At 37.5% G+C, this 72,089-nt stretch overlaps 4 protein-coding genes across 10 annotated transcripts; 3 read left to right on the plus strand and 1 right to left on the minus strand.

Annotated features, from left to right (window-relative positions):
- Window positions 1–4,287: 4,287 nt before the first annotated feature.
- LOC127080942 (formate dehydrogenase 1, mitochondrial) lies at window positions 4,288–5,049 on the minus strand. Its single transcript, XM_051021226.1, has 2 exons — window positions 4,690–5,049; window positions 4,288–4,599 (listed from the first exon to the last, which is right to left on the minus strand). The coding sequence occupies exons 1-2, from the start codon at window positions 5,047–5,049 to the stop codon at window positions 4,288–4,290; spliced, it is 672 nt and encodes a 223-aa protein (XP_050877183.1).
- A 17,739-nt stretch (window positions 5,050–22,788) lies between these two features.
- LOC127085029 (zinc finger BED domain-containing protein RICESLEEPER 2) lies at window positions 22,789–29,434 on the plus strand. Of its 7 annotated transcripts, XM_051025595.1 has the most exons (4): window positions 22,844–23,019; window positions 24,147–24,209; window positions 24,742–24,855; window positions 26,559–28,791. In XM_051025595.1, the coding sequence occupies exon 4, from the start codon at window positions 26,568–26,570 to the stop codon at window positions 28,590–28,592; it is 2,025 nt and encodes a 674-aa protein (XP_050881552.1). In that variant the 5' UTR covers window positions 22,844–23,019; window positions 24,147–24,209; window positions 24,742–24,855; window positions 26,559–26,567; the 3' UTR covers window positions 28,593–28,791. The 7 variants fall into 7 exon arrangements, 5 of the variants coding, with proteins under 5 accessions (XP_050881553.1, XP_050881552.1, XP_050881549.1 ...); XR_007788890.1 differs by lacking the exons at window positions 24,147–24,209; window positions 24,742–24,855 and adding an exon at window positions 29,303–29,434 and having other exon boundaries at window positions 22,845–23,019; window positions 26,559–28,657; XR_007788889.1 differs by lacking the exons at window positions 24,147–24,209; window positions 24,742–24,855 and adding an exon at window positions 28,820–29,140 and having other exon boundaries at window positions 22,845–23,019; window positions 26,559–28,657.
- Window positions 29,435–51,098: 21,664 nt separating this feature from the next.
- LOC127080943 (LRR receptor-like serine/threonine-protein kinase ERL2) lies at window positions 51,099–52,315 on the plus strand. Its single transcript, XM_051021227.1, has 2 exons — window positions 51,099–51,112; window positions 51,289–52,315. Exons 1-2 carry the CDS (start codon window positions 51,099–51,101, stop codon window positions 52,313–52,315), a joined length of 1,041 nt encoding a protein of 346 aa, XP_050877184.1.
- Window positions 52,316–53,711: 1,396 nt separating this feature from the next.
- Window positions 53,712–55,173, plus strand: LOC127080944 (probable ethylene response sensor 1). Its single transcript, XM_051021228.1, has one exon. It carries the CDS (start codon window positions 53,725–53,727, stop codon window positions 55,171–55,173), a length of 1,449 nt encoding a protein of 482 aa, XP_050877185.1. The 5' UTR covers window positions 53,712–53,724.
- The last annotated feature ends 16,916 nt before the right edge of the window (window positions 55,174–72,089 follow it).

Here is a 72,089-nt window from a genome sequence, read left to right on the forward strand (position 1 = left end):
CTGTTAAAAATTTCAAAAATAAAAAACAACTTTAATAAAAATTAAAAATAAAATTTTCAACATAAAATTCCAAAAATAAAAAAGAAAAGAAAACATATTACACAAACCAGTTCAATTATGTGACTTGCTAATATTTATACACTTGAGTAGGATTTTATGTTCTTTTTCAAACACAAACAACAATATTATCCATCTCAATTCACGAAAAATACTATGTAAACATATCACTGAAAGATATATGTCGATACTCCGGACATTCAACATTCGAAATTGAAGTAAATCAATACAAACATGAACCACATATCACATAAACAAAGACACTAATTCAACCAAAAAAACATGAAAAGATAAATTCAACAACCAGAATAAAGTATATGGCACTAAAATTAGTCTTCCACTTCAATCTTGCAATCCAAATGTATGTTGAGTCATTGTCACCTCAGTATTGCCTTCATCATTAGTGTTGATATCTTCCTCATCTTAAAAACACAATAAATCATACTTAGGTGCAGATGCAACAAAACAATGACATGAGTATATCATAAACATGAACAAATAAAAAAAATACAAAGTAGTATTACCATTCATATTTTCCGAAAATCCATGCAACCAGCTTCGAGTACAAATCAACATTTGGATGTGTTCAGGAAGAGTAGAACTTCTGTATTTCGTAAGAACACGTCCACCGATACTGAAAGAAGACTCAGATGCTACAATCGTGATAGGAATGCTAAGCACATCGCGTGCCATTATGGAGAGTATCGGAAACTTTTTCTCATTAAACTTCCAATAAAGAAGTACATCAAAATCTTCAGAGTGTTCTTCATTTAACTCCAGTAATTCATCATCAAAGTATATATCTAATTCATTCTTTCCAAGAACAAACCTACTCTCAATCGAGTTCCATGTTTTAAAATCCTGCGATATATATAAATAGTTAGGACATATTTTACTCTCAATATTCACAGAAACAACATAACATAATTTTAAACAATATTTAGATAAATACATTTCATTTCTATCTATGTAAAATAATTGAAATATGTTGCTATGTTTCTATGTTAGATAACTCACATTCAACTTTCGACTAAGTTACTAATGATTACAGTAACTCGAAAAAGAACCAAATACACTGTCTGCAATATTATTCAAGCATTTCCTTGTGACCATTATTAGTACTCAATATTCAGAATACACATGTATGCTTTACTAGTAAAGCCACATACAGAGTACAACACAAAGTTTCATGCAATAATCCTTACTAACAATTTCATGCAATAATCCTTCTCTTTTTCTAATACTAATAAAATATAAATAATAGACAACCTAAAGTTTTCAAACAAGTATATATATATAAAAGAGGAAATGGGGTGAAATAAATATGTTAATATAAAAACTTACGGTTATAATCTTTGATTTTTTAGCTTTATTCCCCTCTCTAGATAGCTTAGCCAATGTGTTGAACTCATTAGATGGTTGAGAAAGAGAAACACTTTGATTGGTAGAATAACTCACATATTCTTCATAAAGCCCTTTGAATTTATCCATTACATTCTTAAGCTTCCCTTCAGAGGTTGAGGCATCAAGTGTAGTATAGGAAAACTTCAAAAATTTATCCTTCAAGCGTGGATCAAGAATAGCTCCAAATGCTAGCACAATACTATAGTTTTTCCAGTATTTGTCAAACTTCATTTTCATATTATCAGACATATCTTTTATCACCTTATCAATACTTTTTTGATGTTTTTCTAAAATGCACTGGACTTTCCACACTTGCATGAAATACAGATTTGCAGTTGGATAAGATGAACCAGAAATCAAATTGGTAATTTCATAAAAAGGTTCTAAAAACTCACAAATCCTTTCCCCCTTTTCCGATTCCTCATCAGATGGACAATATTTATAGCTTCTATCCGCCACCTTATAAAACTCAAAAGCTTTCCTATATTGCAAGGCACTTTCAAGCATCAAATAAGTGCTATTCCATCTAGTAGATACATCAAATCTTAAACCACCGCTAACATTTATCCCTGCATCCTCGACACAATCTCTGAACTTAAGCATCCTTCCATCAGATCCTTTAATATGCTTGACACTCTCTCTAATTTTATGGAGGGCTTCACTAGCAACTTTTAAACCCTCTTGGACAATTAAGTTGAGTACATGGGCCGAACATCGGATATGAAAAAATTCACCATCACACATCAAATTGCCTTGCACTCGAAGATGAATTTTCAAGTGGTCTTGCATGTTATCATTGGCAGATGCGTTATCCAGCGTAATAGTAAATATTTTCTTATCTATTCCCCATTGCTTTAAGCAATCAAATAAAGTAGCTTCTAGTGCAATACCCGTGTGGGGGGGCTTCATTCGAAGAAAGTTAAGAAGACAACTAACTAACTTCCAATTTTCATCAACAAAATGAGCAGTCAAACAGATATAACCCTCACTAGTAGATGCTTTCCAAACATCCGATGTTAGACAAATTTTATTTGGAATCCTACCCATGATTTCCTTAAGCTTGATCCTTTCTTTATCATATATTTTTTCAATATATGACACCATGGTATTCCTAGAGGCCATTTCAACACATGGATTCAAATATTTCACCCAAACTCGAATTTTTTCATACTCGACAAAGCTAAAAGGAAGATCATGTGCAATAATGGCTTCTCCAAGTAATTCACGATGTGTGTTTTGGTTGATTGGGGTTACGCTTGACGATTCCTCTAGACTAAGAAGGCTCAACTGGAAACTTTTACAAATAAAAACATGACGACTTAGATGTGAAGTTCCATAACTTTGACCAGACTTGGGGTTTTTTCCAATGGCAAAATTAGTACTACAAAAATTGCATGCAGCTCTTTCAACTCCATCTTTTCCTTTGCCGATTTTAGTGAAAATAATCCAAAGTGTTGACAATATTTCCTTATGAGTTTCATCTTGACCTTGTGCATACTCACTCGTATCCATTGACTCCATACTATAACAAAAAGAATGTGTGTTATCATAACACTGTTATGTCATGGTTATATATTAAGAGTCACATTCCAAAAACTAAAACCTCATCATATCTAGTCTCTGTTTAATTAACTGCTTTCAAAACCTCAAATAAAACAGCAATATTGCTGCAGCAGTTTGATATGCTTTTGTGAGCTGGGAACTGAAAAACAGAAAAGCAGGACTAACCTCTATATTAAGGAATATATTTTTGCTGAGCAAACTCTCAATGGCCTGGAACACAACATAAGCTCATAAGTACATGAGAGTTCCATATAATATTCAGTGCAAATTTAATTACATGTATAGATTTTCATTTCATAACAGAAGAGGCACACAACAAGTATTACAATGCAAACCATTAGTTCATAACAACATAAGGACATGGCATAGCAGATCATCACCAAAGTAGTCCATGAAGGCATTAACTTCATCACAAATCAATAACAGAAGTAGCAAACCTGACTTCATCACAAATCAATAACAAAAGTAGCAAACCTGACTTCATCTCATAATACAATTAACAGAACTTGCTGAGTACTAACGTGTAACAGATTTAACAAGTAACTAACAAACAAGGCATAACAGGCAGTATGTTATTCACAGCACAACATAGCAGCAGGGTCATTAATACATTAGCAATAACTAACCTAAGTGATATTCACCCTAACTTTCAGTTTTCAGTTAAATGTAGAATCGAACCTAACAAGCTAGTAGTTCATATTTGAATGAACCCACTAACAGATCCAAGTTTTTCAAGCTGAGTCATAACTGACTATTTTTCTAATTGATTTCTAACCGGAGTTTTAACAGAAAACAACATTTTCATGGCTCATGTTAACAATTCGGATTTCATCTAATTACACATTAATAAGAACTTAGTATTCAGTCTAACAACAAGTTTTTCCAGTTAATTAACAACTCACGATTTTCAGATAACTAACAAATCCAAATAACAAATTTCCTGACTAATTTTTAGATTCACAACTAAACCATTCACATAAACTTATCGCACCAGAACTTATTCGACTTGGTCCTGCGCGTGCACTGACTTAATCTTGATTTCAATTCTTCGCTCACCGGCTTCGAAGAAGACAATTTTAAGCGTATTGATGCTTGCCATCATCTTGGAGACATTGTTCATGATCTGGTAACGTCACTTAGCAGGGTGATTACATACACACAGGTTGGAGAGATGTTATGAACTGCACCTTAAGGTTGTACAAGCTGGGTTATCTTCATACTCGTATCGCAAATTTATACATGTAATTAAATTTGCACTGAATATTATATGGATCTGCTATCTAAGGTTGCAAATCCCTCTAACCATCTCTCTGTATCTGGTAACTTTGTTGGAGCAATTACATCGCACTTTGGAAGCATTGTATCGAGGTCCTCTTCAAACTTAGCTCCAATTTCTTTCTCCAATTCAGGCTCCATCTTAAGTCTATCATGATATAAAAGGTTACAGTTAAAAGGTTTCAGCCTTTGGAGTAAAAGCTTCCCGATTCGTCCAGCACCCACCGTTCCTATCGTCTTTCCTTCAAGATCATAGGCTCTATGTGCAATGCCAGCAACATCCCATTCTCCTGTAATAGACTGATGGTAACCAGGCACAAAATTCCTCACCAGAATGAGAATTCTCATGAGCTCATCCTCAGCAACAGACACTGTGTTGCTTCATGTGACCTCTGCGACGGTTAAACCAACAGCAGCCGCAACATTGAGATCAATGTGATCAGAACCAATTCCGGCAGTCAAAAGTAGCTCTAAATTCTTAGCTTTCTTAATTCTTTCAGCAGTAACATAGGCAAGGTGAAATGGTGTAGATATCATAACATGAAGATCAGGAATGGTAGTTTGTGTTTTAAATTTTGTTAAAAATGCTCTACTCAGATCAAACAATTTCATATTCATCAAACTGGTCCAATTACTAGGCACTACGCCATTGATATGATTACCCTCCAATCTGATATCAACTAAAGAACCTAAATTTGCAACAGAATGACTCAAAGTACCACTAAGATTAAAACACGGCAAATTAATCATCGAAACTTTACCATCAGAATTGCATTTTAATCAAATTTATATCATGTATAAAGTTGTTGAGGCATTTCCACAAACAGCTTGTGAGTGTACATATTAAGCAGTATTATAAACATGTTGATTCAAATGAGATAAAAATGAAATTTGATATTAAGAAAACTAGAGATTAAAGAGAAATGGAGATAGAAGAGTACCTTTATTTCTGTGATAGAGAAAAGTCGACGGAGGTGTAATTGGTTGACGGTGGCAGAAGCTTTGCACAGAACATGAATGGAGTGATAAACTCAAGTCCAAATTTTGGGAATAAAATAAGGCCCCTCAATGGGGCCTAAAAAAATGCATTATATAAAGGGCCTAAAATTTTAGGGCCTAAAATAAATCTCAATGATAAGGGGCTTAATATATTTGGGCTTTAGGGCTTAATAATTGGGGATTTTAAATATAGGGCTTATTTGACAGCTCTAGCTACTAGTCAACTGTTGGGGTCAGGTGGAACAAGGGCCTTATCACCTCAGATTAAGACATGCGCTAAAGGTAGTAGGTACGTGTCTCAGAAGCAGGAACAATCTCAACTTGAATTCAATAAGGTAAATGACACCCCACTTTAATATTTTGGGATTTCTCATATTAGCCTAACTCTTTTGGATTCTCTAGCCGATTATGATATCCTAAGATCAAATCATGGACTTCAGGGTGTAAACATTGGGCCCACTATTTCTCCAATGATTATGGCCCACCCAAAAAGAAAATGCAAGTTGTTGAGTGATCTTGAAGACTCTGAGAAGGTTTAGGAGTCTTCTCTTCGTGAACCCCTGATTCCAAGACTCCCTACTTTCTCCAAACCTTCCTTTTTTACGGCCTTAATTCCATCGAAATCACATAAACCTTTCGATTGTTCCACTTTTATGTCCTCCTCATCTTTGAATGATAAATTTTCGAAGGGGGGAGGGTCTATTTTATGTTGCGATTCAACTTCAGACGAAGACTTGGTACAAGGGATCACATATTCCAGAGCAAAGAGAAAGAAGGGGAGATACTTAAAATCTGGAGGAAAACTTCTGACTTTGGAATCCGAGGAAGAGTGATGACTTCTCGAAAAGTGTATTGATAATGTCAAAGTAATAAAAAGATAAAATTAATAGAGACTGCCTCTAAGCAAGACAAAATGTGTGCAATGCATAAAAACTAGTAAAAAGGGGGGGGTCGAGTTTTAGTGTGAAAATAAAATAAATGAGTAAACAATATCACAAAAGCAGTCAACTTGTACTCTAGAATCCCTTATTCCTCTATTGTTGATGTTCGATGCCCTGCATGAGTGATCTAATAACTATAATCCCACGGTGAATTAACAAAACTGTTATAGCCAATTCCTCACAAAAATAACTCACTAACCATTACTCAGAGCTTTTTATCCCTAGTCCGCCAACGTAAACATGGTTAGGCTATATATATAATATTAATTTTCTATGCCATTACTCAGGGTCTCCTATCCCTATTCAACAAGCGTAAGTACAACAATTGCCATATGTCCAACACATAGACTAATGGCCAGTATTCCCTATGTGCCCAAAATTAGATTAAAAAAGTATCTCACATAAAAACATTACTAACAAGAAATAATTGAATAAGATTATAGATCAATAGGTTCATACAATGGTCAAATCAATATAGAATCCAACAATATAGAAATAAGTTCATCATAACACAACCTAACCTAGAGGAGCTTAGCTACTCATGGTGCAATTAACAATATCACAATTGATAGAAGAAAATAACATAAGAAGTCCCTTGAAATGATGGCCTCCAATGGCTTCAAATGCTCTAAAAATCACCACTTGTGCTCTCAAAATCATGCTTGAGTCTCCCAAAATCGTAACCCTTATGAAAGTGTTGAAAAACCTCTTTTAAAGATGTCAGAATGGACCAGAATGTGTCAGAAAAAGGCCCAGAAAAGGGACCATCGCGCGTGGGGGTGTACATGGGTTGGGTCAACCCACAAAATCCGGTCAAACCCACCCAAAAAAAAATCCAAATAAGTGGATTGGGTTGGGTGATTGGGTGGATATGTGTTTGAAAACTAAAAAACCCATTATAAAATCGGGTTTCGGGTAAAACCGGACCCAAACCCAAAAAACCCATTGACCCACTAATCAAGAATTTACTATTACAATTTTAATGATTATGATGAATATTATCTTAGTTATTGCAATTTTAGTCTCTTAAGATTTACTATTTAGTGAATCATGACTTTAACTAATTTTGAATGTTTCACACTTTAACATTTTTGATACTAATACAATTTTATGTCACACAATTTTAATTTATTGCTAGTATTTTATAATAATTTTATTAATTGATGATATCATTTATTATTTTATGATGCTAAAAGATAGTAAAAATAGGTTATCTAATTTTTTAAAAGAAAATATAAATGTCGAGTAATTTTTATGAAAAAAATATGATGACTCATCATTTTGTTATTTAATATTAATAAAAAGAAAAATTATTTGGGCAACCCACAATCCAACCCGAAAATTAGTGGGTTTGCCCAAACCGGCCCATTGGTGTAACAGGTGGTTATTTTACCTAACCCAAACCGAAGTATCCTATATGGATTGGGTATTGGGTTTGGCCAAACCAAACCCAACCCAACCCTCGCGCACAGCTTTTAATGCCCTACCGCATGCGCGATGGTGGACATGGTTATTTTTGAAGCTTATCTCTTTTTTGCTCATTTTCACTCAAATTTTCACTAAGTCCACAATTTGCATACTTGGCTATTTTCCTTCATTTTTTGGTCATTCTTCCTCAAATTTTCTTGACTTTTGCGTGTTTTACTCCGATTCTTCGACTAAATATATGCAATGATGGGCTGTCATCACAACCCTAAACTTGAATCATTGCTTGTTCTCAAGTAACTTGCCTGCAACTACATATTTCAACAGACAACAAGACGCATAATAACAATCGAACATCACCAAATTAAATACTTCTTTTACCTGACCATGGTTCTAGCTCCTAACTTTTGCCATGTTGACTTGTTCTTGTGTCAAGTTCTACTTTCCACCTTTCATAAATACCTGCATAAACTTAGCAAACTTGGGAATTAATTCTAAAATTTCATGAAAATAGAGTCTTACCTGAAGTTGTTTCAACATATCTTTAAAATTTTCAAATATTCTAGCCTCATCCTCTTGTACCAGTTTCTTCTTAATAAAGGGATATGATAGTTTTATGTAATCCGATAAAGGTGGGTTCAGTTCATTCAGAACTTGATCCTTTGTCCTCTTCCAAGGATAATTTTCATCAATGAAGTGATCAAGAGCGACTCTTTTTTTCCTCTTCTTCACCTTTATTTCCAATATCTTATCTTTCAATCACACATTCTTTTTCCTCAATTTTTTCTCTTTAACCTTTTTAACTTCCTCCTTTCTAGTAAGCACCCCAAAATTCGTTTCCACAACCTTGCATGTCTCATTATTGGGATTACCAACAGTGTTACATGTGAATCCTCCATTTGAGCTTGGCAAAGCAGATATTTGTCTTGATAATTGACTAATCCGAGTCTCCAAATTTTAGATTGATGCATCAAGGTTTTTGCTCAAAATTTCATGGTTCCTAGTTACCCGCTTAAAACTACTTTGAGTGGTCTTAATGAAATTCTGCAAAGTCTCCTCCAATTGTGATTGTTTCCTTTGAAATGAAGCTTGGTGGCCTTGTTGCATCCCTTGGTTAGCATTTGAATTCTGATTATTGTTCTAACAAAATATTGGGTGATCTTTCCAACCCATATTATATGCGTTGTAGTACAAGTTGTTCTTTTGAAAACCTGCAAATTGGACTTCTTCACCTGTCCCTTCCAACGAACACCTTCCATTTGCATGTTCGCCTCCATAAAAATCACACCTAAGTGCTTGTACATGGCTCATGTTAGCTCTACCTAAGCTGCTTTCTGCTATCTTTTTATTTGACAATTCAATTTTTTTGAGCTAAAATAGTAGTGTGTGTATCAAGAGGTAACACACCTTTAGTTGTGCCAATAGTTTCAAGCTTGACTGACCTCTCACATTCTAAATGGTACTCATTCATACACATCTTCTTAATGAGGTTTTTTACTTGAGGTTCAGTCATTTGACAGATACTACCTCCCACATAAGCATCCAACAACATGTGAGTTTGACTCTTGAGACCTTTGATAAAGTTTTGCATTTGCTCCATATTATTCATGTTCTGATTTGGGCGTATGTGCACCAAAAGTTTAAATCTCTCCCAAGCATAATAAAGTGACTCAATTTCCTGCTGCTCAAAATTAACAGTTTCTGCTTGGCACTCGGAAAACTGAGTAGTAGTGAAAAATATTTCAAGGAATTTATCCTCCAATTCCTTCCAAGTCTAGATTGTTCCATTAGGAAGGCAAAACAGCCAATCTTCCGCCCTTTCACTCTATAAGAGTCCAAGCAACCTCAATTTAACATGGTCTTCAGTGGCATCAATAGGTTTGCACATTGAAGTTGTTTAATAAAAGCGTGCAAGATGCGCCTATGGGTCTCTAATCGCATTCCCGTCGAACAAATTTTCTCTTAAACCTGGAAGTACAAATTTTCTAATATCAAAATTAACAAGGTCTGCCGATACAAACCCCCTAGAAACCTGTCCTTTATCAATTTGTTTACAGTAGTCCCCCATAGTGAAGGGTTGTGCAGCTGGCATTACTTCTTCTTCCGAGCTAGAAGAACTTGATAATTTCTCTTCTTTTGGTATTCCTCCGTCCATAGTTGCTTCTCTAACTGCTTTTCCAAGAGCACATGCGATTCTTTAAATTTCTTGATCAAATGAAATTAATGGTGATCCTGAACTGCACACACACCGACAAAAATTCCTTTGTAGTACTATGATAAACAAGAAATTAAAACAAAAATTAGAAAAATAAAAATAAAAATAAAAATAAAACCAAAATAAAAACAATTGCGCAAATGTCGCCTTGTTGAAAAATCAACAGTCCCCCGTAACAACGCCAATAACTTGATGACTTCTCGGCAAATGTACCGATAATGTCGAAGTAATAAAAAGATCGAATACTGCCTCCAAGCAAGACAAAATGTGTGCAATGTATAAAAACTAGTAAAAATGGGGGTGGGGTGGGGTTTCGAGTTTTAGTACAAAAAGTAAATAAACAAGTAAACAATATCACGAAAGTGGTCAAATTGTGCTATAGAATCCCATATTCCTCTATTGTTGATGTTTGATGCCCTGTATGAATGATCTAATAACTATATCCCACGACGCACTAACAAAACCATTATAGTCGATCCCTCACGAAATAACTCACTAACCACTACTCATAGCTTTCCATCCCTAGTCCGCCAACGTAAGTAGAGTTAGGCAATGTATAGAATGCTAATTTTCTATGCCACTACTCGGGGTCTCCTAACCCTATTCAACCATCATAAGTACAACAATTGCTCTAGGTCCAACATATAGACCAATGGTCAGTATTCCCTATGTTTCCAAAATCAATTTAAAAGAGTATCTCACATAAAAAGAATTACGAACAAGAAGCAATTGAATAGATTATAGATCAATAGGTTCATACAATGGTTAAATCAACATAGAATCGAACAATATATAAATGGGTTCAACATAACACAATCTAACCTAGAAGAGCTTAGCTACTTATAATTTAATTAATAATACCACAATTGATAGAAGAAAATAACATAAGAAATCCCTTTAAGTGATGACCTCCAATGGCTTCAAATGCTCTCAAAATCTCCACTTGTGCTCCCAAAATCGCAACCCTTATGAAAGTGCTGAAAAACCTCTTTTAAAGGCGCCATAATGGACTAGAACACGTCAGAAAAAGGACCAGAAAAGTGACATTCTCGCGCATGATACCCTGCATCGCGTGTGGTGCAACTTTTAATGCCCAATTGCGTGCGTGATGATGGATGTGATTATTTCTGAATATTCACTCTTTTTTGCTTCTTTTTCACTCAAATTTTCACTAAGTCCACAATTTGCATACTTGGCTATTTTCCCTTCATTCTTTGGCCATTCTTCCTCAAATTTGCTCGACTTTCACTTGTTTTGCTCCGATTTTTAGACTAAATATATGCAATGACGAACTGTTATCAAGGAGGCAATGAAGCAATTTATGTTGAGCATATTAAACATCTTGAAGTTAATGACCAATTAAGACATGCAAAGAAGGATGAAAACAAAAATAAGTTATCATGAATGTTCTTTCCTTCAACATCAGAGGAGGAGGAAACCCAGTTAAGAGGCGTGAAATCAGAAACTTGATTCAGTTAGGGAAAGTGAATATTTGCTTGTTGTAGGAAACAAAAATTCAATTAATGGATAATTCACTTGTGAAATCTTTTTAGGGAAATGGAAAGGTTATGTGGAGTGCTAAAGGTGCAAAAGGGAGTTCTGGAGGTATGTTAACTTTGTGGAATCCTACATGTTTCGATTTTCTATGTAGTTTTGAGGGAGAAGGCTTTATAGGTATTCAACTGAATTGGAAAAACAAGATCGTTTATGTCGCCAATGTCTATTCATATTGTTTCATTCAAAATAAAAGAAGATTTTGATCTAACCTCATCAATTTGAAAGTTTCTCTTCCTCACCGTGAATGATGTATTGTTGGCGATTTTAACGTTATTATTAGGACTAGCGAGAGAAACATAATTAGTTCTCATTTGAATCATCCAGAGTTTGCAGAGTTCCAGGAATTCATAGGTGATATGAACTTGATTGACCACACGGTCCTGAGAAATAAGTTCTCTTGGTTTAACTTAGCGGGCGACACTATGAGTAAATTAGACTAATTTTTTATTTCAGAAGGGTTGTTGGAGTTGTGGGATTTGAAAGCTCAATTTATAGAAAGTAAAAGCTTATCCGACCATTGTCCAATCTAAATCAAATCAAACAAATTGGACTAGGGTCCCAAGCCCTTCAAGTTCTTAATGGCCTGGTTGGATCACCCCGATTTCCTTCCTCTTGTTAAAGAGGTTTGGAATAATGAAAATATTCATGGCAGAAAACTATTTATCTTCAAGGAAAAGCTCAAGTTTCTCAAGAGTAAATTGAAATCGTGGAACACTGAAGTTTTTGATAAGCTCAATTTACAAGTAAAAAAGGCGATCAATGGTATGAACCAACTTGATTCTATCCTTGTTAATGGTGTTAATACTATGAGTTATGACTTTCTTGAGCATAGGCGTGAGGTGAAATCTCTGGTTTGGGAAAAGTTGCAAATTTAGGAATCAGTGCTCAGACAAAAGTCGAGGTGTAAGTGGCTGTGAGACGAAGATCAAAACTCAAGATTCTCCCATTCTTGTATGAAAGAAAGGTAATATCGTAACAATATATCAGGTCTTCTTGATGGGGATTCCTTGATTCAAGAAGTTAACAGTATCAAGTAGTTTGCTCATATCCACTTCAGGGACCACTACCAGGAGCCTTCCTTTGCTATACCAAATCTTGATGGTTTGTTGTTTAATAAGTTGACTCGGGAAGAAATAAATGCTCTTAAGGCTCTTTTTTTCTCTTCAAGATATCAAAGAAGTCATTTGGAAGGCGCTGATGGTGGGAAGAGCTCGGGCCCAAACGGGTTCTCCATGGAACTTTACAAAGCTTCTTGGGATGTTGTTAAATCTGACTTATTTGAATGCATCACTAAATTTTTTTGCAGGCCCATTTACCTAAAGTTGTATCAGCGACATTCATCTCTCTAATTCCTAAGAAGAAAAATACTCAATGCTTAAATGATTATTGACCGATAAGTCTTATTGGAAGCTTATACATTATCATCTCTAAATTGATGGCAGAAAGAATGAAAGAGATCATGGACAAGTTAATCTCCACAAGTCAATCAACTTTTATCTCCAGTAGAGGCATGCTCGAGGGGATTCTTGTGCTCAATGAACTTGTTAATTTTGCTAAGCGTAACAAGAAAAATTTATTTCTATTCAAAATGGACTCCGAGAAAGCTTTTGACTCTGTTTCCCAAGAGTATTTGTTTTACGTTCTTGAAGGGATGAACTTTAGCAATACGTGGATTCAGTGGATTAAATCTTGCATTCGCTATAATTCCTTATCAATTCTAATTAATGGCAGTCCAATTGTCGACTTCCAAATGCAACGCGGGTTTCGTCAAGGGGATCCCCCCTCTCCTTTTCTTTTTATCTTGGCAGCAAAAGGAATCACACGACTTATGAAGAATGTGAGATCAAGTAACTCTTTTCAGTATTTCTCATTGTCCAATCATCTTCACTTTGATTTGTTGCAATTCACGGATGACATGATGATTATAGGACAAACCTATTTGGAGAACATTTTGTCCATTAAAGCCATGTTGCGCATGTTTGAACTAGTTTCGGGTTTGTCGGTCAACTTCTAGAAAAGTAGGATTTTTGGATTTAATATCAATAATGACTTTCTTGGCTTCTAATTACTTAGGTTGTTCTATTGGTATGTCTCTGTTTACTTTTCTTGGAATCTTGATTGGTTGTAACCCGAGAAGGAAATATTTATGGGATCCGGTCTTCTGTAAGATCAAGAATATGTTGGCGTCTTGGTAGGGGAATGCCATATCCCTAAGTGATAGAGTGATATTACTTAACTTAGTTCTGACTTCAATTCCTCTATACTTCTTCTCATTATATAAAGCTCCAAAGTTGGAAATTCAGGCGATCATAAAAATGCGACGAGCTTTCTTATGGAACAGTGATGTCAATCACATGAGAATTAACTGGGTATCTTGGTCTGCTATATGCAAATCCAAAGTTGACCCAGGGGGGGGGGGGAGTTGGTGTTAAGAGTTGCGAAGTTTTCAATTGGGCGCTTTTATGCAAATGGGTTTGGAAGATTGGTTTTTTTACCGAGATAACCCAGTTTTTCGAAAAAATTCCCAAAATACCCCTGGTTTCAGAAAAATTCCCAATCTACCCCACTTTTAGGAGGAGGCGCCAATTGAATTGGCGACTCCTCTTAAAACTTGAATGGAGGCGCCAATTGGATTGGCTAGGGCAGGTGCCCTAGCCAATCCAATTGGCGCCTATGTGTAAGTTTTAAGAGGAGGCACCAATTCAATAGGCGACTCCCTTAAAAAAGCCTCAAAGGACAAAACCTCCAACATTAAAGTTGTAGATCTTTTCAAGAAAATGAATTTGGACATACATTTTGCATCATTTGGATTTTTTATGAGAGTGTTATGGGCAGTTGAAGTTGGACTTCTGAGTTTTTCAACTATTATCTGACCTATAATGTTTTGTATTATCTCATGTGTTTCTTTTAGAATTATGAAATTTTGTCCAACATAACAATTGAAGTAGACATATCAAATTTTGCAATGCACTTGGTCCCACCTCAAAATAATTAAAAACGAGTGAGTTAGGTCCTTGCGAACTTGACCTAAAATTAGGGTTTCTGTCAAAATGACCTATAATGTTTTGAAATGAATGACGAGCTTCCAAGTTTCAAATGGATTTTTGATGAAAATGAAAGTTGTTCATATGGCGACTCTTCTTAAAACTTGAATAGAGGCGCCAATTGGATTGGCGCCTATGTGTAGGTTTTAAGAGTAGTCGCCAATTCAATTGGCGACTCCCTCACAAAATGCCTTTTTTGTCTTATAAATAGATGCGTTGTGTGACCAATTGTTCCACAGCTCATATAATCATTTGGCTATCATGTTTGGTGTTCGTCGTCGATACGGTAAGGTGATTTATGCGAGAGACAAACCTCAATTGCTGATGCTGTTTTGGAACATCACCACGTTCGATCAACTGAAGAGGGAGCTGGTTCGATGGTTAGACGGGAAAATACCAGAAGGGGAAAAAATCAGAAGTATTGAGAGACTTGACAGTATCTTTGGTTGGGTGCGAATGAAGACTGATAAGGATGCTAGGGAAATGATGTTCGGTCGAGACGACATTAATTTGATTGTTGTAATCAGTTAGAAATATTTATGTTTTCAGATGTTTTGTACTGATGTTTGTTATGAAACTCGTTGTAACAAGAACTTAATGATATATAATGATTGATTGTTACAGAAATACAATGTTACAAAAAGCTTAAGATCTAGATGATGCTCCTTGATTGGGACAGTTGTTTTTGTTGTGTCCTGGTTGACGACAGATACTACATAATCTTATCATTTTATCTGTGGAATCCATCTCTGTTCTGATACGTGTGCTGTTTGGCCTTCCTTTCTTCTTTCTACGCATCTCTTCATTGTGCCAAACAATATCTCCTTCATATGGAGGCCAGTAATCCTCCATTGGTAGTATTGAAAAGCTTTGACTATATACATTCATGATGGTGTTGGCCTTGTACACATCAGATAAATGGTTGTAAGCGTCTTGACAAGTATAAGCGCATGCTGCAATGACATGAGAGCAAGGTATGCGGAAGGCCTGAAATTTTCCACAATCGCACCAACTTTTGTGTAGTCTAACAGCGTAGGCTAAATTTGGTCTCCCCTCGTTGTTGCCCATTGTTTCCTGGACGCTGAAATTTTGTTTATGACGGTCAAAGACTGTTACAGCGTGTGTCGTAGCTTTGATGCTCTCCTCTTTCATGACCTTCATGCAACACTCACTGAATACTTGTCCGAACATTAACGCTGCACTCCATCTTTCACCTCTGGTTGCGAACATAGAAGCCAACCTATAATAGGTTGATCTTACCAAGGCGGTTATCGGCAGATTTCGAATTCCTTTGAAAACCCCGTTCATGCATTCCACAATGTTTGTTGTCATGTGGCCCCATCGACAACCACCATCAAATGCTCTTGTCCACTGCTCTACTGGTATGTTATTTATCCATCTCCCTGCGTCTTCATTAGACAGTCTAATTTCATCACGATAATATTGAAATGACGGTTGAGTTAAAGCATACCCAGCATTCACCACCTTCTTGCGAAGATTCTTATCTTTTATAGCACGCATGAAGTTTTGTGCAATGTGTCTGATACAGTAGACATGTGTAGAAGGAGGATCATGCCATCCGTTGTCATGGTTGTTGTAGGCACTCTCAATGGCAGCATGTCTATCAGAAATCAAACATAGATTGGCTTGTGGAGCCACATGCGTTTTGAGATGTCGAAGAAAGAAACCCCATCCACCAGCCGTTTCACCTTCAACAAGAGCAAAGGCAATGGGAAAGACATTGTTGTTACCGTCTTGTGCAACCGCCATGAGCAAAGTACCCTTGTATTTTCCGTATAGCCAAGTGCCATCAATTTGCAAGATAGGTTTGCAGAAAGCGAAACCTTTGATGCACGGGTCAAATGCCCAAAAGAGACGGTGAAATATTTTATTACCTGTAACACAGGTTCCGTCTGGCATCATTGTTGGCACTGTTTCCATAATTGCCACAGTTCCTGGGACATATGTTTTTAGTGCCCATAAAAATCGTGGCAATTCCTTGAATGAATCCTCCCAATTGCCGAAAACCTGTTCAACAGCCTTTGTCCTCGCAATCCATGCTTTCTTGTAAGATGGAGTATAATTATATGTTGTTCGGATATGGGATATAATTATACTCACCTTCACTGATGGGTCTTTATTTACCAATGGTAGAATGTCTTGACATATCAAAGTTGTGCTCAGTTTATGGTGATCTTGTTCAACGTGAGTTGCAACGCAACTGTGCGGTGGGTCTATTGAAGCGATCTCCCAAGAGTCATTTTTCTTCTTGTAAGACGCAGCCAAACAAAACTTACAAAGCATGTTACGACATTCAATAACATACCTTCTAGAATCAGTGCGTTTCACTGTAAAGTCAGCAAAGTTGTTCATGTGGAATTTTTTGATTGCCAAAACACATTATTCTTTGGTACGAAACATGTCTCCCACCTTTAATTCACCTACTGGTCTCGGATACGGATTATAGAAGACACTGTCAGATGTTTCATCGTCGTGAAGATCCATATTTGTCATATGTTGAGGCGGATTATAGACATGACTAGGAGGTATTGGTGGTGGTTGATCATCATCTTCATCGTCGTTGTTCAGTATGTGATCAACTTGTATCTCGATCTCCTCTTCTTCTTCATCAACAACGTCGACTTCTACTTCTGCTTCTGGGTTGAGTTCATCTGACCATTGTGCATCATCTGCATCATCTTCACCAGCTTCATTCTGATCGGTTAGCTGAGACTGTTGAGATGGTATACATGGTTGTAGAGTAATGTACAACTCGATACAATTGTTGCCTGAATGTTCATGACTAACAAACATGTTTTCAACATCTTCATCGTCTCGTACCTTAAGGGGGAAAAACTTGCATTGACCATTCTCAAAAAATATTGGATTTTGATATGTGATCTTTGACACAATACCTGATCCTATAAAGGATTGTATTCTTTTTTTCAAATGCAAAAAGGTTGCATTTCTCTTGATCGTGATTCTAATGGTATCAGTGTTTCGAAAACAAAAACCATGAAGCTCAGACTCAAAAGTTTCACCGTTGCAGTGAACGTTGACACTGTATAATGATGAAGATAACATTGTGGAGATGAAAACTATTTTCCTACTGCAGATGAATGTGAGTGAAGTGTCTTGGATGTTGATAGTAAGACACTTAAATAGATGGTATCAATGTCTCACATGCTAGCTAGTTCTGAGATGATGTGTCGGACATTCAAGCTACTCTGAGATGATGTGTCAAGCATGCAAGCTAGTTCTGAGATGATGTGTCAGTCATGCAAGACAGTGTGAGTTGATGTGTCAACCATGCAAGCTATCAAGAAGTGACTCTTCAGCATGCAGGAGACAAGATAGCCACGTGTCTGACATGTAAGCTAGTTCTGAGATGATGTGTCAGTCATGCAAGACAGTCTGAGAGGATGTGTCAACCATGCAAGCTATCAAGAAGTTAGTCATCAGCATGCAGGAGATAAGACACCCACATGTCGGACATGTAAGATAGTCAAAGATGATGTGTCAACCATGCAAGCCATCCACAAGTGACTTGTTCAGCATGCAGGAGACAAGACAGCCATGTGTCAGTCATGCAGATGGTGTCGCCAAATGGTTTGGCGCCTCCATTTAATGCTTGTACATGGTCGCCAATTTAAGTGGCGACCCCATGCAATCAGACCTCGAAACCAAGCATTCAGACCTAGCCTTGCATGCATGTCCCTATGGAGGCGCTAATTTGAATGGCGACCCCTCTTTAGGATTGTACATGGTCGCCAAATGAGGTGGAGACACCATGCAAACACAAATTTTTATGCTCTCATCCATTTGCCTATAAATACATCCACTCCTTCAACACTTCTTCCACACTAACATTCTCACTACTTCCTCTACAATACTTCTTTTACAATTTCATCTTCAACAACATCTTCCAATTTCATCTACACCAACTCCCCAACAATATGTCTTTACTCACAATGGGCGAAGCACACAGAGGAACAGTTGCAAACATCGCAACATATGTAAGTTTTTTCTTTTGTTAACTTTTTATCTTTCTTCTTCACTAACCCCATTTTATTTTGAATTACCAACTTAGTCAAGTGTTATATTATTTCTATTATAGGATGTATCAAGGTTTTGAACTCGAGTTCACGAATTTGTCCCAATGGACCCGATGATTCAACCTTATGTTGAACTCGCCGGTTTTGGTCATATTAGCAAGATTATGTCTTGGTCTATAGATAACAAGTTCATTCTAGCCTTATGCGAAAGATGGAGGCCAGAGACACACACATTTTGGTTTCCAACCGGTGAGTGTACCGTGACGTTAAAAGACGTCTACATGTTTTTAGGACTACGAATTGAAGGCAAAGTTGTTAATGGTAAGACCAACTATGCAAATTCAATTTGCATGGAGCTTTTAGACACTGATTTGTTATATGATAATGCTAGAGGTCAAGGTATACTACTCTCACGCCTAAAGTCATATTATAATAGTTTATATTTAGATGAGCATTCTACCGAAGATGCTCGAATAATAAAAACTAGGTGTTACATTATGTTGTTAATAGGATCCTTTTTATTTCCCGAAGGTAGTGGTTCTAGCATGCATATTATGTACTTACCTCTACTTAGACATGTAGATAGAATAGGTAGTTACAGTTGGGGATCCACTTGTCTAGCCTATCTCTATAGTTCATTGTGCAAAAACTCCCACAAAGACACATCTACATTTTCTGGATGTGCTGTTTTGCTACAAGCATGGGGTTAATCAAAACTACCGTCTCTAGCACCGGTCAATAACAACCCTTTCACTTTTCCATATGCAAAAAAGTAAGTTGTTTAAATTGCTATATCTTTACTTACTTCCTTAAAGTTTATTACCTCAAACTATTTTTTTTTAAGTTTTTGGTGTAGATGGTCGGCACGTGGTATGAGTTACAGCAGATGTCCAAGACACTGTATTACTCAGTATCGCAACCTGTTGGATCACCTTCGACCGACAGACGTAAGCTAAATAACTTCATTATTTCGTCATATTATGTTAACTTTTTCTACATTCATTATAATCCTATCTTTTTTAACATTTCAGTTCATTTGACGTCCATACCTTAATCTGGATCATGACCATGAGGTCAACGCTGAAGACGCAGCTGTATGGACAACATGCACACCGATAATACGGTTCACAACTGTGGAGATGCACAACATCGATCGTGTGAAGCTGTAGTTCGGTATGGTCCAGAATATCCCAGATCCCCCAGCTAGCCTAGGAGAATGGCATATGCGTAAAGTGAACGACCAATGGAACTTCAACCCTTGGCAAACCTTCGCAAGATCGGAGTGTCGCAAGTGGAAGCACCGTCATGACCATGTCTTAACTGACGCAGTCATGCCAAATGAGGTAAAACCAAGTCGTACTTATATGGCTTGGTACAGATCGGTTGGTTTTCAATTCATCGCCGATGATATGTACCTCTACGACCCACGCCAGACAAGTTACACACAAGAAGGATCAACATCTAACCCCCAACAACATTCTCAGCCCGATTACTCACAACCCCCTATCCGTCAAACTTTCCGTTCCACAAACACACAAACATACAACTAAAACATGCCATTAACCCAACCCCAATACCAAGAATATACCCCATACCACCACCAACAAATTGACCATCAACCTCAAACCGAACATCGGTTCGCACCTACACCATCACCCTACCAAAGTCGCATTAGCCAAAACACTAACCGCCCCTCCTCCTACCGTAGCCAAGAAGCCCAAACATCATAAAACCAAAACATCCCACAACCATATCTATTCCAAACACCCCAACAACCTTTCCAACCTTTCCTAGACGCATCATTCACACCCATGTCTCCCTTCAACCGTCCCGGTCTCCCATCCATGAGTCAACCACATCCCAACTTCTCTGGCATGGGTCATGAGCTCAGCTACGCCGGTACACCATCATTGAATACTGAAGACTATGCTGACTTGGCTGAATACCTCAATGGATCTTCTCCTGTAGGAGGTAATGACGCTCCTGGCCCCTCAGATGAACAAACACCGGTGCAGAATCGTCAACGTGGGTTAGGGCCAAGGGTTAGGGTAGCTAGGGGATGTGGGACCGGAGGTCGGTTAGGTGATCCCGGTCATCACCATTAGGTTTCTTTGTGTAAACTCCAAATTTTATTAATATCAAGTCGTATTATATCAAATTTATCTTTGTGTAAACTCCAAACATTAGGTTTCTTTGTCTAAACTCCATTTTGGCAAAATTGACATACACATGTTTTGACTGAAACCCTAATTTTGGGTCAACTACCCAAGAACCTAACTCACTCATTTTTTATGATTTTGAGGTGGGATAAAGTGAATTGGAAAGTTTGAGATGTCTACTTAAATTGTTATGTTGGACAAAATTTCATAATTCAAAAATAAACACATGTGATAATACAAAACATTATAGGCCACATAACAATTGAAATGTCAAAGAGTCCAAGTTCAGGTGCCCATACCTTTCTCAAAACAAATGCAAATGATGCAAAATTCTAGTCCAAATTCATTGTCTTGAAAATATATACAACTTTTATGTTGAAGGTTTTGTCATTTGAGGGTTTTATCATTCAAACAGAAGGGCTTGAAGTTGGTCCCTTTTGGCAAAATTCACATACACATGTTTTGACAGAAACCCTAATTTTAGGTCAACTTCGCAAGGACCTAACTCACTCATTTTTAATTATTTTGAGGTGGGACCAAGTGCATTGCAAAATTTGATATGTCTACTTCAATTGTTATGTTGGACAAAATTTCATAATTCTAAAAGAAACACATGCGATAATACAAAACATTATAGGTCAGATAACAATTGAAAAATTCAGAAGTCCAACTTCAAGTGCCCATAACTTTCTCATGAAAAATCCAAATGATGCAAAATTTATGTCCAAATTCATTGTCTTGAAAATATATACAACTTTCATGTTGGAGGTTTTGTCATTTGAGGCTTTTTTAAGGGAGTCGCGAATTGTATTTTGGGATTTTTTTTCGAAAAATTAGGCTATCTCGGTAAAAAAACCTGGAAGATTCTAGGGGAGGCAGATTCATTGTGGCATAAGGTTTATCTTTTAGATATGGGGAAATCAAGTCTTTTATCCTTGATCCTACTATTTCTGTTACTAAGCATACATCTTCATTATGGTGGAGGAATTTTGGTATTTCTATGGACTCTTGCGGTGCTGCAGGTTCTTGGTTCAGTAAATGTATAATTGCTAAGTTTGGAAACATATCTGATATTGATTTTTGGAGACACTCTTGGTGCGAGGCTGATCCTTTATTGCTTCAATTTCCTTTATTATTCGATCACTTGCAAAAGCCTAAGATTTTTTTTGCAGAACTGGGTTCCTTTGTAAATGGCATGTGGTTGTGGAATTTAGATGGCTGCCCCTCTTTACCGCCTCGTGCTAGGCAGGAGATTGACACCTTACTTGTAATCCTTCGTGAAATTGCGCCTCGACAACACATCCAGGATAAGCTCACACTAGATGCAAATGGTTTTTCGGTTAAATCAACTTATATTAAATTAAATTCACTGTTGATTCTGGATTTTCCCTTGGATGTTGAATCGAAGTTGGCTTTAAATTGCGTTTGGAAATCAAATGTTCCAAGCAACATTTAGGTATTTGCGTGGAGATTCATTCTAAAAAGGCTTCAAACAAGAGATGAGTTGGCTAAGCGGAGAGTTATCTCAGGTGTGCATAATCTCGTTTGTCCGCTTTGTTTCAATCCAAAAGAATCTAATTGTCACTTGTTCATTCGTTGTCCTATTATAATAGATGTGTGGTATTACATTTCAGATTGGGCGGAGTTAGGTAAGCTTAGTCCTTGAGTTGATATTTCTGAGCATTTGTTGCGTTTTGATTTTGCTTTCTTGGATAGGTTGAGACCTGACTTCAAAATAATCATTTGGTTAGCTGTGGTTCGAGCTGTTTGGATTACTCGTAACAATATTCTTTTTAATGATGTGATGAAATGGGTTCCAAAAATTATTTTGGTGGCTAAATTTTTTTTCTTAAGATTGATTTGGAGCTAGATTTAATAGCACTCTTTCTTATTCAAAGGAAAATTGATGCCAAACCCTATAAATTGTTTGTCTTAGGACTCTCTTTTTATAATTGTATTTGGATCGAGTACCCTTTATGCTCGCTTTTAGTACGTCTTTGATTATAAAAAAATTATATTATTTATAATCAAATAAATAAATAAATAAATAAATAAATATATATAAACTTTTGAATTAAAAAAAATAAAGAGACTATAGAACAGCACAAAAAATACACACATTTATAATCGAACCTAACACAAACGCTGCGTTTTAACATTTCAACGAAAGAAGAAGAATAGGAGCTACTGTACGTGAGATTGTTTTTTTTCTTTCTTCATCTTCTTTCATTTTTTTCCCATTAAATTAGGGTTTTCGCGAAAACCCATAGTTGATTTTTCTTCCTACGCACTCCAATCGCTGAAACCGAGCCATTGTGATACACGGTGCGATGTTTCTTTCTGTTTATTCTCCCATTTCGAATTTGTTTTACAATTTATGTTTTTTTGTTGGAGATTAAGTTTTATTTAAAATTTCAATATTTAATACACGATTATCTGGAGATGTAGAACCAGTTTCTTATTGGGTGTTCCAATCCTGTGTCAGATTTTTTTTTTTTGGTTTCAGTTGTGTATATTAGTTTTGTTTCTTTTGAATAGTGTTGTTTTAGTTTCTGTTTTGTTTCTGAATTTGATTTGGGGCTCACTTGAGTAGTTAGTTTCTACCGGATTAGAAAGAATCATTCTCTCCCAACATGAGTAGTTAGTTAGTTTTAGCCATGGATTGATAGATGGCAATTTTTGGGTTTTAGATGTTTCTTAAAATTTAGGGACCAAATCCCACATTGCCTAGGTCCTTGTGTTTTGAACCAGTAACAACTTGTTGGAAGATTGAGCTCATGCTCACATGATTGGGCCCTGAGTGCTTCTAAATTCATTGTTGTCATTTGTGGATAGCAGATTGTTAAAGTTTCTGCTATGCAATAGTGCTAGAGTGCTGCTATAGCGGTTATTTGACAATATTTTGTACTAAACAGCACATTGCAGACCTATAGTGATTTGTTCGAATTCCGCATGTTATAGTGGCTATTTAACTATTTAACGACATTTAGTTTTAATGCAAATCTTAGATTTATATCCCCGTGCCTAAAATAGTACAACAACAACCAAGCCTTATCCCACTAAGTGGGCTCAGCTACATGGATCAATCTACACCACAATATTATATCAAAAACCATGTTCCTATCTAGGTTGTCAATAGCGACGCAGTGTAATGGCATGGCCCCTCACCGCTATGCTATTGGCCTGTGAAGCGCTATTGACGATAGCGGTCATAGCGGCCGCTATCAGCGCTTTTGTAGTGGCACTATGGCGGCACAATAATAGTGCCATCTCAGTTTGATGACAGCTATTCTCAATTTAGGGAAAATCCTACAACCTTTGTTATGTTTGCCTTGCCTTATTTCTCTTTTGATAACCATGACATCATCATTCCCTGTCATTGCAAGAGTAACCCAATCTCCAACAATAAAGGTTATTTTAAATCTATTGACAATCTTGATATTGGTTGGCAGTGGAACTCTTATAAAGACCGGAGCAAGAAAACAATTGTTTGTGATTTTTGTGAGCACCATTCAGTAAGTTGTAGAAATACTTTTCCCCTCTATGTTTTATATTCTTTTTTTAACCAAAACTTTGCCTTTTTTTTTTATCTTTAACACATTTCACTTGATTCAACTTGAATCAATTCTGTTCTCTTTCTTTCTCTTGCCTTACCAAGCCTATATATTGATTTTTGTCTCCTTAATTTCTTAGATACTGAACCTCATAAATTTTCTCTACATTTTAGACTTTTTTTTTTGCAAAGGCATTTTAGACATTTGTTTTCTTCCTGGATTAGCCTCTTATGTTCTGTATGATTTCAGAATTCACTACTAGAGCCAAATAAGTCTTTATGTCTGCAGTCCCCACTAGTCTCAGGCTATCTCTTCCATATTGTTTATATGTTGTTGCAAGTGTTTAGACTCTGGCCTTTTTTATGGTTAAAATAATCAATTTCTATTCAGAGATAGTTGCTACATTCTATCACTAAGAAATTAAGAGATTATCCTGAATTTTTGTTTGGTCTGCATACTGAGTACAAATAGTTTTCCTGTTGTGATTGTTTAGATTTCTTATTACCTTGCTCTGACTTCATGGGAACTGTTGGGTACTGAATAATAATAGAACACCAGACCAGAATGATGTTGGGTGATAAGCTTTAGCTGTTGAGATACACTACAGGTTAGAGAAAAGTCAGTATTTTTAGAGTCTCTTATTGTAGTCATGTAAAAAGATTTTTAAATAGGAAGATAATACATTGATTGTAGTTTTAAAAAGGACGATTAAGGATGCCTTCTACTGTATTGTTATGGTTTAAAAAATGAACTTTTCTGCTGGTAAAATTTGGGCTGTTACAGCCTCCTCCTGTAACTCTAACCACTCGGCATTGCCATGTCTATCGGTTTTGTTTCACGCATTGCCTTCTGTTAAGCTTGTTGAGCCAACAAATCTTTATCCCTCCTTTGCTATAAATTCAAAATTGTCTGTTTCGTTGAACCTTGCCACTTTGAATTTGACACCAGAGTTAATTGTCATTAGATAACAATTGTTGGAACATAAACTAGTAACAAAAGAGAAAATAGAACACACAAATTGCAAACAATGGACACACTATTTGTTTACACAGCTCAACCAAGTGTGCCTACACCTGTGACTACAGAGCATGGCAAGGTTATAAAACATCCTTTACATTAACTATAATAAGAAATTTGCCCAAGTTTAATTTTATTACATTCTAAACCTGTCTTAATTCTTTAAATATCTTGAATTTTTCCTTAAATAAGTCCCACTCAATTTATATTTAACTATGTATGCATGAGTCAAAGGTATATAAACTAGACCAGGTATGCTTCTGGTAAACCGTAAGCCAGCCAGTTTATCAGTCTTTTCTTATCCTAATAAGTTATAACCAGATGCACTAGTTACTGATAAAAGGTTAACTGAAACAGCCAGTTAACTAATATAACGGTGTCCACTAAAAAATGATTGGTGGCTTGAACTGATCTTAATTCTTTTGGACAAGGATGTTGTAGGTTTAGTTTTGTCGTTGGCTTCAACACAGTGAAAGTTGGAATTAATATTCTAACCCCAGTAATTAGGGTGTAGAGGTGAGTGCGTCAGTCTACGACCAGTTCACAGTATGTTTTATTTATATGCCATGCATATTACTATAGTTATTGTATACTTATCAACAATTGTCAATAAGTTATTAGAGCCTATAAAATCAATGAAATTAAAGTAAGTGTGGTCTGGTTGAAACATCAATCAGTCAACTATTATTACTGTATGATAAATTGTATACTATTGAATGTTGGACAAGGTTTTGTAATGTGTTCAATCTCTGAAGCTGATGTGTGAACTATGTTTTGTGTAAGCCGCTCTTAAATAACCCCCCTCAGCGGGGTATTTCCTTTTTATCTTGTAATTCATATCGACAATATTTCCTACTTAAATATATGTTTTAAATCTCCTTGCATTTTCATAATTTTAAACACATGCGCACCTACATATTGTTGACAGCAGTGTTATCAAATTGCGGCGCCATGACAGCTATGGCGGATATACACAGCGGTTTTTGGGCTCGCCGCAATTGTAAATATCGGCCGATATGGTGGGTTTTTCCGCCATAATCCGCTATACACGGCGGTTTTTGGGCTCACTGCAATTGTAAATATCGGCCGATATGGTGGTTTTTTCCGCCATAGTCCGCTATAACAGCGCCACAAAGCGGCCGGTACGGCGGGATTTTGGCTCTCTGCCATGGACCGCCATCCGTCATCGACAACACTGGTTGACAGTAAATAATGCTATCATGTTCTTTGCATTTTTGTCCCTTTGAATAGAAAACACATTAATCAAAACTAATGGGCATGCTTTTCTTCCAGGTTTATGCGATGGACATGACTGATGCAGTGATTGTGAAATCTAGTAGGTTGAAATCTGTTGTATGGAATGACTTTGACAGGATTAAAAAAGGCGACACATGTGTGGCTGTTTGTAGGCATTGTAAAAAGAAGCTGAGTGGATCAAGTACGAGTGGAACATCACATCTAAGGAACCATTTAATCAGGTGTCAGAGAAGGTCTAACCATGGTCTAGCGCAATACATTACAGCGAGAGAAAAGAGAAAGGAAGGGACTCTTGCAATTGCAAATTTCAATTTGGATCAAGATTCAAACAAAGATGATACCCTTAACCTTGTGAATATAAAATTTGAGCAGACACAGTTGAAAGAAGAATCTCTCAACACTGGAAGTAGTAACTTCGATCAAAGACGTAGTCGATTTGATCTTGCCCGCATGATTATTCTACACGGATATCCCTTGGCCATGGTTGAACATGTTGGTTTCAGAGCTTTTATAAAAAACCTACAGCCCTTGTTTGAGCTTGTTACGTTGAATCGGGTTGAGGCTGATTGTATTGAGATATATGAGAAAGAGAGGAAAAAGATGAATGAGATGTTGGATAAATTACCGGGAAAGATCAGTCTTAGTGCTGATGTGTGGATTGCAACGGATGATGCTGAGTATTTGTGTTTGACATCAAATTACATTGATGAATCATGGCAGCTAAGAAGGAGAATATTAAATTTTATACGGATTGATCCTTCTCATACTCAAGACATGCTTTCACAAGCTGTGATGTCTTGTTTGATGGATTGGGATATTGACCGTAAATTGTTCTCCATGATTTTGGACAGTTGTTCTACCTGTGATAACATCGCATCTAGAATCGGTGAGAGACTTATGCAAAACAGGTTTCTTTATTGTAAAGGTCAATTATTTGATATACGCTGTGTTACCGATATTCTTAATGTCATGTCTCAGATTGCTTTGGGAGGTATAAGCGAGATAGTCAATAAGATTCGTGAAACTACTCGATATATTAAAAGTTCGCAAACTGTACTGGGAAAGTTCCATGAGATGGCTAAAGAAGTCGGGATCATGACACAAAAATGCTTATTTCTAGATAATCCAATGCAATGGAATTCGACATATTCAATGCTTGAAGCTGCTTTAGAATTCAAGGATGCTTTAATTCTTTTGAAAGAAAATACCAATGACTGTAATATCTCTTTATCTGAAGTAGAGTGGGAAGGGCTCTCTTTATCTGAAGTAGAGTGGGAGAGTCTCACCACAGTTACCGGCTACTTAAAGCTTTTTGTCGAGGTTATAAATATTTTTACCAGGAGCAAGTATCCAACTGCAAATATATATTTCCCTGAGCTCTGTGATGTTAAGTTACATTTGATTGAATGGTGCAAGAATTCAGATGTGTGTATCAGTTCTTTGGTTTTGAAGATGAGAAGCAAGTTTGACGAGTATTGGGAAAAATGTAGCTTGGGGTTGGCAGTTGCTGCCATGTTAGACCCTCGATTCAAGATGAAGTTGGTCGACTATTATTACCCCCAAATCTATGGTAGCATGTCCGCAAGTCGGATCGAAGAGGTCTTTGAGGGGGTGAAGGATCTTTACAGCGAACATTCCATAGGCTCGCCGTTAGCTTCTCATGACCAAGGATTAGCCTGGCAAGTTGGTAACGGTGGTAGTCCACTTTGCTTGCCGTGGTCTGCAAAGGACTCGAGAGACAGGCTGATGGGGTTCGACAAATTCCTCCATGAAACTTCTCAAGGCGAAGGTGCAAAATCAGATCTAGAAAAGTACTTAGAAGAGCCTCTCTTTCCGCGAAACGTTGATTTCAACATATTAAACTGGTGGAAAGTTCACACTCCGAGGTATCCTGTCTTATCCATGATGGCCCGGAATGTTTTAGGAATTCCAATGTCAAAGGTCGCACCGGAGTTGGCGTTTAATTATAGCGGAAGGACCCTTGACCGTGATTGGAGCTCACTTAATCCGGCTACTGTCCAAGCTTTGGTGTGTTCACAGGATTGGATACGGAGTGAACTGGAAAACTAGAGTTTTTGCTTTTCCCTTGCATTCTAACTGTACATGCCAATTCTCCCCTTAGACATATCACCATTGTAAGTTGGATCTTCTCCTAACTCCACATTTCAATTTTCTTTACCTTTTGTCTGCAAGTTCTATTTAGCTCACAACCTTATGAAACTTAGCTACTTCATCTATGATAATTTCTAGAGCATTGGTTTTTTGTTAATATTTCCGGTCACCCGTCAAAAACGAAGTATCTATTTGGGCAAGAGAAGTGGTAAATATTTTGTCGGTATAAAACGGCCATGTTTGTGGAATATAAGGGGTAAAGACCCTTCACGCCGCGAGCATCGCGAACATGATGCCAACATATAGAAATAGCCTAGTAGCATAAATTGACTATCTTTCAAGTAGTTTATTTTTGGACAGACTGATGATGTTATAAGACTAAAATTTTAGCATTGGGTTTGTTTTTTATATGCAAGAAGATTTTACATCCTTGGTGTATGTTGCAAGGATTCAAAAAGTACTTGTTATCTAATTGAATATAATTAAGAATGAGAAAATAACCGTAAGGTGCACATGTATATATCAATATACACAACAAGAGAATAGGAACTACATAGATGTTTAACCGAATTGTGGACTCCAGAAACAAATTTACTTCTTTTACTTGAAGTAAAGAAAAGCAAGTATATTTTTCTTAAAATGGTATAACGTTTATTTTCTTCATACAGTTAATGTCAACCAAAGAAAGAAAAAGTAATTAAAAGGTTGTAACTTGCAAGTGGTGTAAAGTGAGTTGATTGAAAATTAGTTGGAAGCGTTTATAAAAGAGATGAGCCCTTAAAAAGTAAAATTCTTGTATACGGTGTTTATCATTTCACCATGCTGTAATAATACACTTTATATAAATCTTTTTTTTTAAAGTAGAATTATGTTTTCTTCTCATCTTCTTTGTTAGTTTGTTAGGTATATTTCGCTTCTTCCCTAATTTCTGATTTTTTATGTCTTTTTATGTTATTGTTTTTTTTAATCACATTTTTATCGCACATCTGCACATCTTCTTCTACAATCTCTCTTCTCTTTTGTTGTTTTTATTTTTATATTGTTTTATGCTACTATTTTATATTCCACTTTAGTCTAATTTGATATTTGTATTTTAAATGGAAAATTATTGTCTAAATATGATGAATTTTATTGTTATTTGATAAGGTATGAATGACTAAATACAAAGTTATGTTGTCCTCTATATGTGTATGTTGGTCTCAATAAAAATCTTGTAAAAAATTGAATCAATTCAAACCGCATTAGTTTGATTTGGTTTTACTTCTAAAAGTCAACAAAATTAAATCGAACCACATGACTTTTTCTCTTGCAGTTCAGATGACTTTTATCGTCAAAATCGCTCAAACGACACCATGTACAAGTCATTTATAAATCAATCCCATAATAAATCATACACATTTGTCATTCAAAATAAGATCAAAATAGAAGAACCATTACGTATATGCCAAATACAAAATGTCAAAATGTCATAATCAATCCAACAACAAACCATAATACAAAATGTCAACATATCAATATATAAAGTAAAAGATAATTACTGCATATATTTGAACATCTAAGATGACACATAGAGTGGCCGTCTGAGGAGTGCCTTTCTCAAACTCGCCTCTAGCCATGACCCCTCTCTCCCAATAACCATAACACGATGACATATTAATAACACATCAATGACAAGACCCACTCTCGAATACTCATATTCTAAGATCTCTTGATGTGGTGTCATGTAAGAATGCGACACTCTATAAAACCATTAAATTTAGATGTATATCGTACTTCATGGACGAGAAGCTGACACATGTCATACATCCTCCAGGACCAGATGATCATAATAATCTGCAAAAATCTCATGTAGAGGACAGTGGCAGAAGGAGCAATGATGGAGTCTTTGAGTATACCCTGAATATACTCGAACTGCCGCACGAATCGCTCAGGTAAATATGGGTGCATAAGTCAAGATCCAAAGATCAACCATTAAGAGTACAAGACTATCACCACCAAGGGTCGTGTCTCACGATGCTCATTGTACGAGATAAAACAAATATCATCCAACATGATACAGTCATGAGCAAATAAGAATGACCATATCGTCTAATTCCTTCTGAGCGGAACGATCAAGCACGCATGTGGCAAAACCTTAAAGTAGTATTCAACGTATGCCATGCTGAAGAGACGTTGAAAATGATTGTTGATCCATGCCTAAAAATGGTTTAGATGAAATATTTGTAATGGTGCAATTGAAATTAATATCACTAAAGGTGCAATTTTTTTATCGTAAATTGACAGTTGCTTACTGTCAACCATTAAGTCTTCCATAAACTACCTTCAGCTAACTTGGAGTAGAGGTACATCAAACAAGAAACTCCCCAGTTGTACTCGTTAATTCTCTCAAAGTCAATGAAATATCCAAGGTAGATAATGTCGACATATGTCACAATTTTATCCACATATACCAAAATCAAGAGGTATGATCTTAATGCACATACTCTATGTTATGCAACCCGTGCATAATCACCATCAGTATCCACAACTGCAACCTAATGATTTTCATACGGATCCACGAGAAATGAAAACATAACACGACATTATCTAGTGTCATCTATCTCCTATTGTAATTTTTCTAGGTCAACTCCCAAATAAGTAAGTATAATGTCCAATACCTCGTGTCTATTGGTTATGAAGTAGTCTAATAATTTTTCCGTGATTGAAAGATATAGGAGGTATGGTACATCATCAAGTGTGATGAACATATCACCAACCAAAAGATAAAATTATGATGTCTCTGTGTTCACTTCTCCACAAAAACAAACAATAATATGTGGTTAATAACACTAGCAAACAAAGTTTCTCCAACTATAGATCACGAGGGTCTAGCTTTTTCCTTACGAATGAAATCATGTTGGATCACTCTATCATGTATTACTTTTTCTTTGTTATCAGACGTTTTTTTACAATAAAAAATCATGTCAACATAGTTCAAAAATAAAAAAACAACAATTTTTCTCAACTTGAAAGAATAGAAATTTTTATGATTTATAAACTTTTTTCAAATTCTTTCTATTGCATTATACACCAAATTAAAAATATGTTAATCATAAGTTTTTCTTTTATCATTTTCTTGGAACATTCTCAATAAGCTGAAAGATTATATCTCTTTCTTCTCTTCTCTCTTCAAAGCTCTTTCATTCAAACTCTTAAACTGAACTTAAGAATTTGTTCCCCCATCCAGGTACACAAAAGTGTGACAATATTATTCTCATATAAGTTATTTGGTTGTTATGTTGTTTTGCTACAAAATACTAGCATATAAGGACTAATTTTAATATCGAGAAATATTATAGAGACTCAAGTCAAAACAACTTTTTGGAAAAAAAATATATTTCCTTATGTTTCATTATTTGAAAAAATAAATATTTGAGAACCTTGAACTTTTTTATTAATTAAAGTGATAATAATTGATTATTTTTACAACCCTATTGGAGGGGATCTAAACTTAGTACATGAGGTTATAAGACTATCTTTTTATCATTGGGCTTGTTTTCTATAGGCAAGAAGATTTTACATCGAATTATAGTGTAGAAACAAATTTACATCTTTTGATTGAAGTAAATAAAAGCAAGTATATTTTTCTTAAAAGGGTATAACGTTTATTTTCTTCATACAGTTAATTAATTTAAACCAAAGAAAAAAAAACTAATAAAAAGTTTGTAACTTGCAAGTGCTTTAAACTGACTTCATTAAAAAATACTAGTTGAAAGCGTATATAAGAAAGCGGAGCCCTTAAAAAGTAAAATTCCAAGATTCTCTCGGCAAAACCTGGTAATCCTATAATTATACCCATATTTCTACGATTTAATTTTTTGGACCAAAATACCCTCGTATAATAGGGTATATTTTTTAAAAGTTGATTTTTTTCTTCATTTGCGCTTCAAGACTTCTGGATCAGCGTTTTTGGCATTGTAAACCGAAACACTAAGAGTAAGTCTTCCGATTCACAAAACATATACCGGAACACTTTCTAGAAGACTTCCGGTTCGCTGCAGTTTTGAGGCATTGAACCGGAACTCTTTAAGAAAGACTTCCAATTTGGAAGAGTGTTTATCGAAACTCTTTGTAAAAGACTTCCGGTTTGCATTCATTTAACCGGAAGTCTTATGGGAAGTGTTTCGGTACTCAACCTTGTTTTTTATCATATCGAAACTCTTTAAGAAGTGTCCCGGTGCGTATTTTTTTTTATAATATTTTTTAAAAAAATTTTTTATAATATTTTTTTATAGTGGTTCGAAGACGAGGTGCAGACGGTAGGATTCCAGACCGTAGTTTAGGAAGGGGTGCATCTTCATCTGTAACAGAGCCGACTGACTATCCAGGAGGGCCGTATGATACGTCTCTTTTGGTAAAGTACGAGCATCATGTTGCTTGCCATTTATGGTTTGGTGAGGTAAATAAACGGCGTATATTTGAAATTGAATAATATTTGAATATTTTATATTGTTTTTTATAATATGTGTTTTAATCTTTTTTAGGAAAGAGGTCCGAAGAAAGACTTAAAGGTTACTGGGCACGGACTTAAGCTGACATCGAGGGTTCCACTAGCTCTTCTATAACAGGTGGAGAGTTGGGATTCTAGGTTTGGGTTATCTTCACTTCAGAGAACTAGTTTGAACAAGATAGACATTGTAGAAAGATGGCATCTAGAGACATCTTCATTTCAAACGCCGTTTGGTGAAATGAGCATTACTTTGGATGACGTCTCATGTCTGCTTCACTTGCCCATCAGGGGTGTGTTTTGGAGTCCTCAGGATGTCACTGAAGAGTTTGCTGTTGAACTTGCTGTTGACTACTTAGGAGTGTCACATAGTGAGACACAATCACATGTTCGTAGCTGTAGGGGTTCTTATTATAAATTGGAGTGGTTATACGATTTATTCGTACAACATATAGTTGCTTCTAGATGCGCATATGTGACTAGAGCATATTTGTTGATGTTGGTGGATTCCATAACTTTTGCCGACAAGACCTTTACACTTGTCGAGTCACGATATCTCTTACTGTTTACGAACTTAGATAGATGTTCGGGATATAGTTGGGGAGAAGCTGCATTGGTTACCCTATATAGATACCTTGGAGATGCGTCCATGTTCAGTTGCAAGCAGCTCGGTGGATATCCTACTCTCCTACATGTATATAATTTAATTTTGTTTATTAAGTGTTGGATTCATTTTATAAAGTATGTTAACTTAATTTATTTTGTTTATTATGTTTTTATTTTGTAACAGTGCTGGATTCACGAGTACTTTCCAACTGTTGGAAAAAGAGGAGAGAATTGGAAACCAGCTAATAATTATGGTCTTCCTCGAGCGGTGAGATGGTCCTATAAGCAAGGAGTCCTGAAGGTGGATGATTTGCGACCTATTTTGGACAAGCTGACACCTGCCGACGTCATATGGCGTCCATTTGAGAATCATAGAGGATGACGTCAGTTTGATGAGTTATGTCTGTACAAGGGGTGTTTAAAGTGGGGTGACACAGTTGACAAATGTTTACGTCAGTTCGGGTACAAGCAGTATGTTCCATCCCCACCTCTTGATTGTATGATGGCTACTGATATTGATGTTGATTGGATTGGTTATCACCAGAGCGTTCTTGTTGTGATCCGTCCAACTACCTTGGCCACCACTCCATCTGATATAGAAGATGAACATCTAGAGTGGTATTATTGTGTTTCGCATCCACGTTTGGTCACTCCCTATCGTGACGAACCAAGAGAGATGTCAATTCTTGTTTATGACGCAGGACCATCTGATCCTAATTGGGCTCGCGTATCTACATTGATTCATCGTCATCTGAGATAGGTTAATGCTGAAGAGGAAGATCCTCAATTTGTTGATTTATTTGAAGCTTTGCATATTTCTCGTTCACATTGATTTATGTATTAACTTTTAGAACTGAATGTAATAAAATAGGCATATTATAATATTCATGTTTTGATTACATATTCATGCTAATATAGGCGTAATTAATTGCCAATGTTGTAGACGTCCTGCAAATCCTAACATCCAAGACGTTGCTGCTTGACAACGAAACTTCTTCCGATCTAATGTGACCGGTGGCAACAGAAACCCCTCTTTCATGTTAACCTGATAACAATAATTAAAACATATATTTAATAAAGTGAAATAATTAAAACAGTAAGTCATATAAAATAAAATACGTACCTGAACCCAATGATTTTAGTTAACAAAACCAATGCAATAAATGGAGACATTTGGTGAATGTGAACTTGTCATAGGAAAGAAAGTCATGCACTGATTTCCTAAACAGACAAGTACAACATTATAGCGATTCACTATCAAGTAACCCGTATCTGGTAGAGTCAACCATTTTTCTGGTGGCTGTGAACCAAAGATTCTATCATCAAATATTCTCTCACTTCTGACAACCGATTATAAAATAACTTGTCATACAAAGTTGACCTATCCTTGTATATTATTTCCGACCCCAAGTCTCGGCGAACCATTGACCAACCATCCTCACCATATCTATGCAATGATGCAATGACTCTAAATCCACAATTACCATTTGATATAACATTAACTACATCTTTAATGTATGACCTAATATGATTAGGAAATTGAAGAGTGAAATGTTTCTTTGATTGTGGTTGCTTCTTTGATAATTTTAACTTCTTCGAAGTCTGTGATGGTTGAGATTGACTTTGTGAAGATTGAAGTGCCTTATCAACATACTCATGATACGAAGGGTCCCTATAAACATCATATTCTGCTGGTTTTTTCCCTTTCTTCTTCACTCCTTCTTTGGTTTTTAATTTCTCGGGTGGTGGACACAATGGAGTCATTGTGGGGTATGCAAGTTCATAAGCCCTACTCTTTAATGCCCTTTTCCCAATAATATCTACTGACCTAAACCATTTCCACAATTCATCTATTGCGCAAGTCATATCCACCTCTGATCCATCATTTGCACCTACCTCTAACTCAACTTCCATAGTTAGTTTCCTCCAATGAACATGAACAACATCTATGGGTATCGATATACCACCTAGTGCGTATCTTTCTAACTCACAAGCACAAGGTAACCCATAAGATGTTCTAAGAGTACAACCACATATTTTCCTGTTAGTTCCAACATAATAAACTCTCAATAACTCTTTAGTAATACGTCTCAAAGTAGCTCGAGACGCTGAACCACACAAATTACCATAAAATGGACTTATGTGCGCGTGCTCAACTTCGTAAAAATATTTTTAAAAAGAAGCTCTAATGTTTCCCAGTTGTAACCTCAAGTTGTTATTCATAGCTTTCCAACTTTTGACCATGTCACCTATACTGTTTCCTAACATCTGCTTTAACTTCCAATGAGCAGATTCAACCCAAAAAATAACATATGAAAAATTATAAAAATATCACATATTAAAAAAATACAGAGAAAAAATTATAACACATACTGATTAGTCGTCGTGTTACCCAAATGTAACACTCGATTAATCCACGCTCCAACGAATCTTTGTCTATGTGGAGTCAACCATGTGTCTTTCACATAATTAATAAATCCACTATAATCAACACATGCCTGCTCAAGTTGATGCAACCGTTAACCATACTCAACCTCATCACTAGCCTAAACAACTTTCATCCATAATGTGTCTATCGTCTTTTGCATGTCATTCACCACATATTGTTTGCATTTTGCACCAACGTTTTTGTTAATGTGAAATCTACATAGCAAATTAATCGACATAGGAAACACAATTTCAATTGCTTTCATCAAAGCAAGATCTCTATCTGTCAAAATCACTTGTGGACATAAATCTTTCTTCACAAACAATTCTTTAAGTTTCTCCAATACCCAACAAAAATTCTCTGTCTGCTCATACTCCATATACACAAATGCGACAATAAAAGTCAACTCGATTGATGTCATGCCAACAATTTCAAGCAAAGGTTTTCTATATTTGTTTGTCTTGCATGTGCTATCCATAACTAACACAATAGAAAAAATATTCAACAACTTAACTGAATCAAGATGAGCCCAAAATCTCTCTCTCACAACTTCCAAGTCATCCTTTTTTATACTCCAATACACATAGCCTGCATCCTCAATAAGCTTAAACAAATGTTGTATCTCACTTCTAGGACCTCTTATCTTTTTTTCTATCATACTCTTATGCTTGAATATTTGCGTAATCCGAGTGACATTCTCTGGATCTCGGTCTTGCAAGGAAAACAATATGTGTCTAGGTTGTACATGTCTCTTTATCAAATCAGCGACACGTTGCTTCTCATTTGTGGTCAACCTACCAACAAAGGAATGACCTTCTAATCTATCAGGTGAACCATGATTATGGACCCCATATTTTACACCAATCTTCCAACCAAACCCATCTTTCGCCAGAGTCGACCTGATTTTAAATGGGCATCCACATTTCTTGGACGCACTTTGGGTCCCACTATCAGTATCCTTGTGTTTTCCACCTTTATCACAACCAAATATTAATTTGTTACTTCTCCCTCTCTTGCCTGTTTCAGTATCTGAACGAGTGATAATAACAATTACTTTATTATCAATTCCAACCTCTTTAATCCATCTGATCACCTATTCTCGTGTACCAAATCTTTGAGTCGTTAAAAACGCATCAAAAGTATCTACACATATTTGGGGAAGATTTTCCATTCCTGCACAATAAAAAAAGTAAAAAAAAAGTCAAGAAAAAATTAAAATAAAAATGCAAACCGAAAGTCTTCAAAGAAGAGTTCCGGAATACAGAAATATAATACCGGAAGTCTTCAAGGAAGAGTTCCGGTTTATATCACTTTGTTAACCAGAACACATATGATAAGTGTTCCGGAACGTTTTTTTCTCCAAAAAGAATCGGAACTCTTTAAGTAACTCTTCCGGTATACTGTTTGCAGTGTTCTAGATGTCTTTTTCAAAGTCTTCCGGTTTGAAATAGACATCCGGAATTGTGTTTTAAATAAAAAAAATCAATAATTTTTTTTCAATTATATATATTTTTAAAACAGGATCCAATACTATTGCACAAGTTTCCAATACTTAGATAAAGACATCATATAATGTCTAGTAAAATTCATCTATATGACATAACACTTAATAATAATAAAATTTTTCACAAAACACATAATTCCCGTAAAATACATAAGTTATAAATGATACAAAACTATCTACGAAATAACACTTACACTTAAAATTATATAAAATCGTTGATAATAATATTATTAATGGTGAATGAAAAACATTGGAAAAATTGTGGTTTGCAATGATATATTAATTTTGTATATTCACTTAAAATAAAAAAATCACTATTTGCACGTTAACGGGTCTACGAATTAGGTTTACGGGTTGAGAAACTCAAACCCGATACCCGAACCAGAACTTCACGGGATGCTACGGGTTGGGTTGAGTATACACCCGTAAATGAACAGGTTTGAATAATTAGTGGATTGATTCAGTTTGGTTCGACGAGTTTGCGGGTCGACCCGAATCCACGAACACCTCTAGATGGCCTGTAGAGTGGCCACCTGAGGAGTGTCTTCCTCAAACTCGCCCCTAACTATGGTTTCTCTCCTAATAGTCACAACACTGTGATATATCTCCAACACATCAACGACATGGTCCGCCCATGTTTTCTTCTTTTTAAGATCTCATGATGAGCTCGTCTCATAGGATTTCCTTCTGCATGTGATGTGATGTAAGGATGTGATACTCTTTAAACCATTGGATGTTGTCGTATACCATACTCAATAGACGAGTAACAAACACATGAAGTACATTCTTTAAGACTAGATGATCAGAGTACTATGCAAAAATCTCATCAACATCCATGCAGAAGACATTGGTAGAAGCAACAACAATGGAGTATCTAGGTATACCCTGCATATATCAGACTTCCGCAAGAGTCACTCATGTAAATGTGGGTATATAAGTCGAGAGTCACATGTTAGCCATCCAAAGTACAAGGTTATCACCTTCAAGGGTCGTGTCTCACGAGGGTCACTATACAACATAAAGCAAATATCATCTAGCACGATGTGTTAAAGAGAAAATTAGAATGACTCGGCCACCTGATTCCATCTTAGCGGGATGATCTAACACGCATGTGGTAAAACATTAGATTAGTCTTTCACATCTTCCCAGCCGAAGAGACATGGAAAATATTGGTGGATCCATGCGTGAAAATGGTCTAGATTAAATATTAGTAAAGTGTATCACAATTATTATGAAAGTAATATCATTAAGGGGGCATAAAAATTAATGTAAATAGACAGTTGTTTCCTGTCAACTATTGAGTCTTCCATAAACTACCTTCAACTAACTTGTATAAGAGGTACAACAAACAAGAAACCCGTGGTTTTACTTAGGGATGACAATTTGACCCATCCCGACTAGATACTCGCAAAAAATATATGGTAAAACCCTGCATAACGGGTATGAGTATAGACTCAGGTAATTATCCACTAAAATAAGTGGGTATGGGCACCTTAGTACCCATCCCACCCCATACCCGGACAATATATGTTTATGCATCTTAACTTATATTACTATATCAAAATGTATGACTATCAATTTTTTAAAAGAACATCAATATTAAACCATTATGTTTATAATATAAGTGTTTGTTTATTTCATAATTCAAGAATAAATTTTTTGAAAACTTCTTTAATGTTCTTAAAAAATTAAAATGATATGATATTTTATAATTTATCTATTTATTTTTATTATAAATTCAGGTAACGAGTACGCGTATGGGTACTTACATACTCATAGTATATGAGTACGAGTTTTAAATTTGTTGCCCAAGCAGGTTGTATCTTGGGTTCAAGGATATTTTCCAACTGCAGGTAGGGGATGTGTACTATAGTATCCTGCGCAACCCGTCTCATTGCCATCCTTAGTTGTACTCGTAAATTCTCTCCAAGTCAATGAATAATCTAAGGTAGATAACATCGACATAGGTCACACTTTTATCCATAAATATGGACGTGTCGACCAAAACCAAGAGGTATGACCACACTGCACATGCTCTATGATATGAAACCAGTTCATCATTACCATCAATATCCATAAGTATATCTAGGTGGTTTTCATATAGATCCACCACAAATGAAAACCTAGCATGACACCCTCTAGCGTCATCTATTTCCTACTGGGCTTTTCTTGGGTCAACTTCCAAATAAGTCACCTTAATATCCAGTGCATTATGTGTACAAGTTTTGGAGTAGTTTAATAAATTTTCTATGATTTAAAGATGTAGGATACATGATACATCATCAAGTGTGATGAACATCTCATTTATAGGAAGATAAAATGACAATGTCTCTACGTGCCATCTTTCCACAAAAACAAACAATAATGCATGATTAATATAACCATATCCATTCCTGCATAAATCATGGTTCATCACACTGCTCCATCTTTACAACCTTCGTATCATGGCTAACACATTTCAGCATTATTACATATATGTTTAAAAGAGTAGTTAAATATTTATGCTACCTCTCTGTCCCACATGTGCCTAGCAACACAGTCTGGATACAGAGGAAGAAGTGAAAGGTATGCGAGGCCTCTCAGGAAACCATCTGGCACAATAACATATGGGGAAGCAGGGGACACATGAATTTCGTAAGGCGATGTCAGAGACACATGAACCCGGGAAGACAATCCTTCACCAGTAAATAAAGTTTCTCCAACTACAGGTTGCGAGAGTATAACTTTCTACCTACGAACGAAAATATGTTGGACCATTCTACCATGTCTCATTCTTTCTTAGTTGTCAAACATTTCTCCTATAATCAAACAAGAAAAATAATGTAATAACAAAGTGTAGAAACAAAAAATGACGAAGTTGAACCAGTAAAAAAACCATTCCAAAAAACAGATAACATGTAGCTCCGAATTTTGTCCTATGGACTAAGGGTCTGTTTTGAAAATCCGAACTACACTATGTAGGTGTTTAATTGGCTGCATTATATGGTAAAACACTAGCTGGATTCTAATGTCTTGACTGATGTCATGACATGGTGTGTATGTGTGATTGCATTGTAGGTTAGAATATCTAACTGTACTCTGATGTCTTGACTGATGTCATGACACACTTGAGTAGTTACTGCAGGATTAGCTAATACAGGATTTATTGAATGTCAAACTGGATGTTGTGACATTCATCCCTGTCAGCAGATACTAAGGAATAGAACAGTTGGTGTTCTGTTAGAACTTAGTATTTATTTCCAGTCTGGTTATCAAGGAAATACCAGACCTGGCATAAGGCCTACTGTCTGAATGTCAAACTGGATGTTATGACATTCATCATTGACAGCATATACTGAACAATAGACAGAGTGGTGTTCTGCTATACTTCAACATGTTTCTTAGTCTGTTCTTCAAGAGGATAACATAACTGACTTAAGGCCAAATGTGTAAATGTAAAATTGGATACTTTGACATTTATTAATGTAAGCTGGTACTGTAGTATGGTCATTTTGGTCATATACAGGTCAGCAAAATTGTACAGTCTGTTTTCTGGAAAAACAGACTTAGCATATGATCCTTGATGTCAAGCTGAATGTCGTGACATTCATTCCTGACAGCATATGCTATATTGTAGGTTGTTCAGTTTTCTGTTTCAGCTTTTTCTTAGGCTATTCTTCAGGGATTCAACAGCTGAGAGAAAATCCAGGAAATCAACAACCAAGCTACATTTAATGAACCTAACAAATAGCCTATTTGTTAGTAACCTAGATGTGGAATTTAGGGGAACTCGCGTGACCTTAAATTCAGGAGAATACAAGTGCAAAGGCCCAAGTACTGCAATATAAAAGGAAGTCGTTCCTTCATTCAGAACTAGGGATTTGAGGCGTGAAGATTTAGTGTGTCCATCATACTTCACTGCTGTATTTTTGTGAGTCTTGTATTAGACATATCTTGTAAGCCAAGCCATTATCACGTAGATGATTGCTTTGGCATAGGGTGTTCATTGAGTTGTAAGTGTTGTGTCGCTCAAAGCTTTTAAGCGTGAGTGCTGTGTATCTTGATTAAAGCTGTTAAGCACAATCAAGAGTTGTTTGAAGTGTGACTTCAAAATTGTCTTTAATATTGATTAAAGGTAGTAATCACTGAGGTGATTGAGGGGGAGTGAGTAGGAACTCTGATCTTAGAGTAAGATTGAAATTGCATTGGGTAGGGATTAAGTGAAGAGTTGTAAACGGGTGAGTTTAGCTTTGAATTAATACTACTGATAGTGGATTTCCTCCCTGGCTTGGTAGCCCCCAGATGTAGGTCATGTTGGACTGAACTGGGTAAACAATTACTTGTGTTATTTACTGCACTTACTTTTAAGTTCTGCATAATTCTTGTCTGTGCAGAATTGGATGTCATAACAACCCGTGTGACATCTAAAGTCTGATAACTAGAATTTCATTTGGCATCAGAGCAGGCACCCTGCCTGTTAATTTCTGGGTGAGATCTAGGGAAGTTACTCTCTAGTACCATGGACAAGGACATAGGACACTCAAATAGACCACCCATGTTGGATGGCTCTAACTATGATGACTGGAAGCCTCGTATGATAGCCTTCTTAAGGTCTCTAGATAGTAAAGTCTGGAGAGCTGTCAACAAAGGATGGGAACATCCAACAAAGACAGGTGAAGATGGAGTCAGTGTGCAGATTCCTGAAGAAGAGTGGGACAAGGAGCAAGAGGCATTAGCTCTTGGAAATTCCAAGGCCTTGAATGCATTGTTCAATGGAATCAGTAAGAACATCTTCAGGCTGGTGCACCACTGTGAACTAGCTAAGGAAGTTTGGGATACCCTCAAGGTAACTCATGAAGGTACTTCCAAGGTGAAGATGTCCAAACTTCAGATGCTGACCACCAAGTTTGAAAATATGAGGATGAAAGAGGATGAGACTATTCATGACTTTCACATGAATATTCTTGAAATTACAAACACCTCTGGTGGACTAGGTGAGAAAATGGCTGAAGAGAAACTTGTAAGAAAGATTCTCAGGTCCTTGCCTAAGAGATTTGCTATGAAGGTCACAACCATAGAGGAGGCGCAAGACATCTGCAATATGAAGGTGGATGAGCTAATTGGTTCTCTCCAAACCTTTGAAATGGGCTTGTGTGAGAATGCTGAAAAGAAGAATAAAAGTGTTGCTTTTGTATCTAATGCTGAAGAGGAGTCAGAAGCAGGATACACTGGAGGTGATGAAAGCATATCAGAAGCCTTAGCCATGCTTGGGAGACAGTTCAACAAGTTCGTGAAGAAGATTGATCAAAGAGGTAGACCTAATGTCAAGAACATCCCTTATGACATTAAGAAAAGATCAACTTCTGAAGAGAAGTTCAACCACGGCAAGGGAATCCAGTGTCATGGTTGTGAAGGGTATGGACACGTCAGAGCTGAATGCCCTACTTACCTCAAAATGCAAAATAAGGGGCTAGCTATCACATGGTCTAAAGGAGATTCTGAAAGTGAATCTGAAGGAGAATCTGCTAAACACGTCACTGCACTAACCAGTGTTTGTGCCACTGATGATGACTCAAGTGCAGATGAACTGACCTTTGATGAACTTGCTGCAGCTTATAAGAAGCTGTGTGTCGCCAGTGCAGAAGTACGTGTACAAGGAGAAAAGCAGAAGAAACTCATCAAAGAGCTGGAAGATGAGAGACTGAAGCACCTGACGGCCATAGAGGATCTAAATGGTGAGATAACCCTGCTGACCTCCAAGCTGAATCAGATGACTAAATCCATCAGAATGATGAATAAAGGAACTGACACCTTGGAAGAGATCCTAAAGGTAGGACAGAAGTCTGGAACCACATCTGGTTTAGGCTTTGGGAAAAGATCCTCAGCTGAACGCAAACGCCCAAAGGCTAAAGTTCAGAAATCCAAGGGGAAGTCACATCCAATGTCTCAACATCGGGGAACCAGGATGACTAATCATCAGAAGAGGAAATTCCAGAAATGGAAATGTCACCACTGTGGTAGGCTTGGGCATATAAAATCCTTCTGCTACAGGCTTCATGGTTACCCGAACCAAGTCCCTTATGTCAGACCTAAGCATAAGACATTTAGGCACCATGTCTCCAACAAGAAGCGACAATGGTATGCTAGGTTAGCCCACACAGCTCTAAGAGCTTCTACCAAAGAAGACTGGTACTTTGACAGTGGATGCTCAAGACATATGACTGGTATGGAAAATCTATTGGCAGATATCCAACCTCACACTACCAGCTATGTGACCTTTGGTGATGGTGCTAAAGGAAAAATAAAAGGTGTGGGTAAGCTAGACTGCTCTGGAGTTCCAAAACTGAATAATGTGTTGTTAGTACGAGGACTAACTGCAAACCTCATCAGCATAAGTCAGCTGTGTGATCAAGGGTTCTATGTTCAGTTTACTAAGGAGCTATGTATTGTGACGAATGGTGACAATCAGGAAGTTATGAGAGGATCTAGGTCCAAAGATAACTGCTATCTGTGGGAACCTAAAGTCTCAAACTTCTCCACAATATGCTCGTCAGTCAAGGAAGAACAAGAGGTGAAGCTGTGGCATATTGATGAAGGAAGAGTCTGTGGAGAATGCCAGGTGGGCAAGCAAACCAAGATGTCACATCCGAAGCTGGGACATCCTACTACTTCCAGAGTTCTGGAACTGCTGCACATGGACCTAATGGGACCTATGCAGGTTGAAAGTCTGGGGGGAAAGAGATATGCATACGTGGTGGTTGATGACCATTCCAGATACACGTGGATAAGTTTCATCAGAGAGAAGTCAGATACATTTGATGTCTTCAAAGACCTGTGCATCAGACTCCAAAGGGAAAAGGACAGCTGTGTTGTCCGAATTAGGAGTGATCATGGTACGGAATTCAAGAATTCCAAGTTTGATGAGTTTTGCTCGTCTGAAGGAATAAGTCATGAATTCTCTTCCCCTATAACTCCCCAGCAGAATGGGATAGTTGAAAGGAAAAATAGAACTATCCAAGAATCTGCCAGAGCTATGATTCATGCAAAGAAGCTCCCTATGCACTTTTGGGTTGAAGCTATGAATACCGCGTGCTATGTTCACAACAGAGTCACCTTGAGAAAAGGAACCTCCTCCACTCTGTATGAAATATGGAAAGGCAGAAAACCCACTGTGAAGTACTTTCATATCTTTGGAAGTAAATGCTACATTCTCACAGATCGTGAACAGAGAAGGAAACTGGATCCCAAAAGTGATGAAGGTATATTTCTAGGATATTCCACTAACAACAGGGCGTACAGAGTGTTCAACTACAGGACCAATGTCCTGATGGAATCCATAAATGTCATTGTGGATGATAAAGAGGAAGGAATCGATGTCATAGAGGATGTTGCAACATTCCCTGACAGTTCAACAGACATTCCAGTTAAGTCTGAAGAAGTACAGGAACCTCCTCCTGAATGTGAAGTAGATGCAACCACCAAAATGCCATCTATCAGAATTCAGAAAGACCACCCTAAGGATCTTATCATAGGGGATACCAATAGTGGTGTGACTACCAGGTCAAGGGGAATAAGCTCAAATTCCTGTTTTGTTTCCAAGGTTGAACCCAAGAATGTGAAAGAAGCCCTGACTGACGAATACTGGATCAATGCCATGCAAGAGGAACTTGAGCAGTTCAAAAGGAATGAAGTATGGGAGCTAGTTCCAAGACCTGAAGGGACCAACATCATTGGTACCAAGTGGATCTACAAAAACAAGTCTGATGAGAAAGGAGTAATTACTAGGAATAAAGCAAGACTAGTAGCTCAAGGATACACTCAAGTTGAAGGGGTTGATTTTGATGAGACGTTTGCTCCTGTAGCTAGGCTTGAGTCCATCAGATTGCTGTTAGGTATAGCATGCATTCTGAAGTTTAAACTGTTCCAAATGGATGTGAAGAGTGCATTCTTGAATGGCTACTTGAATGAAGAAGTCTATGTGGAACAACCTAAAGGGTTCTGTGATCCTAACCAACCTAAGCATGTATACAAGTTGAGGAAAGCCTTGTATGGGTTGAAGCAAGCACCTAGAGCATGGTATGAAAGGTTGACCGAATTTCTGACCTCAAATGGATACAGAAAAGGTGGAATAGATAAAACCTTGTTTGTGAAGGATGAAGACGGCAAAATCATGATTGCTCAAATCTATGTGGATGATATAGTCTTTGGTGGTATGTCAGAACAAATGGTAACACATTTTGTTCAACAAATGCAATCTGAGTTTGAAATGAGTCTGGTTGGGGAACTAACCTATTTTCTTGGAATGCAAGTCAACCAAATGGAGGACTCTATGTTTCTCTCCCAAAGCAAGTATGCCAAAAACTTAGTTAAGAAGTTTGGTATGGATAATGCTAGGCACAAGAGGACTCCTGCTCCTACTCATCTGAAGTTAACCAAAGATGATGGAGGGCCTAGTGTTGATCAATGCTTGTATAGAAACATGATAGGCAGTCTACTATACCTAACTGCAAGTAGACCTGACATTTCTTATGCAGTTGGAGTGTGTGCTAGATACCAAGCAGAGCCTAAAGTGAGCCACTTGAATCAAGTCAAAAGGATTCTCAAGTACATCAATGGGACTTGTGACTATGGGATGCTGTACTCACATGGGTCTGAGCCTGTCCTATCTGGGTACTGTGATGCTGATTGGGCTGGGAGTGCTGATGACAGAAAAAGCACATCAGGAGGATGTTTCTTCTTGGGAGAAAATCTCATATCTTGGTTCAGCAAGAAGCAGAATTATGTATCTCTGTCCACTGCAGAGGCTGAATACATAGCTGCTGGAAGCAGTTGTTCCCAACTGGTTTGGATGAAACAGATGCTCACTGAGTACAATGTCACTCAAAATGTCATGACATTGTTCTGTGATAATCTCAGTGCCATCAATATTTCCAAGAATCCCATCCAACACAGCAGGACCAAGCATATTGACATTAGACATCACTTCATCAGAGATCTGGTGGAAGACAAGGTGATCACCTTGAAACATGTAGCCACTGAACTTCAACTGGCTGACATATTTACAAAAGCTCTGGATGCTACTCAGTTTGAAAACTTAAGGGGCAAACTGGGAATATGTCTCTCTGAGAACTTATAGCAACCACTGATGTTTGGGATGTATTGGTTAATATCTCTGCCTATTAAACAATTGGAACTATGCTCTGATTGGTCAACAGATCATAGCTATGCCACTTGCAACAAGTGTGGCAACAAGAGGGTAAGGAGACACCCTAACGTGAGAAGGCCTATGCACCTGCAGGAATTCAAGGATGCTGTTCATGCAGGAGTGGTTCTGGATGTCAGAAACAAAGTCATGGCATCTGATATGGCTGTACCTACAGTAAAGCAAAAGTGGGTGATTACTTGATCAAAGCTGTGAAGCAAGATCAAGTGGGTGCTAACTTGGTTGAAACTGTGAAGTAAAACCAAGTCTGTAATTCTGTCATTTTTTCTGTTTATGTTGTTGGCTTTGGTAACATTTTTGACAAAAAGGGGGAGTAGCAGGTGATACCCCGGACAACAGATTGGTCTGTTAAAATAGACTTTTATGACAGATTCGAAGATTCCGCTGCTATGAACTCTGTTATGGGGATCAAAGTGTTTTAGCCAAAAATTTGCCAAAGGGGGAGTTTGTAGGTGTTTAATTGGCTGCATTATATGGTAAAACACTAGCTGGATTCTAATGTCTTGACTGATGTCATGACATGGTGTGTATGTGTGTTTGCATTGTAGGTTAGAATATCTAACTGTACTCTGATGTCTTGACTGATGTCATGACACACTTGAGTAGTTACTGCAGGATTAGCTAATACAGGATTTATTGAATGTCAAACTGGATGTTGTGACATTCATCCCTGTCAGCAGATACTAAGGAATAGAACAGCTGGTGTTCTGTTAGAACTTAGTATTTATTTCCATTCTGGTTATCAAGGAAATACCAGACCTGGCATAAGGCCTACTGTCTGAATGTCAAACTGGATGTTATGACATTCATCATTGACAGCATATACTGAACAATAGACAAAGTGGTGTTCTGCTATACTTCAGCATGTTTCTTAGTCTGTTCTTCAAGAGGATAACAGAACTGACTTAAGGCCAAATGTGTAAATGTCAAATTCGATACTTTGACATTTATTAATGTAAGCTGGTACTGTAGTATGGTCATTTTGGTCATATACAGGTCAGCAAAATTGTACAGTCTATTTTCTGGAAAAACAGACTTAGCATATGATCCTTGATGTCAAGCTGAATGTCGTGACATTCATTCCTGACAGCATATGCTATATTGTAGGTTGTTCAGTTTTCTGTTTCAGCTTTTTCTCAGGCTATTCTTCAGGGATTCAACAGCTGAGAGAAAATCCAGGAAATCAACAACCAAGCTACATTTAATGAACCTAACAAATAGCCTATTTGTTAGTAACCTAGATGTGGAATTTAGGGGAACTCGCGTGACCTTAAATTCAGGAGAATACAAGTGCAAAGGCCCAAGTACTGCAATATAAAAGGAAGTCGTTCCTTCATTCAGAACTGGGGATTTGAGGCGTGAAGATTTAGTGTGTCTATCATACTTCACAGCTGTATTTTTGTGAGTCTTGTATTAGACATATCTTGTAAGCCAAGCCATTATCACGTAGATGATTGCTTTGGCATAGGGTGTTCATTGAGTTGTAAGTGTTGTGTCGCTCAAAGCTTTTAAGCGTGAGTGTTGTGTATCTTGATTAAAGCTATTAAGCACAATCAAGAGTTGTTTGAAGTGTGACTTCAAAATTGTCTTTAATATTGATTAAAGGTAGTAATCACTGAGGTGATTGAGGGGGAGTGAGTAGGAACTCTGATCTTAGAGTAAGATTGAAATTGCATTGGGTAGGGATTAAGTGAAGAGTTGTAAACGGGTGAGTTTAGCTTTGAATTAATACTACTGATAGTGGATTTCCTCCCTGGCTTGGTAGCCCCCAGATGTAGGTCATGTTGGACTGAACTGGGTAAACAATTACTTATGTTATTTACTGCACTTACTTTTAAGTTCTGCATAATTGTCTGTGCAGAATTGGATGTCATAACAACCCGTGTGACATCTAAAGTCTGATAACTAGAATTTCACACTAAACCAACAAAAACGAAGCAAAGAAACAGAGCACATTCCCTAAGCTCCAATGTGGAAATTGGAGAAGCCAGTCAGTTCAGAACAAACAAGGCACAAACCCTAAGCTCTAACGTATGATACTTATAAACTATTTAAGTAATACATGCATGTCAAATAAATAAAGAAAATGAGTAAATTACAAGTGCAATCAAGTGGATCTTATGAGACTTACAAGGTAGTGGAGTAGAACTTTAGAGACATGTTAAGTTTCAATGTAATGGAGTAAAAGCTCAGAGAATGCTTAAGAAATGATGGAATAAGCTCTGATGATGCAAATGAGTAGAAGCTCTCGTTTTGATTTGTTTGTAGAAATGAAAATAGAAAAGGAGAGGGAAAGGTGTAAATACTTAAATAGATGTGCCAAATTTTAATCTCCATAGGAAACCCATACATTGGAATCTAAAGTATTTTTAAACTGTGTACTGGTAAAAAAATACAAGTGAGCGTGTTCCTTCTGCAAGGGTAGGGGGACTCAAAGGCCTTTGTAGGTTTATAACATATCACAGTAGTTAGGGCTCGCACATGGCTATGAGAAGATATGTGCGATGGTGATTATAGTGGTTTTATGAACCTGCTCACGTGAGGCGAGAGGCCATATTATGGAATGATATGCTTAGGTGTAAGCGTATATGGGGGTGTGATATGTGTCAGTTAAGATCCATCCCTCATCCCCTTGAGGGGAAATATATTTACAGAGGCCCCATTGGGCCTAGGATTTTCTTGAAAGGGTCACCGTCAACCTAGTCAACGGTGGGTCATTAAATCCCTATTTCCAAAGGGGACATGGTTTGTTAATGACACTGAATTCTTTCCGCCCAAGAAACGTCTTATCCCATATTTACCACGACTAGGAAATATGAAAACCCTAGTGCAAGGTGATACCCTCCCTAGGGAAACACATTGTCGTTGCCTCTCCTGTGCCGGCTTACAGTCCTCGCCCTCGGCGGATTCGTTTACAACTATAACATTACATAGTCCCTCAAGCACAAGTTCTCTAATAGAGGATAAAGTGTTTTAAGATCGCGGATCAAGAGGGTATCCCGAGGACGAGCATTTCTTGAGGATGTACTCCCTCAAGCGATTGTTTGATTATCCTGGGGAATCTAAGTCCCTATATAGAAATTATAAGTAGCCTGGATAATGAGACTATCAGTCCCTAGGTGAGGCGTTGGACCTCTCAGGCGGTACTTCTATCAAGCCCTCAAACAAGACTTGTGACTAAGTCTCTTAGGCTAGAGTTCGGTCGTGCCTCTTAGGCAAAATTCCAGACTGATCTCTCTCGAGGAAACACTAAGTTCCTTAGGAAAGAGTTTGATGTTACTAGGGAATCTAAGTCCCTTAGGCGATGTTATATGTAGAATTACTAATGAAACTATAAGTCCCTCAAGAAAGGCATTGGACCTCACAGGTGGGACTTTTATCAAGCCCTCAGACAAGACTTGTGACTAAGTCTTTTAGACCAGACTTTTGTCGTGCCTCTTAGGAATGATTTTTGTGTTATATCCCACCAAAGGAAACACTAAATACCTCAGGGGAGAGTTTGATTAGCCTAGGAAATCTAAGTCCCTCAAGCGAAGTTATATATAACTTGGATGATTAGAATATAAGTCCTTCAGGCAATGCGTTGGTGTCATACTCCAATTTTGGCCCTGAAAATTTTCCCTCATCAATCACTCGTTTGCATTCTTTCTTCATGACCATTCCATCTGGTCATGATACTATCCAAAAAAACGTTTGTTGTTGGACTCGCTACCACGACCAGTCCATGTTTCTCTTTTGGGCTTTGTTTCTTGATTTTTGGTATAAGATGATTAATCTCCTTAGCCATGCGAGATTTGAAAACTCTTTTATTTGTTAGAATCAAGTGAACCACATGTTTCATCTTTTGTTCCAATTTCATCGAGGTGATTATTCATCTGTCATTTGTCTTACTACCAGTTTTCACCCCCCTTTCAAGTAAATCACGTGTCAAGTACAAAACATTTTTGTTTTAGGTCATCATGCATATTCATTTTCTCATTCATTCATAATTCAAAGAAATTCCATACATATTTCTTCATTCACATTTATATTCTCCATTTCCATTCGAGATTCTACATTTCATATCCAAAATTTTCATTCATATTTCTTCATTACATTGGAATTTTTTTCATTCATATTCAAGAATTTCCACATACTCATTCATAGTTTGATTACCTTCTCACATTCATTCAATCGTTGTCTTCCATTCGCACGGTATATGATTAGTTCATAATTTTAAAAGTACCTCACATATACACATGAAAATTCTAAGGTATAATACATTGATTCTTTCGGTTATTCTTTTGGCTCTCTGCCAAAAACAACAACACCAAATTCAAACATATCTTCCACAATCTCTCATTCCATTTCCACCTTTATTAATATTCTCTTCCACCTCAACAACATAGTAAAATATACATGATATTCATATTATTATAACACTGGAAGCTACAAAGATGAACATGAACATGAACATGGTCAACACCTTGATGTTTCTAATAACCTTTTGGACTCTATCCCAGATGGGTTTATTTCCGCTTGTGGAAAAACTGAGAGTTTAAAGCTTTTGAATTTTAGTAGAAATGTGTTGAATGGTGTTTTGCATACTTTTCGTGGTTTTGGTGGATTGGAATCACTTGACATGTCTTTCAATAACTTGAAAGGAAGCATTGGTTTGCAGTTAGATGGAATGGTTAGTCTCAAGTCTCTTGATCTCAGTAACAATACTTTCACTGGGAAAATTCCAACTAACCTTGGAAGGTCTATGGTTTTAGAGCAGCTTGTGCTTTCAAACAATCGTTTCCAAGGAACAATCCCTGAACAAATTTTGAGCTATAAAAATTTGACTGTGAGTGATTTTAAGGCAAATGATCTTTCTGGGTTTATTCCATCAAATATTGACATTCTTTCCAAATTGGAATTTTTGAGTCTTTCCTCTAATAAACTAGTTGGCAAAATCCCAATGACAATTATGAACATCACATATCTTGGAAGATTTGCAGCTAATCAAAATCAGTTTACCGGTCCAGTTCCTTTTGGAATTACAAAATATCTCAGTTCGTTGGATCTTAGCTATAATCATTTATCCGAGTCCATTCCCGAAGGCCTTTTATCTCCACCGCAGCTAGTGCTTGCAAATTTGTCCTATAACAGGTTGCAAGGGCCTGTACCTATAAACATTTCACATAGTTTAGTCAGGTTAAGATTAGGTGGAAATTCCTTGACAGGAGAGGTTCCTTCGAGTACTTGCAATGAAGTCGGACATAATTTGACATGCATAGAGCTGGATAATAATCAGTTGACAGGTTTGATACCTCCTGAATCAGGTTCTTGTAAGAAATTGGCCTTGTTGAATTTGGCTGAGAATCAATTGACTGTTGCATTGCCACCAGAACTTGGAAATCTTATCAGTCTTCAAGTCTTGAAGCTTCAAATGAAAGAAGAGAGAGTGAAAAAGGGGAACCTGTTATTGTGAAGATTTAGATTTAAAGTAGCACAAAAGCATGATTTCAATGCAACACACCAGCTCCGATTTTTGACCTAACTCTCACGATCTCGGTTTGCTTGGCAAAATGGAACATGCAAAGTTGCAAATGCAAACTGGTATCGATACAATGGAAGAGGAAGCTGGGCAGTGTGGTGCTGGATATCTTAGCAGAACTACTGTGGCGTGCATGATCAATGCAGAAATTGGTGCTGTTTTGGCAGTCACACGAAGAAATGTTAGATGGGGTGTTCATTATATGTCAGACGAAGATCAATTGGAGCACTCTCTTGTTCAGTCTTTAAAGAACTTAAGGATGCATATTTTTTTTTCGTGGCAGAGTCATTGGCATGTCATAGACCCTGTCTTGTATCTCCAGCCTTTTTTGGATGTGATTCAATCAGATGAAACTGGCACACCAAGTACTGGTGTTGCTCTGTCGTCTGTTTACAAGATCTTAACTCTGGATGTAATTGATCAGAACACTGTCAATGTTGGGGATGCCATGCACTTGGTAGTTGATGCTGTCACAAGTTGTAGATTTGCGGTGATTGATCCAGGATCAGAATAAGTGGTATTAATGAAGATATTACAAGTTTTTTTGGCATGTGTGAAAAGTAAAGCATCTGTAATGCCGAGTAACCAGCATATTTGCACCATAGTAAACACTTGTTTCCGTATAGTTCATCAAGCAGGAACCAAAAGTGAGTTGTTGCAGAGGATAGCACGCTACACAATGCATGAACTTGTTCGGTCTATCTTCTATCACCTTCCAGACATTGACGTTACAGAGCATGCATTTGTAAATCGGAGCACTGCTTTAAAAGAAGAGATTGATGGTATGAAAAATGAGCATCATTCTACAAACACACAATTGGAAAATGGTAGCTTGATTTCTGCAAGTGATAGTCGATCTGTGTCCACAGGCATTGTTTCTAATATTATGAGTGATGCGACAACAATTTTAGTGGATGTAAACACAGCTGTAAGCAGTGGCAAGGAGACTGATCTGAATGAACAACTCATGAATGAACCACATGGGATTCCCTGCATGCTGGAAATATTTCACTTCTTATGTTCACTGTTGAACGTTGCTGAGCACATGGGAATGAGTCCTCGATCAAACACAATAGCATTTGATGAAGATGTTCCTCTTTTTGCCTTAACTTTGATTAATTCAGCCATAGAATTGAGAGGTTCTTCTTTTCACCGACACCCTAGGTTGTTGAGCATAATTCAGGATGAATTATTCTGTAATCTTATGCAATTTGGTTTGTCAATGAGTCCCCTTGTACTTTCCATGGCTTGCACAAAGCAAATATGGGGCTTCATATCAACAACAAGAAGTAGCCTTGGAGGCACTTGTTGATTTCTGCGGGCAAAAAGCATTTGTGGTGGAGATGTATGCTAACTTTGATTGTGACACAACTTGCAGTAATATCTTTGAAGACATTGCTAATTTGTTGTCCAAGAGTGCATTTCCTGTGAACAGTCCATTATCTTCCTTGAATATTCTTGCTTTGGATGGTCTAATTGCCATCATACAAGGAATGGCTGAAAGGATAGGTAAAGGATCTTTGAGTTCAACACATTCTGTTGAGAATCTTGAAGAATACACTCCATTCTGGCTTGAAAATTATGAAAACTTCACTGTGCCAACAAACCTTCCTATTGTCAATGAAGTCTTAAATAGCCTGAGAGCTACGCGGATACCACACACGTGTCCGCTTGCCAGGATAAGACCTCTTGTTGGAAGATATGTGCCGCCTGAAGTTGTTGATGTTCGGGTGCCACTTTTGCATTTGTTAAATTTCCAAATTAATGATTGGCCTGATCTTTCAGCAAAAAGCTTTGCAATCATGGTTCTCATTCTCCCTACTGATAGTGCTAGAAAGTGGCGAGATCATGAGTTGGAGCTTATCGATGTTGTTGCAGATCAGGCAGCAGTTGCCCTTTCACATGCTGCTATTATGGAGGAGTCTATGCGAGCCCGTGATCAACTCGTGGAACAGAATGTTGCTTTAGATTTAGCTCGGCGAGAAGCTGAAATGGAAATTCATGCTCGCAATGATTTCCTTGCAGTCATGAATCATGAAATGAGGACACCAATGCATGCAATTATAGCATTGTCATCACTTCTTTTAGAGACGAAACTGACTCCAGAGCAGAGGGTTATGATAGAAACTGTATTGAAGAGTAGTAATGTTTTGGCAGCACTTATCAACGATGTTTTAGATCTATCCCGACTGGAAGACGACAACCTTGAATTAGAAATGGGGAAAATCAACCTTCACGGTGTCTTAGAAGAGGTCATTGAACTGATAAAGCCTATTGCATATGTAAAAAAATTACCTATTACTTTAATTCTGGCCCCTGATCTACCTGATAATGCCATTGGTGATGAAAAACGGCTTATGCAAACACTTTTAAATGTTGTGGGTATTGCTGTCAAATATACTAAGGAAGGCTATGTTTCTATCAGAGCTTCTATTGCAAAACCAGAATCCTTGCAAGATTGGCGACCGCCTGAGTTCTATCCAGCATCAAGTGATGGTCATTTCTATATACGAGTCCAGGTTAAGGATTCTGGATGTGGCATTCTCCCACAAGATATTCCGTATCTCTTCACGAAGTTTACTCGATCTCAGAGTGGAGCGGGTCGATCCAGCAGTGGCTCAGGTCTTGGGCTAGCCATTTGCAAAAGATTTGTAAATCTCATGGGTGGTCACATTTGGATGGAAAGCGGAGGACCTGATAAAGGAAGCACAACTACATTTGTAGTCAAACTTGGGATTTGTGGCAATCCAGATTCATCTGATCATCAAGCTACAACCAGAGGTCAGATATAGTGATGTTCGAAGGTAGTTTGGATCTCATAATGGTGGTCTTGAAACACAGATGGCAAGTGCTATCACGCGACTGTCATTGCAGCAAAACAACCGTAGCCCTGCAAAGATCAAACCAAATCCACGTCGAAGCTCCTACGACACAAACACACAAAAATCAGTCCAGTTCCAAAAAAAAAGGGAAAACACATATTCAAGTTAGTTACAGTGGTGAATTGTTTCTTACCGACAGTAAAATTTTCTTGGAGATGAAGAGAATTGAGGGAGGGACCACTAGCTTAAGTGAAGACAAAACCTCCAGCATCCTCCGTACGAGATCCTCCACTGCACATCAGAGGAAAGAGATTAGTAGCATATATAAGAAGGACCACTATTCACAAAAAGGGGAGGATAGGAACGACCACTGTTCAAAAAGAGAAAACCCTAAAAATATCAATACGAAAAAGAGCCAAAAATCTCTAGAAGTTGATTTCGCCGGCAAGGAGGCGGAGGCAAGGAATCCTAACGAAAAAGAAGAAGAGAGGCGAAGAACAGATTTGGAAGGGTTACCTGTCTAATAACTGGTCAATCTCGCCGCAACCGGTTAGTTTCCTTTTCGAGTTTCTGTGTCCATTTCTCCGTTTTAGCTTCCTTGAAGCTTCCATTTGTGTGGTTATCTTGTTGTAAATTTTTGATGTTCAAAATGGGAAGAAAAAAAGATCTCTGTGCGTTAAGATGAATTTGTTTAAGTTCTGCTGCTGTTTTCAACCTTGTGTTTTCTTTAAAAAGCTTGGTGCGTTTTTATGTTATGTATTAGCGTTTGAAACCATATGACAAGGATGCCTATTGATCCGCTGTCGCACGCGGATCAAAACGAGTAGTTTTTCAAAAATGTAGTTTAACGACAAATTGACTCAAATATCGTTCTCAAGGATTCTTGTTTAATTAATCTACCGATAGAACAAAAAAAGGGGGGAGTTTGGTTGGTTTAGATTCGAAAAGGTGAATTTTAAAAGTGATTATAAAATAAGCTGACACGAACCAACCTACTGCATCATCTTCCGACTTCTGAACAAAAGTTGTAGATCTTTTTCTTAGCTTTCCATCGACTGGTAGCACGTCTCAATCCGATACTCCTAGCTCAAGATATGATTTTTCTCGCGAAGGCTGCTAATGCTGAAAATTAAATAAGTGCAAAAATAAAATAAATTATGAAAACACATTAAAACATAAAAATAATCAAATCAAATCGAAGAAATGCTTAAGTACAAACATGGAAGAACGTGCATCAAAATGCACTGATCAAATTCCCCCACACTTGAACTTTTGCACTCTGAGCAAAATGAAAAACAAAACAAAACACAGACACATCAACGTTTACTCATTCTAGGCTACAAGTCATCTTCAGTTAAGTTTGCTTCGATAGGTACTAATCTTGCACACTAAGGACATTGTAAGAACACTAATCCACAGTTATGCAGACATAAACCTCCTGAATACACAAATCAACTCGAATCATGTTATTATATTAAAACCTAACTTACTCATCCTTCTTTGGCTCTTTTTCATTCAGGCGCAATCACATTAAGCACGTTATCTCCACACACTTATAGCAAGGTGACCGGTTAGTGACTCTGATCCTTTTCTGCACGGGGTTCTGGTACTTAAGTGGCATAACCCTTTTCTTACTCAATTGTAGTTGCGGGGGATCGGACCGTAATCCGCCCTACCAAGTTCAGCACCAGAAACCGCTGAACCAACTACAAAAGAGTCTTATTTCCATCTTTTTTTTGAAGGTTCCACAACCGTTGGGTTAAGTGACCGGGTGAGGGTCACCAAACTTAGAAGGTTCATTCCTTTATTTTTTTTCTCTTTTTTTCGGAACACTCACTTATATTCATCGGCTTCCCTGCGTAGAGTGTGCGTGAGATGGTGCTGACTGCTGAAATAAACTACTTAAGAGCTGTCAGAGGATGAGAATGTAAGGCTAAAACATAATAAAAATTCAACTCAATTTCCATATGCAGGAGACTTACGGTGTTAAAACAATACCGATCTTGTGAATTTTTTCCAAGTCTCCGCAAACTAATCTCAAATTAGTCAGTCTATAGCCTAAAACTTTCAAGAAGATGCATTTTTTTTATTTTAAATTTGAACCAAAAACAGAGAAAAATAAAACAAAGAAAACAAACAAATAAATGATTCCCTCCCCCACACTTAAAACATACATTGTCCTCAATGAAAGAGCATAAATATAAAATAAGAGTGAGAGAAAGGAAAGAACACACCCGAGGAGTCAAGGCAGATAAGTGATTGCATAAGTAGCCTTTCCCAAAGAGATCTCTTCTACAGTCTCTTCTTCCAAAGTCGGGTTCTCATGGAGTAGCTTTGGGGAGTGTCCATTGACCTTGAAATTTTGATTAATGCATTTGTCTTGTATTCCAGGATCAAAGAAGTATCTTCGATAAGTAAAAGTGTTGAATGGACACATGAAAGTGATCTCCTTTTTTACAACATCAAGAGTTAAAGGATTATGGGGCTGCCTCACTACTTTTGTTTCATCTTTAAGTGAGATCCTATGCATACATATAGATGAGCTAATATCACGAGTGCCAGCCAAGGTCCATCCAATTCCCTTCTTATATTTCTGATTAAGTTGAAGCTTTGATGAATAATATGAATCCTCGGGAAGTGGTTTAGGCTCTAAAGAATGTGGTTGTTCAATGCATGGTATGTTTGGGGCAGCTGGAATGTCAAGAGCTTCATCCAAATAAACAACTTCGTTTATACTATCACCCTGCAAGGCAGCATCAATCTCAGCACAAACAACATAAAGGTTAGTGTTAGTACAATCATCACATGAATAAACATCATCAAACTCAGATAGAGATGGAAAATCAAGTGAAAATAATTTAGAAAAGGTGTCATCAACCAACTCAGAGATCAATTCAATATGAAAAATAGAATTCTCCTCCAAGGGATGTTTCATGGCATCGAAAATGTTAAATTTTGCGATAATGTCACCAAATTCGATGGACATGGTTCCATCGCTGACATCAATTTTTGTTTTTGCCATTTTCATGAACGGTCTGCCTAAAATGATGGGCGATCTGCTTGAATTTGTTTCTCCATTCATGTCCAGAATGTAGAAATCTGCAGGAAAAATCAAGTCATTAACTTGAACAAGCACATCTTCCACTACTCCAATGAGGCGAGCATTACTTCTGTTCGCTAGTTGAATGATTAAACCTGTATGCTGTAAAGGACCAAGATCAAGGTTATTATAAACAAAAGTAGGCATAACATTAATGCCTGCTCCCAAATCAAGCATGCAATTGTCGAATTTACTATCTCCAATGGTACATGGAATATAAAAAGTTCCTGGATCCTTGCACTTTTTGGGTATGGCCTGATTGAGGGATGAAATAGTAGCTTTTTCAGGTGAATGTTTAGGCTGGATAAGGGCTGAAATGTTTCGTCCCAAATTTACTCTCTCATTACCCTTCAACCTTTTCTTACTTGTGCACAAGTCTTTTAGAAATTTTGCATACTTTGGAACCTGCTTAATAACATCAAGTAGCGGAATGTTTACCGCAACCTTTCGGAAAACATCCAGTATCTCTCTTTCTTTGTCTCCCTCCTCAATTCTTTTATTTTTCAGAACTCTATGTGGGAAGGGGACTGGTGGCCCATACTCCTTTTCTTTAATTTTTTTCAGTTTCGATCATAACAGAAGAAGGAGAAGAAAGTTCAGCTGGGTGAGGCTCAGAAGGAGAAAGTTCAGAAATTACCTCAATGATTTTTTTATTTTTTTCAGGGGCTGGTTCTGTAACTTTTCCGGATCTCAAAGAAATTACGCTCACATTAGCATTAGGACCATTCGGATTAACAACTATTTGGGCTGGAAGTTGGTTCGAACCTTGAGCTTGCATGTTATTTATTTGAGTAGCAAGCTGTCCCATCTGTGTGTTCAAGGTCTGAATGCTAGCATCGGTCCTTTGTTGGAACTGGAGGTTGTTCACGGCCATTTGCTTAACAAGATCCTCCAAGGATGGTCCGGAAGGTGCAGGGGCAGCCACTTAAGGTGAGTTCTGTTGTTGGCTGGTTTGCGGGTTTCCATATCGAAGGTTGGGATGGTTCCTCCAATTGGGATGGTATTTGTTGGTGGACGGGTCAGGAGTGTTGTTGTACCTGTTTTGATTGTAAAGGTTGGCTGCATAAGCTTGTGGCAGCTCAGTAATGGACTCGTCTCTCAAAATAGGACAAGTATCGCTCGGGTGCTCAGGAGAAGTACAAATGCCACACAAAGTTGCTGTTTGAGGTTTTGCCACTGCCAGCTATTTGACTAAGGCAGTGAGTTCGTAAATTCTGGTCTCTAAAGCTTTGTTGGAAGAAACTTGAATTTGACTCACGCCTTTGCTTTTCACAGAATTGTCTCTAGTGGTGAACTGTTGAGAATTAAGAGACATATTGTCAATAAGGGTTTTGGCAGCAGCTGGAGTTTTATCGACTAATGCTCCACCACTAGCAGCATCAAGAATGTTACTGTCCATCGGTAACAACCCATCATAAAAGTATTGGATGAGGAGTTGCTCAGTGATCTGGTGTTGAGGGCAGCTAGATACCAAGTGCTTGAATCTCTCCCAATACTCGGCCAGCGACTCATTGCCTTGTCTAATACCACAAATCTTCTTTCTTATTGAGGCAGCTCTGGAGGCAGGAAAATATCTTTCCAAGAACACTTTTTCCAGGGCTGTCCAACTTGCAATTGAGTTTGGCTCGAGATAATAAATCCAATCCTTTGCTGCACCCTGCAATGAAAAAGGAAAAGCTCGAAGTTTGATGTGATCTTCGGTGATCCCTTCAGGCTTCAATGGTGTAGAACACACCACCTGGAACTCTTTCAAATGCTTGTGTGGATCTTCACCTGCAAGACCACTAAACTTTGGCAACAAGTGTATTAAACCCGATTTTAATTCAAAAGGTACATCATCAGGATATTCAATACACATGCCATTGTAATTCACATCAGGGACAACTAACTGCCTTAAAGTTCTTTGGTCAGCCATAGTCAAAAACAAACACAATGAAGGAAAACGATTAAAATAAATTTAGAAAAATAAACTAACACCGAAATTAATCTAATGACGTCAATTAAAATTTTTCAGAATTTTTTCGGAATTTTCTAAAACTATCAAAACAGAAAAAAAATCATAAAATATAGAAAAATAAGGAATATTAGGTTTTTAGGATGACTTCCATTATTTAGTCCCTAAATAGAAGCTTTTGATCCTTGATTTTTTCCTAGTTAATCGACAAATAATCGGAATAATTTGAAACAATTTTCTTAAAAAAAACAGATTTTTTTATCCTAAAACGCAAAAACACCAAAACACAAGAAAATTAGGGTAAAAAAATATATGTTAAAACACAACACCTATGACTATAATAATAGTTAAACTATAATAATGGTTAAAATCTACAAGAATCCCCGGCAACGACGCCAATTTGATCCGCTGTCGCACGCGGATCAAAACGAGTAGTTTTTCAAAAATGTAGTTTAACGACAAATTGACTCAAATATCGTTCTCAAGGATTCTTGTTTAATTAATCTACCGATAGAACAAAAAAAAGGGGGGGGGGTTGGTTGGTTTAGATTCGAAAAGGTGATTTTTAAAAGTGATTATAAAATAAGCTGACACGAACCAACCTACTGCATCATCTTCCGACTTCTGAATAAAAGTTGTAGATCTTTTTCTTAGCTTTCCATCGACTGGTAGCACGTCTCAATCCGATACTCCTAGCTCAAGATATGATTTTTCTCGCGAAAGCTGCTAATGCTGAAAATTAAATACGAAAATTAAATAAGTGCAAAAATAAAATAAATTATGAAAACACATTAAAACATAAAAAGAATCAAAGCAAACCGAAGAAATGCTTAAGTACAAACATGGAAGAACGTGCATCAAAATGCATTGGTCACCTATCCGACGGAGTTGGTAAAATGATGGTTTGGTAAGCTTTTAGTCCTGGGTTCGACACCCTGTGCTGCACTTTGGTTTTATTTATTTTTACTTTATTCAATTTTTATTCACTATGTATATTAATAAGCACTTATAAATTATAGGATCATTAGTTTAATCTTTGACTAATTTAGACTTTATTTTATTATTAATCATTTTTGTTCTATTTTTATTCTTATTTTTTGACTTTTGCTTTTATTCTTTCGCCGTTATTTTTATTTTAGTGTTAGGCGTTGATTTTAACTTATGGATTCAATAATTCCCGTGTTGTTATTTCGTGATTATTTATCGATAGATTGATGGTATTTCGCCGCGTTTCGATTAATCGCATATGACATTTCGATTGTTGTCAACATGTGCAAACCGACTTTGAGCACATTACGTAGGATTTTGTTTATTTCTCAATTTTCATTTCCCTTGCACGTCTTTGCGTTATGTGACTTTGATTCGCATCCTCGCATTCCGATTTTTAATCCGTGCACGTCCCGATTTTATTTCTTTCAATTTAATTTTTGAATGTGTTGTAAATATAATTTATGTTTGATATTTTCTTCACATGGCTTACTCTTGGGCCTTCTTACAATGAGACAGTTCTCTTGCACTTACACTCATACATCACATTGTTTGTTGTTTGGGTCCGATTTAATTATTTCATTACTTTGAATCCCCATTCGACAAAATGTACCCCACTCCCATGGCATGTAATAACTTTATCGCTTTTTATTTCTTTGTTATTGCTTGACTGTTTAGTTAGCTACTAACACAAGAATAAAATCAACCATTTCCAAAAGATAAAAAATAAGTCTCAATCCAACGTCGAGTATTTTCTCAATAAACAAATCAATCCATTTCTTCTTCCCATTCTATTCCATTTCTTTCAAAACTTCATCAAATGCTTGATCCAACGTCAAGCCATTTTTCATAATCAAAAATAAAAAAAAAGTATTAATTCATATTTAAGACCTTTTCAATAAAGATGGAAATGGAACGTGGTGGATACCGCGCACTCCTGAGACTAGGGTTCGAGATGGATGTCTCGCCTATCCTAGCTCTCGCCATCATCCAAACTTATCTATTCTGTTTCTCTCAAACACTCATTCAAATTTCTCTTAAACTTCCATCAATGCTTGATCCAATGTCAAGTCATTTTCACAACAAAACTCAAAAAATACTTAATTCCTATCTAAACACGTTTTTTAATAAAGATGGAAGTGGAACATGGTGGATACCGTGCACTCCTGAGATTAAGATTCGAGGTGGATGCCTCGCCTATCTTAACTCTCGCCATAATTTAAAATTGTTAATGCGATTTCTCTAAACCCTTTCTCAATCAAACCTCAAAACACTTAATTCTTATTAAACATTTTTGCAAATAAGATGGAAATAGAACGTGGTGGATAGCACCCACTCCTGAGACTAGGATTCGAGATGGATATCTCGCCCATCCAAGTTCTCGCCATTACTCAAAACACTTTAAACCAATCAATTTCTTTCCTCGCCGCCGCGCGATTGACTCTTAAACCTTTTCTCACACGAAAGGTACTTTGTTTCAAAACAATGCAAAGCAATGTTTCTCCACCTGTTTTGGGTAGTCCAACAATGTTTTCGTCGATTTGACACAAAGTAGCTTTCGCTAAAATCGATCAACAAACAAACATTTTTCTACCCAGAACTACGTAAGCCTTGATTTCTCTGTTAAGATACGTAGGAGCAGGATTTGTAAATCTTGTCAGGCTCACTAATAAAAAACTTAGGTTTAGTCTTTCGTCAAAAATCCAAAAACATTCTCCTCTCTTCTATTCTTTCTTTCCCACCTAATAACTTGAAAAGCCTAACATTTCAACTAACACTGACGCACACAATTGACCTAATGGTTCCCGTTGAGTACAACGGACGTGAGGGGTGCTAATACCTTCCCCTTGCGTAATCGACTCTCGAACCCTGATTTGGTTGCGACGACCAATATCATTGTCATTTTGTCTTGGGTTTTATCGATATTTCCCCTTTCCGTTTTAGGAATAAATAAAGTTCGGTGGCAAATCTGTTCAGTCCGTCATTGCGAGCATGCGATTGCGCTTCGCTTAAGTCGTGTCTCTCATTTTCCCGAGGTACGACAATTGGACCTCTTGGGTGAGACTTCTATCAAGCCCTCAAATAAGGCTTGTGACTAAGTCCCTTAGGCCAGGCTTTGATCGCGCCTTTTAGGCGAAATTTCTAGTCTGATCTCACCCAAGGAAACATTAAGTCTCTCATGTGAGACATTGATTAGCATGGGGGAATCTAAGTCCCTTAGGCAAAGTTATATGTAACTGGTTAGATGAAACTATAAGTCTCTTAGGCGAGGCGTTGGAACTCTCGAGTGAGACTTCTATCAATCCCTTAGACAATACTTAAGACTAAGTCTCTTAGGCTAAATCTCAGATGTGCATTTTAAGTCCCTCAGGAGAGAGTTTGATTAGCATGGGGAATCCAATAATCTCAGGTGAAGTTATATGTATTCTGGATGATGAGACTATAAGTCCCTTAAGTTAGGCGATGTACCTTTCTAGCGAGGCTTCTATCAATACCTCATACGAGACTAAGTCTCTTAGGCAAGACTTCGATTGCGCCTTTTAGGCGTGATATCTATATCTGATCCCGAACGAGGAAACACTAAGTCCCTCAGACGAGAGTTTAGTTTTCCTTGGGATTCTAAGTTCCTCAAGCAAAGTTATATGTAGCCCGAGTGATATGACTATAAGTCCCTCAGGCGAGGCGATGGATCTTTCAGGTGAGACTTTTACCAAGCCCTTAGATAAGACTAAGTCTCTTAGGCCATACATTGGTCTCGCCTCTTAGGTGTAATATCTATGTCTGCTCCCACCCAAAGAAATACTAAGTATCTCAGGAGAGAGTTTATAGCATGAGGAATCTAAGTCCCTCAGGTGAAGTTATATATAACCAGGCTGATGACACTATAAGTCCCTCAAGCGAGGCAGTGATAATTCATGGCCAAGGATCTTAAATAGTGAAGTCCAATAAGTGTTGCCTCGAAGGTAAGAAATGGCCTTCATCAGTGAATTCCAACAAGTATTTCCTCAAAGGGTGGCAATGGTCTTCATTCATGAGGCCCGACAAATATTGCCTCAAAGGGCGGAAAAGATCTTCGTTCATAAAGCTTAGCAAGTATTGTACGAAAGGGAAGCAAGGGTCTTCGTTAATGAAGTCCAAAAAGTATTGCCTCAAAGAGCGACAAAGGTCTTCATTCATGAAGCCCAACAAGTATTGCCTCAAATGGTGGCAATGGTCTTCGTTCATGAAGCCCATCATAGAAGTTACTAAGATAAATGTCCATGTTGGTAAAAATGCACAATAAATCGCTCACATGTGCATAATCACGGTGTCTATTAGGATATTAAAAGCAATGAAATTAACAAACTATTTAAATGTAATAATATTTTAGAATGAGAGCGGTCCAGGTTCTGGGCAAGAGGGGCCCTTCTAACTCCTGCAACTTGTACGCCCTATGAGGTAGCTTCTAGAATATGTGATATGGTCTCTCCTAGTTGGGCTGAAGCTTTTCCTCCTGCGCGGGTGGAACCACTTAGTTTAGTAGATGGTCGCCCTCTTACATCTCACTTTGCCTGACTTTGGAGTTATACCTTAGGATAACTCTTCGCTTGGCTGAGAATTCTCGAACATGGGTGACTTCTCTCAATTCAGCGATCATGTCCGTTGCATATTCCAATACAATCTTGTTTGCTTCTTAACTAAACTGTGATTATCACCATGAGGGCATGTAAATCTCTACGGGAAACATGGCGTCCGCTCCACACACCATGGCAAATGGAGTTTCCCTGGTGGTGGTGTGTATGATAGTGTGGTATAACCATAATATCTCATGGAGCAATTCTTCCCATAATCCCTTGGTGTCATCAAGATTTTTCTTGAGCCCCTTAAGGGTTACTTCATTTGTTGATTTTTCTTGCCCATTGGCCCGCTGGTGCACAACAGATACAAAATTAGTCTGTACTCCTAGGTCATTACAAAGGTCAGTGACCATGGCACTTAGGAACTGGGTTCCATTTTAAGAGATGATATCTCTGGGGAGTCTAGACATGCACATGATATTTTGCTAGTAGAAATGACAAATTCTCTCGACTCTGATTTTAGGAACAACTTTCACTTCTATCCACTTAGTGGAATAATTGACTCCTATTTTTAGGAATTTCAGTTGACCTGGCGCTAGGGGAAATATGCCTAGGATATCCACGCCCCAATGGTAAAAAGGCCAAGGAGAAGTCATCAACCGAAGAAGATTGATTGAGGCGTGGTGAAGGTCAACATGTCTCTAGCACTGATCATATTTCTTGACAAAGGAGATGCTATCCTTCATCAAAGTAGGCCAATAATACCCCACCCTTAACAATTTATGGGCAAGGTCCTTTCCCCTAATGTGACTACTACGGGCCTCCGAGGCCTTTGTAGGTGTATAATAGATAATTGTGGTTAGGGCTTGCCCATGGTTGTGAGAAGCCCTGAACAATGATGATTATGCTGGTTTTAGGGGTCTTCTCACGTGAGGTGAAAGACTCTGTTGTGGAATGATATGCTTAGGTGTACATGTATATATGGGTGTAATCTGTATCAATTGAGATCTATCCTTCCTCCCCTTGGGGATAGAAATATTTATAGAGATCCATTGGGCATAAGGTTTTCTTGAAAGGGTCACCGCCCACCTAGTCAATGGTGGATTGTTGAATACCCATTTCCAAGTGGGACATGAGGTCAGCTAGTGACCCTGACTTCTTGTGAAGGCATGCTTCTCAAGTGTTTTGATGACGACAAGATTCTACAAAGCAAGAATGGATTGGCAAAAATAAATGGCTCAAAGACTTCTAAAGCAAAGACAAGTTTCATATTATGTCAAGTCTTGAAGAAATACTTATGGATTGACCCCGAATGATAAGGTATATAGCATTCAAACTTTCTAATGAGTATACAAGGGTTCAAGTCCCCATACATTCATATCATTTTTGTTTAATATGTTTGGATGCATCTTTCCGAAGTTTTTCTCTTTGCAAATTAACTATTTTTGCATTCTACAGAGTTGTTAATCAGTTAACAGCATTGTGCTAATCGATTAACAGGCAAAAAGTTTCAAATCTTGTGCACGTTAAAAGGGTGTAATTGACTAACCACTTTTGGTTAACCGATTACCACTGTACCAGTGCCTGAAAAAATTACATTTTTCATTCCTTTGGTTTTCAAAAATAGTTCTTGAAACATGACATCCTTTCATGATTTGTAATTATTTGTAGAGGTGAGTTAGGGTTACATAAACATCATTTCTTCAGATTTTAATCGCACCTCCTTTTCCAAATTTTCAAGCATTCAAATATTTTCTTCATCTTTCAAAAATTCTCTAAGTGTTCAAAACCAGAAATTTAAGAGTGAAACTTTCTGCACTTAACCTTCATAAAAAAACATTCTAAGTTTCATTTCATTCATAGTGAACACTTGTATATAATTAAGATATTTGTTTGTTATAAGGATAAGATCAATCCATAGATTGATACTTATACAATTCCATTTCACATACTTATAAAAAATTCAGATTACTTTGTGTATCCTTGTTGTCCAGGATTGTTGGAAACAAGAGGTTTATTAAAGGGAGGATTGTTCTCTTTTTGAACTTAGTGAAAAATCCAAGAGGATTGTACTTGGTGTGATTGTTAGTGCTTTTATAGGAAAACTAAGAAGAGTTTGGTAAAAGTCCTAACAATAGTAAAATCTCTTTCATATTGAAAGGGGACTGGAGTGAAGGTTGAGAAAAACAAGAAAGGGGGGTTTGAATTGTTTTGGAAATAAAAGCTTTTTCAGAAATAAGAACACACCGAATTTTATACTGGTTCGCTTGAAAATCAAAGCTACTCCAGTCCACCCGACCAAGGTGATTTCGCCTTCAAAAAGGACTTAATCCAGTAATCTTGAAAGATTACACAACCAATCGTCTAAGAGAATAATCTCTTAGCCCTCTCAAGTATACAGACTACGCAGAGTCACTTGAGGAAATAATTTAAGCAAAAAATGAGTTGTAATGTAAAGTGCTTCTAACAGCAGGCAAGTATTACAGAAAAGTATTAAAGCAAAAGCTTTTCACGTAAGAGCAACAGCTCATGAAAAATAAGAGAGAGTGTGAATATTGTTTCTTTGTGTCTCAGGTGTCTCTCTAGAGAAGTAATCTGTCCTTTATATAGTAGTTGAGAAGGACCATTGGAGTGATGACAAAAACTTGGTCATTGACGAGTATTTAATGTCATTACTTCTGTTGTTTCTTTCTATAACCATTTTGTCTGCCTCTTTAATTCTTTCTTAAAATACTTCCTTTCCATAGTGATATTTCTTTCCGTTACGCGTTCTGGAGTTATGAGTCTTCATCAGAGTCTTGATGTACCAGAGTTAGTCTTCAGAGGATGATTACGTCTGATTTCATCAGAGCTTCTCAGTGTTCTACTCTTCTTAAGTATCAGAGTCTAAAGCCAGTAGTCTGTTGGAGCTTTTGACTTTTTGCTGTCTCTCTTTGATCAGAATCAGAGCGTCCTGGACATATTCCTTTCTTAGCGGCGTCTGATCATCTAATACTTTATATCTGACATAAGTTTGTATCTGATGTATGGTCAAAATCCTCCGTGAGTGTTCAGAGTCCCGCATGAATGTTCAGAGTCCTGCACACTTAGAAAAAATCTCGTTAGGGTGCCATTTTGGGTTTCATCCTTTTTTATCATCAAAATCTTAGAAATTTATTATAGAACCAGTTTTGTTCTTATAATCTCCCCCTTTTTGATGATGACAAAACAACTTAAGTTAAAGATGAAACATTTTCAGAAAAAGTCTTAGATCAGATTTGTAGTGAGCTCCCCCTGAGTTAAATCTTGGATAGTTTAGAAGTTCTTACCGGACCTTCCATGGATTGGTGTTTTTAGCTACTTTCCTGCATATCTTAAGTCATATTTAGAGACAATGTTTGCAGAGTTTGAAAGGAATTAGATATGTTTTCATCAGAGCTGTTTTTAGTTCTCCCCCTTTTTGTCAAAATAAAAAAGACTTAGCAAGAAACCTAGCGAAAAAGTAGATATAAACAGATAAGCATTTATATAAGCCTGACAAGCAAAAGGCAAGAAAACAGATATGGAAACACAGAGCAACATGTAAAGCAGAGAAAGCAACAAGCAAAAAATATCCTATGTGCCTAAGGGTTTGGAGGTGGAGGTATCCTCTGGAGCAGCTGGGACAACATGTTCTGAATGTTGACATTGACATAATCCTGTTGATCCAGTTTGGCTCGAACTACCTGTTGTTCTTTCTACAACTCTTTAAGGCTCTTCAGGACCAGAGGGACGAATCCAGAGTTGGAGGACTCCCCCTGAGTTAGTGCATAATTTCTGGCTTTGGCAGCAGACTCTTCAGCAAGGTGAGCTGCTTTTTTAGCGTCAGTTTTGGCTTTTGCCTTAACTTCAGCAGCAACAACAGCAACAACATCAACAAGAGCTTTAGCTTCAGCTTCTCTGATTCTCTGAAGTTCTTCTTGTCTTGCTTTCTCTTCAGCTTCCTGTCTTGCCCGCTCCTCAGCTTCGCTGGCTAGACGCTCTTGGAGTCGGATCTCAACATCTCTGATGAAGTCATTGCGGACTTGTTCAGAGAGGCCTTTCAGCTTGAAGGCTTCAGAGGTCATCCAACTTATCACTATGTTCTGGTGAGTCTTTACAGCGGAGGGATCATCACTGATGCCAGAGCTGATGGTCAGAGACTTGACCTTGTCAACTGAAGACTCTACAAAAACCGTAATTGCTTCCTCAAGGGTCAGAAGGGTGGTTTCTGGTTCAGAGGCTTGGGAGGGAGAGGTGGGGGGCTTAGGTTAAGTGTGGGAGTTGTTGGGTCAGCGGAGGTAGTGGGTTGGGGTATTTCAGAGTGTAGTGGTTCGGATGGTTGTGATTCAGAGTGGATTGGTTTCGACGGTGGAGGTTCATAGGTGGTTGTGTTTGGGTTTTCTGGGAGTGGGGAAGTGACTTCAGGTTCAGGGTTAGAGTGTGGTGGCTTATGAGAGGCCAGAGCACGGTTTTGGATATGAGCCAGAGTTGGGGAGTGAGGATCAGAGGGTTCAGGGTCAGATGAGAGGTCATAGTAAGGTGGGGATTATGGAGATGGTGATGAAGATGGTGAAGTGGTTTCATTTAGCATTTATGCTTCTGAAACAGGTAGAGTTGTGGTGGCAAGGTTGAATTTTTGGGATGGTAGGTTAGAAGGTCTGCTGGTTGAGGGAGGAGTATCAGAGGTTGTATATATAGGTTTTGGTTGAGGGAGTGAGGAAGCAACAGGTTTAACTTTTACAGAGGGAGGGAGAGATACAGACTTACCAGGTGATCCAACCAGAGGCACTGGAGGTCTTGATCCAGATGTTTCTCCCAGCTTTACTCTCTTTGCCTGCTTGGTCTTCTCAGAGGGCTCTCGTGTCCTCTTCTGGAAGTCTGGAGGAAATTCGGGCAACCAGTCTAATGAGATATCTTAGATATCCACTCCTTGTTTGTGCAAATCCTCTAGATAGTATGCGACTACCTCTGGAGGGTCGATCTTGGAGAAAAGATAGAGTCCATTTGGAATCTCCCTCTGATCTTTAAGTGCTTCCCAGGAGGTGTCCAGTGTTGGTTTGACCCTCACTTGATTAATGATTCCTATGCTCTTCAGATTGCGAGCGTTCAGAGGTCTGCCAGTATCTATCATCACGTCTTCCATGAGTCTGAGCTGAATCAGATGGTCCACGAGGCCACTTTCAATCAGCACATCAGATATAAGTCTCCCCAGAGGAATGTAGTTTCTTGTCTTCATGTTTTTTCTGGTATCTTTCACAGAGTCTCTGAGATACTTGAAGAGAAGTGCGGGAAGGCAGAGCTTTATACCCTTGTGCATGCAGTAGAGGATGCATTTCTGGTATGTGTTGATGTAGTCTGAGGAGTTAGAAGCTGGACGGTGATGGATGGTGCCTAGAATAATCTTCAGCCATACCTGGAGGTTCTGATGCAGTTCCTTGTTCTTGGAATGCTTGCCTTCAACATTCTGTTGGAATATTATAGGGTTTATCTCATGGGACAAATACTTTGCCCTAGGGTTTATGTTGTATATGCGTCTTCCTCCAGTCTTCTCCATGTTCAGAAGAGCAGCAATTGATTTCTCTGTGATAACTATCTTAACTCCCAGAACGTAGGAGACAATGTAGTGATCATGAGAGTCAGCGAACCGCCAGAACTCCTTTACCAGATTTATGTATAGTGGGCCGTAGAGGCGTTGAAAGTAGTTTTCCCACCCTTACTTCTTCAGTTCATTAGTGAGGTCGAAACCATTTCTTTTCATGTTGTCAAAATCCACCAAGGTTTCACACAACACTTCCAGTTTCTCAAACGGAGTTGCAAGATGAATGTGAGGCTCACGATCAAGAATGTGGGGTTCTTTGTAGATGGGAGTGGAGACGACGCCGGTGACTGCAGGGTTTTGATGACTGGATCTTGGAGCTTGCTCAGTTGAGTTCATCTGTTAAGAGAAGTTGTATATAGACTGCTACTAAGAATCCATGAAAAATGTTGAAGAACTTGAGATGAAGGTTGAAGAACTTGAGTAAGAACTGCAAAAAGGCCTTTGAGAGAGAAGAGAACTGAGAGAGAGGGTTAGGTGAATTTGTGAGTGTAAAAATGCGCAATTGTGAAATGTGAAGAGTATATATACCCAAATTAGGGCGCATGCAAAACCACATAAAAGTGGGAGTTTAGCACATAAACCAAGTACGCACGCTAGAGGAGAGAATGATTATAGCTCATAAATGATGTCTAATCCTAAAATCAGCACACTGCTCGAGGAGATATCAAGAGACTGTTTCTCGATTACTGCTAGACAGCTGTCTAGAAGTTCCAAGGTCAGACGCATGATGTTCCACGTGTTACTTTATCTGCTCTTCAGGAATACCAAAGGGTTGGTTCCTGGAGATTTCTAACTCAGATGACTTCTAACTGGTAGTAGCATCAGAGTCAGATACAAAATCCAGCTGTTTACTTCAGAGTCTTATTTTGCTAACTCAGAGGCACATTTCATTCATGACAATTTTGAATGTTTAGATTTTTTAAGATAAAAGAGAATCTATCTTCAGCAAGGGGTTTGGTAAAAATGTCAGCCCATTGATGGTCTGTATCAATAAATTTTAACGTTACTATCCCTTTCTGAACATAGTCTCTAATGAAATGATGTTTTATTTCTATGTGCTTAGCTCGGGAGTGAAAAATAGGATTCTTACTTAAATAGATGGCAGCAGTATTGTCACAAAAGATAGGAATGTTACTCTCAAAGATTTGAAGATCTTCTAGTTGATTCTTCATCCAGAGCATCTGAGTAGTGCATAATGATACTGAAATATATTCTGCTTCCGCAGTGGACAAAGCTATGGTTGATTGCCTTTTGTTGGCCCAAGATATTAGATTTTTTCCCAAGAGCTGACAATTCCCAGATGTACTTTTACGTTCCATTCTGTCTCCTGCGTAATCTGCATCACAATAACCAGAGAGTCTATACTCTTATGTTTTCTCATACATCAGACCCATGTTAGGAGTTCCTTTCAGATATCTGAGTATTCTTTTAATAGCTGTTAAATGAGATTCTCTAGGATCTGATTGGAATTTGGCACAGAGACATACACTAAACAGAATGTCAGGATGTGTAGCAGTCAGATAGAGAAGATATCATATCATACCACGGTAGAGCTTCTAATAAACCTTCTGACTAACTTTTCTTTTTCCAGAATGCAAGTTGGATGCATATGTGTCTTGGAAGGTTTGCATTCCGCCATTTTGAATTTCTTCAGAATGTCTTTTATGTATTGACTTTGATGAACATAGG

Source organism: Lathyrus oleraceus, chromosome 5, assembly GCF_024323335.1.
Source record: "Lathyrus oleraceus cultivar Zhongwan6 chromosome 5, CAAS_Psat_ZW6_1.0, whole genome shotgun sequence".
Classification (NCBI taxonomy): Eukaryota; Viridiplantae; Streptophyta; class Magnoliopsida; order Fabales; family Fabaceae; genus Lathyrus; species Lathyrus oleraceus.

Excerpts from the sequence above, each read along its gene's own strand:
- LOC127080942 (XM_051021226.1), bottom strand. The coding sequence starts at position 5,049 with ATGATTAATTTGCCGTGTTTTAATCTTAGTGGTACTTTGAGTCATTCT. Across the intron at positions 4,600-4,689 it reads TTGGTTTAACCGTCGCAGAG|TCTATTACAGGAGAATGGGA; the intron begins GTCACATGAAGC and ends GGTTACCATCAG.
- LOC127085029 (XM_051025596.1), top strand. The coding sequence starts at position 26,568 with ATGGACATGACTGATGCAGTGATTGTGAAATCTAGTAGGTTGAAATCT.
- LOC127080944 (XM_051021228.1), top strand. The coding sequence starts at position 53,725 with ATGTATGCTAACTTTGATTGTGACACAACTTGCAGTAATATCTTTGAA.